Source organism: Oratosquilla oratoria, chromosome 27 (genome assembly GCF_046742065.1).
Source record: "Oratosquilla oratoria isolate Oo_2021 chromosome 27, ASM4674206v1, whole genome shotgun sequence".
Taxonomy (NCBI): domain Eukaryota; kingdom Metazoa; phylum Arthropoda; class Malacostraca; order Stomatopoda; family Squillidae; genus Oratosquilla; species Oratosquilla oratoria.
The window spans coordinates 17,975,486-18,047,574 of record NC_134803.1 but is presented as its reverse complement, the minus strand read 5'-3'; the positions used below and the strand labels follow the sequence as shown (position 1 = coordinate 18,047,574).

At 26.3% G+C, this 72,089-nt stretch overlaps 1 protein-coding gene across 1 annotated transcript; it reads left to right on the top strand.

Annotated features, from left to right (window-relative positions):
* The first annotated feature begins 44,611 nt into the window (after window positions 1-44,611).
* Window positions 44,612-46,745, top strand: LOC143039683 (uncharacterized). Its single transcript, XM_076209921.1, has 2 exons — window positions 44,612-44,691; window positions 44,852-46,745. Exon 2 carries the CDS (start codon window positions 44,912-44,914, stop codon window positions 46,592-46,594), a length of 1,683 nt encoding a protein of 560 aa, XP_076066036.1. The 5' UTR covers window positions 44,612-44,691; window positions 44,852-44,911; the 3' UTR covers window positions 46,595-46,745.
* Window positions 46,746-72,089: the final 25,344 nt, after the last annotated feature.

Here is a 72,089-nt window from a genome sequence, read left to right as displayed (position 1 = left end):
CAAAATCTTTCTCACCTTACCGTTAAAAATCATAGCTTCCTCCTTGGCGTGACCTGGACGTTTCTTCGTGTACGTGTCTTCATCTTCCAACAATTGCTCCATCTTCCTCGCGTAATCTGCTTTGTCCATGATCACGACGCCGCCTCCTTTGTCTGCTTGTGAGATGAAAATGCTGTTGTCCTTACCGAGTTCCTTCAGCGCTGAGATGTATCTGCGCGGGAGGGATCTCGGAGTACTGGCAGAGAGGGCTATGCAGCATGCCGTGACCCCTTGCTTGAATCCCTTCTCGGCCTCGGTGTCCGACCAAATACTGTTTTTTAAGGTGTAGTCCGTAAAGTTCTTGTTACCAATCCCTGTGTCAAACTTGAGACCCAGGGATAAAGCCTCGGTTTCCGTGTCCGTCCAGGGTCTAGTTGACATGTTGTTGATCAAATCCGGTCTCCCCACCTTCCTCCATTCGCTGCTCGCACACAATACCTGTAATTTTCGCTGGAGCCTCATCTTCTGTGCTGTATTCTCCTCCTTCAGTCTTGTCACCAGGTGGTTGGGGAGATGTGTATGCTGCAGATTGTACTTGATCTCTTCTACCCCGTACTGAAGTTGTTTGCAGCTCTCTTCTAAGTATATCCTCGCACTCCTAGAGAATGGTGTGGTATCACATCTGAGGTGTTGTGGCGTTGATTTTGGGACCACTTGCTCAGCGATGCAATCTAGTAGGCAAGCTCTTCGGTTCCTAAGACTCTGCAGTTTCCTCCTCGTATGCAGCTCCCTCTCCACATTGTCCAGTTCGCCATTACCGTATGAAGACAGATGAAAATCCATGTGAACAAGTTGTATAGACACGGTAAAGGAAACATGGACTGGAGGTGAAGCTTTATTCCTGACGTTTCGTCTAACGACTTTCACGAAGGTATGGATAAGAAGATCAGAAAATCTATAGAAGCTGCGTACATCACCACTCGTCCGAATATCAACAATAAGGCTGGAAGCTTCACCTGGGCCAAATCTTCAGCGAATATAGCGCTTCGTGATTGGCTGTCTCAGCGGGCCAATCAGGACGCAGCGCTCTACGCTCGCACACCCCCTTGAGCCATAAGGCGGGTTTATAATCTCTGTATGTTTCTAGTATGCTCATTCCTTTGAGAAAGTCGTTAGACGAAACGTCAGGAATAAAGCTTCACCTCCAGTCCATGTTTCCTTTACCGTGTCTATACAAGTTTAGAGTATACTAAGAATATCCTCTACAATTGCCGTTATTAGTGCATATTAAAGTTATCATTAATAGTACCTTCTAAACTTGCCCTTATTAGTACAAATTATGTGATTATTAGTACACATGAGTACATATTAGATAATTACATGTTTAGAAAAAACATGTAATTATCTTTCATATTCTAAGCTATTAGTACACTTTAAAGTTATCATTAGTAGAATGTTATAAAATTTCATAATTAGTATATTCTGAAATTGTCATTAATAGTACACAATAAATTGATCATTAATAGTATCTTTAATCTGATCATCATTTGTATTGTAAACTTCTCATTATCAGTATGTTCTCAACTTATTCTTATAAGTATATTCTTAACGTGTCATTATTACTATTAATTAAACTTACCATTAATAGTACTTTCTAAACTTGTCATTATTAGTATATAACTTACCCATAATAGTATATTTTTCAACTTTCATAATATTTTCTAATATTTGTTATTATCAGTAGCCTCTACAAATGACATAATTAGTGCATATTAAAGTTATCATTAATAGTACCTTCTAAACTTATCGATGTTAGTATATTCTAAACATGTGATTATGAGCACATATTAGTTATCATTAATAGTACTTTCTCAACATGTACTTGCATATTAAAGTTATCATTAATAAAATATTCTAAACTTCTCATTAATAGTACACTTTAAAGTTCTCATTAATAGTATCTTTAATATGATCATTATTAGCATGTTCTATAATCATCATTATTAGTATTAGTTATTATTAAGAGTATCTTGTAAACTTGTCATTATTAGTATCTTCTATACTTGTCATTATAAGTATATTCTTAACGTATCATAATCACTATACATTAAACTTACCATTAATAGTACTTTCTAAACTTGTCATTATTAGTATGTTATAAACTTACCCATAATAGTATATTCTCAACTTTTATAATTAGTACACATTAATGTTATCATTAATAGGAGATTCCAAACTTGTATAACTTTGTATATTCTAAAGTTGTACATTCTTAGTACATATTTCAGTTATTATCAAAAGAATCTTCTGATTTTGTCGTTATTGGTACTTGCACTCGTTAAAATTAATTATAAGTTTACTAATAATAACGAGTTTTGAATATACTAATAATCATATGTTCAGAATATACTAGTTTGAATTATTATAATAATAATGACAAGGTTAGAATAATGACAACTTTAACATATACTAAGATTGTCAGACTTAGAATATACTAATGATAACGTCCTATTAATGATAAATTTAATATGAACTATTAATGACAGGTTTAGAACATAGTAATAATGACAAGTTGAAGACACATTTAGAACATACATTTAGAATATACGTATAATCAGAAGTCTAGAAAGTACTATCAATGATAACTTTAATGTGTACTAATAATGAAAAGGTATGGAACACTCTAATGGTGACAGGTTTAAAAGGTACTATTAATGATATCTTATAATGACAAGTTTAGAACACTAATAATGACAGATTTAGAAGATACTATTTAGAACACTATTTAGAATAATTTTTAGAATATACTAATAATGACAAGTTTAATGTGTCATAATGTCATATTTAAAAGGTACAATTAATTGAAACTTTAATGTGTACTAATAATGAAAAGTTGAGTTTTTGAATAATGACTAATAATAACTAATTAATGTTTGAATTATACTAATAATGACAAATTGAAAAGAAATTATCAATGATAACTTTAATATATTCTAGTAATGGCAAGTTTTGAATATACGATTAATGACACTTTTTAGGTACTTCTAATAAAAACTTTAATGTGTACTAATAATGACAAATTAAGATTATGGTATTAATGATAATTTTAACGAGTGCAAGTTTAGGATATACCAATAACGACAAAATCAGAAGATTCTTTTAATAATAACTTAAATATGTACTAAAATGACAACTTTAGAATATACAAGGTTATGCAAGTTTGGAAGCTACGATTAATGATAACATTAATGTGTACTAACTATAAAAGTTGATAATATACTATTATGGGTAAGTTTATAACATACTAATAATGACAAGTTTAGACAGTACTATTAATGGTAAGTTTAATGTATGATGATTATGATACGTTAAGAATATACTTATAATGACAAGTATAGAAGATACTAATAATGACAAGTTTACAAGATACTCTTAATAATAACTAATACTAATAATGATGATTATAGAACATGCTAATAATGATCATCTTAAAGATACTATTAATGAGAACTTTAAAGTGTAGTATTAATGACAAGGTTAGAATATACTAATAATGAAATTTTAGAATATTCTATTAATGGTAACCTTAAAGTATACCAATAGTAGCAACCTTAGAATATGTAGGTACATGTTGAGAAAGTACTATTAATGATAACTCTAATATGTACTCATAATCACATGTTTAGAATATACTAATAAGGACAAGTTTAGAAGGTACTATTAATGATAACTTTAATATGCACTAATAATGGCAATTGTAGAGGATACTGATAATAACAAATATTATGAAAGTTGAGAATATATTATTATGGGTAAGTTTATAATATACTAACAATGACAAGTTTAGAAAGTTTAATGTATATTAATGATGATACGTTAAGAATATACCCATAATGACGAGTTTCGAGCAAACTAATAATGACAAGTTTACAAGATACTATTAATGATAACTAATACTAATAATGATAATTATAGAACATACTAATAATGATCAGAATAAAGATACTATTAATGATAAATGTAATTGTACTATTAATGACATGTTTAGAATATACTAATAATGAAATTTTAGAATTTTCTATTCATGATAACTTTAAAGTGTACTAATAGTAAAAAGCTTAGAATATGAAAGATAATTACGTTTAGAAAGCACTATTAATGATAACTCATAATCACATGTAATATATTAATAAGGACAAGCTTAGAAGGTACTATTAATGATAACTTTAATATGCACTAATAATGGCAATTATAGATGATACTGATAATTACAAATATTAGAAGGTAATATCAATGATAACTGTAATGTGTACTAATAATGACAAAGAATATACGAATAATGACAACTTTGGAAAGTGCTACCAATCATGTGTATTAATACTAACAAGTTTAGAATATAATAATAATGACAAGTTTAGAATAATGGCAACTTTAGAATACACTAATATTGCCATGTTTAGAATATGTTTAATGAACACTATAAGTAAAAAATTTAGAACATGCCAATTACGATGTGTTTAGAATATTCTAATGGTTAGAAAGTGATATCAATGAGAACTTTATTGTGTACTAATAAGGATAATTATAGAATATACTAATAATGATCAGATTAAAAATATTATTAATGATAACTTTAATGTGTACTATTAATGACAAGTTTATAATGGTAATTTTAATGTGTTCTAATGTGTTCAAATATAACATTTGGAAAATTCCTTTAATGATAGTTTTTAACATGTACTAATAATTTTTTTTTAAAGGTATTTTTGATAAGACAAGTTTACAATATACTAATGATGTCAAGTTAAGAGGGTAATATTGATAACAATGTTAATGTGTACTAATAACGATAAGTTTAGAATATACTAATGTTTAGAAAAAACTCTTAATGTGTACTATTAATACTAGAATATACAAGTAATGAAAAGTTTAGAAGATACTACTAATAATAACTTTAATATGTAGCAATAATAACAGGTTTATAATATACTAATAAAGAAAAGTTTAGAATACGCTAATACTAACAAGTTTGGATAAGTTTAAGGTGTACTAATAATGACAAGTTCATAATGTACTAACAATGCTAAATTAAGAAGGTGCTATTAACTACAAATTTAGTGTCCTAATAATGACAAAATTTTAATATATACTAGTCAATATACTTACAATGATATTTAGAATATGCTAAGATCAAGTTCAGAAGATACTGTTAATGTTAACTTTAATGTTTAGAAATAATGACAAGTGTGAAATATACTAATAACGATAAGTTTAGAAGGTTCTACTAATATTAACTTCTAAACTTTGACAAGATATTGTTAATAATAACTTTTATGTGTACTTATAATCAGAAGTTTACAATATACTAATCAGAGGTTTAGAAGGTACAGGTATGTGTACTAATAATGAAAAGATTAGAATATACCAATAATTAGAAGTTTAAAAGGTACTGTTTAAGATAACTTTAATTTGTACTGATAATAAGCAAGTTTACAATATACTAATAAAGACAAGTTTAGAAGATAAGTAACAAATTCAGTATATACTAATAGTAAAATACTAATAATAAATAGTTGAGAATATGGTACTATTAATGATAACTTTAATGTGTTACAAGTTTAAAATATAGTGATAATGAGAAGTTTAGAAGGTAGTATTATTTACAATTTCATAATGCACTAATAATGAAAAGTTTGGAAGATATTATTAATGATAACGTTAATGTGTACTAATAAATACAAATTTGGAATCTAATAATAATAACTTTAATGTGTTATCAAAATAAAAAGTTTGGAATATACTGATAATGAGAAGTTTAGAATAATTTAATAATGACAATTTTAGAATGTACTTTTAATGATAACTTGAATTTGTACTAGTAATAGTGACCTTAAAGTGAATTAATAATGACATATTTAGAGTATACTAATAGTAAGTTTAGAATATACAAATAAAGACAGTACTATTGATGACAACTTTATTACATACCAACGATGAGATGCTTAGAATATACTAAAAATTACAGTTGAAAAGGAACTATTAATGATAACCTTAAAGTTTAGTAATACTAAATAATGATAATGACTAAATACTGATAATGACAAGTTTAGAAAATACTATCAATGATAACTTTTCAATATACTAATAATGACAAGTTTAGAAAATAATATCAATTTAGAATGTACTAATACTGAAAGGTTTGATACACAAGTAATAAAAAGTTTAGAATAAAAGGTAATGACAACTATAGAATAATTGACATGTTGACATAATATTGACATGTAGCAATATAGCAATAATGATAAATTGAAAAGATCCAATTAATGATAACTTAAATATGAACTAATAATGGCACGTAATAATGAGAAGATTAGAAGGTACTGTTAATGAAATACAGTTTAGAATAAAAGATAATGACAAGTTTAGAAGAATGTAATACTCACATGTTTAAAATATAGCAATAATAAGTTTAAAAGATCCTATTAATGATAACTTAAATATGTACAAATAATGACACGTAATAATGAAAGTTTACAATATAAGACAAGTTTAAGACAAGTTTAGAATATGCTAATAAAAACAAGTTGAGAAGTTACTATAACTGTTAACTATAATATAATAATAATAAGTTTAGAAGGTACTATTAGTGATAAATATAATGTTTTCTAAAAACGACAAGCTTTGAATATACTAATATATAGGTTCTGAAGGCACTGTTAATGAGTGCTAATAATGAGAATTTTAGAATATACCAATAGTGATAAGTTTAGATGGTACTAATAAAAAACTTTAATTTGTATTATTAATGAAACGTTTATCATATAACGATAATAGCAACTTTTTAAAAATGAAAGTTGCCTGTCTACTAATTATGATAAGTTTAGAATATACAAATAGTAACAGGTTTAGAAGGAACTATTACTGATAGCTATAAGGTATTCTAAAAATGACAAGTTATAATATACTAATAATGGCATGTTTACAATATACCTACATTGAGAAGTTTAGAAGGTACTATTAATGAAAACTTTAATGTGTAATAATAATGAAAAGTTTAGAATGTACTAACAATGGCAAGTACTGCTAATATTAAAATGAGAAGTTTAGAATGCAGTATTGATGATAACTTTAGTGTCTACATGTTTAGAATATACTAATAATGACAAGCTTACAATGTACCATTAACGAAAATTTTAATGTGTCCTAATAATGACAAATCTAAAAGGTACTACTAATAGTAACTTTAACGTGTATTAATAATTAAGAATATACTCACAATTATAAGTTTAGAAGGTGCTATCAGATATAACTTTAATTTGAACAAATAAGGACGTTTATAACATACTAATAATGACAAATTTAGACCGTTCTATGAATAAATAATGTCATGTTTAGAAGTTACTATTAATGATGACTTTAATGTGCACTAATAACATGTTTAATAATGAGAAGTTTAGAAGGTACGATCAATTATAACTTTAATGTACTAATAAGGAGAAGTTTAGAAAATACTAATGATATATTTAATTTGTACTAATAATCACAAATTTAAAATGTACTATTGATGACAAGGTTAGATTATTTTAATAACTATAATTTTAATATGTTCCAATAAGAAGAGGTTTATAATATCCAAGTAATGAAAAATTAGGAAGGTATCTTAATGATAACTTTAATGTCTACTAACAAGTTTAGAATATAGTAATAATGACAAATTTAGAATTTGCTATTAATGATTACTAATAATACTAATAATACTAGAATATACAAATAATGACAAGTTTAGAAGATACTACTAATAATAGCTTTAATATGTATGGATAATGACAAGTTTATAAAATACTAATAAAGAAAAGTTAAAAAACAACAATAATGACATGTTTAGAAGGTTATATTAATGATAACGTTAATGTGTAATGACACGTTTGAATTATATTAATAATGCAAAGTTTAGAAAATACCAATACTATCAATGATTTGTTTTAAATAAACTAACAATGATGACTTTAATGTGCACTAATAACATGTTTAATAATGAGAAGTTTAGAAGGTACGATCAATTATAACTTTAATGTACTAATAAGGAGAAGTTTAGAAAATACTAAATGATAGGCTTAGACGGATCTACTAATGATATATTTAATTTGTACTAATAATCACAAATTTAAAATGTACTATTGATGACAAGGTTAGATTATTTTAAGAACTATAATTTTAATGTGTTCTAATAAGAAGAGGTTTATAATATCCAAGTAATGAAAAATTAGGAAGGTTAGGATAACTTTAATGTCTACTAACAATGACAAGTTTAGAATATAGTAATAATGACAAATTTAGAATTTGCTATTAATGATTACTTACATGTGTATAATATACTAATGATGTCAAGTTACTGTTAAGGTGTACTAATGATACTAATAATACTAGAATATACAAATAATGACAAGTTTAGAAGATACTACTAATAATAGCTTTAATATGTATGGATAATGACAAGTTTATAAAATACTAATAAAGAAAAGTTAAAAAACAACAATAATGACATGTTTAGAAGGTTATATTAATGATAACGTTAATGTGTAATGACACGTTTGAATTATATTAATAATGCAAAGTTTAGAAAATACCAATACTATCAATGATTTGTTTTGAATAAACTAACAATGTCATGTTTAGAAGACACTACTACTTTAACATGTACTAATGCTCACAAGCTTAGAATATAGCAATAATGACAAGTTTAGAAAAATGATAAACTTTGGAATATATTAGTTTTGCCAAGTTTAGAATACACCAATAATGCCAAGTATACGAGGTCTTAATAGTTTTAACATGTACTAATAATGAAAAGTTTAGAAGGTATTTCTAATGATAACTTTAATGTGTATTAATAATGACAAGTTAAGAATATACTGATAATGACATTTTTAGAATATACTATTAATGATTAATTTAATGTGTAATATGGCAAGTTTATACTATACTAATGATGTCAAGTTAAGAAGGTAATATTGATAATAACGTTAATGTGTACTGATAACGAGAAGTTTAGAATATACTAATAATGATGTTTAGAAGGTACTGTTAACGTGTACTAATAATACAAGTTTAGGAGATACTACTAATAATAGTTTTAATATGTATCAATAACCACAAGTTTATATTATAAAAATAAAGAAAAGTTTAGAATACAACAAGTTTGGAAGGTGTTCTGATTGAATAAAGATAAACTTGAGAAATGATAAACTTGAGAAATCTGCTAATAACCACAGGTTTAGAATGTATATACAATTAAAATTTTAGAATCTACTAAGATTGACAGGTTTAGAAGATACTCCTCAAGATAATTTTGATGTGTAGAAATAATGACAAGTGTGGAATAATTATAAGTTTAGAATGTTCTAGTAATGATAACTTTATTTTGTACTAATAATGACAAATTTAGCATATAAGTTTACAAGGCACTATTAATGATAACTTTAATGTGTATTAATAAATACAAGTTTCGAAGAAATTGATTGTTTAGAAATTACTAATAATGACAACTTTAGAAGGTAATATAGCTCATAACTTTAATTTGTACTAATAATGACCAAAACGCACTAATGACAAATTTAGAATGTACTATAAATGAAAATTTTGGTGTCTTCTATAATTAATGTTAGAAAAATACTAATATTGAAAAGTTTAAAGGCACTGTTAATGATAACTTTAATATGTACCAATAATCACAAGTTTACAATTTTGTAATAATGACAAGTTTTGGAGGTTATAAATGAAAATGTTAATGTGTAGTAATAATGACACGTTTGAATCATATTAATAGTGCAAAGTTTAGAAAATAGCAATAGCAAAATCAGAAGTTGCTATTAATGATAAATATAATACGTACTACTAATGATTAGTTTTGAATAACCTAACAATATCATGTTTAGAAGACACTACTAATGGTAACTTTAACATGTATTAATACTCACAATGATGATAAACTTTGGAATATATTAGTAATAGCAAAATCAGAAGTTGTTATTAATGATAAATACGTACTAATAATAATTATTAGTTTTGAATAGCCTAACAATATCATGTTTAGAAGAAACTACTAATGGTAACTTTAATATGTATTGATACTCACAAGTCTAGAATATACCAATAATGACAAGTTTAGAATAATGATAAACTTTGGAATATATTAGTATTGCCAAGTTTAGAATATACTAATAATGATATGTATACAAGGTCCTAATAATGATAACTCTAATGTGTACGAATAATGAAAATTTTGGAATACCCAAGAAGATATGTTTAGTATATAGTAATACTGATATGTTTCGAACAATGACAACATTAGAAAGTATTGTTAATGATGATTTAATAGTGAGGGTTTAGAACATGCAAATATTGACAAATATTGTGAAAGTTGAAAATAATGGGTAAGTTTATAATATACTAATAATGACAAGTTTAAAAAGTACTATTAATTGTAAGTTTAATGAATAGTAATAATGACACGTTAAGAATATACTTATAAGAACAAGTTGAGAACATACTAATAATGAGAAGTATACAATACAAATAATGATCAGATTAAAGATACTATTAATGATAACTTTAATGTGTACTATTAATGACAATTTCAGAATATACTAATAATGAAATTTTATAACATTCTACTAATGATAACTTTAATTTATTATTAGTAAACATTGCAGTTATCATAAAAATTACCTTCTAAAGTTGTCATCATTCTAAACATGTCATTATTCTAAACATGTCATTATTAGTATATTCTAATAATTATTCTAAATAGTATTCTTCTAAATATCTTCTAAATATCTTCTAAATATGTCATTATTATAGTGTTCTAAACTTGTCATTATAAGATATCATTAATAGTACCCTTTAAAACTGTCACCATTAGAGTGTTCTATACTTTTCATTATTAGTGCACATTAAAGTTATCATTAATAGTACTTTCTAGACTTCTCATTATACGCATATTCTAAACATGTCAATATTGGTATATTCTAAGTGTGTCTTCAACTTCTCATTATTAGTATGTTCTAAACTTGTCATTAATAGTTCATATTAAATTTATCATTAATAGGACGTTATCATTAGTATATTCTAAGTCTGGCAATTTTAGTATATGTTAAAGTTGTCATTATTCTAACCTTGTCATTATTATTATAATTCAAACTAGTATATTCTGAACATATTATTAGTATATTCAAAACTCGTTATTATTAGTAAACTTATCATTAATAGTATATCCTAATTATTATTAGTAGTATATTCCAAATTTGCCATTATTAGTACACATTAAATTTGTCATTAAAAGTACCTTCTAATCTTGTTTTTATTAGTACATTCTAAACTTGACATTATTAGTATGTTCTAAACTTAAAATAATTAAAAGTAATAGTGCCTTCTAAACTTACCATTACCCTTTAAACTTGTAATAATTAATATATTCTAAACTCGTCATTATTAGTTATTTTTGTAGCATATTGCCAGGCTTAGAATATAATAATGATAACGTCCTAATAATGATAAATTTCATATGATATATTATGACACGTTTTGAACATACTAATAATGGCAAGTTTAGATACATCAATGAAGACATATTTAGAATATACCAATATTGACATGTTTATAATATACGCATAATGAGAAGTCTAGAAAATACCATTAATGATAACTTTAATGTGTACTAATAATAGAAAGTATAGAACACTAATAGTGACAGGTTTAAAAGGTACTTTTAATGATATCGTTGATGTGTTTAGAAGATTACTAATATTGACGAGTTTAGAATATACTAAGAATTATTAGAATATACTAATAATGACATGTTTAGAATATACTAATGATGACGAGTTTAGAAGGTAATATTTATGATAACCTCAAAGTTTACTAGTAATGACAAATTTAGAATGTGGTAATAATCGGTACTTTTAATAACTTTATTGTGTTATCAAGATTGGAATATAATAGTAATAATAATTTTATTGTATATTGATATTGACAAGATTAAAAGATTCTCTTAGCAATATCTTTAACATGTACGATTAAAGAAAGTTTAGAATAATGACATTATGACAAGTTTAATGTGTCATACTGTCATATTCAAAAGGTACAATTAATTGAAACTTTAATGTGCACTTAAAATGAAAAGTTTAGAGTTTTTGAATAGTGACTAACAATAACAGGTTTAGAATACACTAATAATGATTACTAATTAATGTTTGAATTATACTGATAATGACAAGTTGAAAAAGAATTATCAATGATAACTTTAATATGTTCTAGTAATGATAAGTTTAAAATATACGATTAATGACACTTTTTAGGTACAACTAATACAAACTTTAATGTGTACTAATAATGACAAGTTAAGATTATGGTATTAACGAGTGCTATTAATGACAAGTTATATAATATACCAATAACCAATAACCAATAACCAATATAACCAATAACCAATAACCAAATACCAATATACCAATAATTGGTATATAATATACCAATAACGACAAGATCAGAATATTCTTTTAATAATAACTTAAATATGTAGTAAGAGTGACAACTGTACAATATACAAGTTTATACAAGTTTGGAAGCTACTTATAATGTGTACTAATTATGAAAGTTGAGAATATACTATTATGGGTAAGTTTGCAATATACTGATAATGACAAGTTTAGAAAGTACTGTTAATGGTAAGTTTAATGTATATGGAACATACTAATAATAAGTTTACAAGATACTGTTGATGATAACTAATACTAATAATGATAATTATAGAACATACTAATAATGATCAGATTAAAGATACTATTAATGATAACTTTAATTGTACTAATAATGAAATTTAAGGAATAGTCTATTAATGATAACTTTAAAGTGTACCAATAGTGACAAGCTTAGAATATGAAAGATAGTTATATGTTTAGAAAGTACTATCAATGATAACTCTAATATGTACTCATAATCACATGTTTAGAATATACTAATAAGGACAAGTTTAGTATATTGTAGTTGTATTGTTATTGTGTTGTGGTCTGTCTTCTTTGTCTTCGTGGGTTGTTCGGTTTCTGTTGCTTGTTCAGTGTTGTGTGGCCTTTTGTTTCTATGTTCTTCTGTTTCCATGGCTTCTGGTTGTGGTTGGGGGGTGTTGGGGTATTTATCAAGTTCATTATGGCTGTGGGGTTGATGACTGAAGGTGGAATTATCACTGTAGGGAGTCCGTTTATCTTGTAAATTTCGTCTAATGTGGTCTGGACTGTTCCTGGTAATGCAGCTTCGGAGATGTTAGCTTGTATGATGGCCGTGTTTATGATTGTCAGGTGTTTTAGATTTGTTGGGTTGGGTGTCGGTGTGTGGGTTGACTGGGCATCTTGCTGCGTAGGTGGGGTGGTTTTGTCCACATGAGATACACTTTTTGATGGCATTATGACAGTTATTGATTCTGTGTTCTCTTGAGCAGCATCCGGAACAGATTGTGTAGGTGGCTGGTTGTGTGCACTGTCTGAGAGTGTGTTCATACAAGTAGCAGCGTGTACATTGTGGCAGGTGTATGTAAGTTTCTTGGCAGAGTGTATGTGGGGGGAAGGATTGGCTAAAGATTAAGATTCCGTTTTCCATACTTCGTTTTACCATTGTGGATGTTTCCATCTTGATTTTAATTATGGTTATTACGTTGGATATCTTCATGTATGGGTTGAGTCTTTCCATTTCAGTTTTTATGTCTTCTAGTTCTTCATTGTATACATGTTCATCCACTTGCTTGATAATAAGTGTTTGCTTGGCGTTCAACTTCGGGGGGTCAATGATATCGAGTCCTTCCTTGGCGAAGGCGTTCTTGGTGGTTTTCTTGGCGATTTCCTCGATGGTCTTGTCTTCGGCAATGGCGGTGTGTTGGTGGCCATTTGTGTGCAGTTTTTGGATGGGAATTTCCAGTTTGGACAAAAGTTTCCAGATGGTGGCTCTTTTAGATTGGATGGCTGTGGGCCGGTTTTCTCTTATGGTGATTCGGACCATTGCGCCGAAGCGCATTGGGCTAGTAAGTGTGTGAGTGTGTATTTGTTTGTGTAAGTCAGTGTAAAAGAAAAGGGAGAAAAAAGGGGTATGGGGGTGTCGTAGGGGTACGGTCTATACTCTCGTATATGCATGATTGGCGTTGGTTAGGGGAAAGCGACAGCGTCGGCTGGTACCCGTATGCAGAGTACGAAATGGCTTGGCTGCCGGTAAATCGAGACCTATGCCGGGTCCGCTTAAGGAGCGGGAGACCGGGAGGGAATTTCCCTCGCCCACCAGTCGAGAGGCGTAGGAAGTGCCTTAACTCGGGTAACGGTTTGTAGAATTCTTGACGATGAAGTGCACGGTGAGACAGAAGAAGCGTAAGCACGTCCGTGCTGGGTGGTGTCTTTTCTCTTTCTCCCTGCCGTGATATACAAATAATGGAGATAGTGAAGTGAGAAGGTGTGGGGGCAAGAGGGGGTGGGGTGGGGGTGATAGGTGAAGGTAAATTTTAGAAAGTGAAGGAAGTGTGGTGGTTGTGTTCCCCGTTGATGGTCATCCCATCTAAGCTCTCAGTCAATAATTCCCTAACTAGCTAATTAAATAATAATGATAATAATATATAATGATATAATATAATAAAATAATATAATAAGGTAGAAAGGAAACACTCGTTTTGTCAATCTACATTTTTTGTTTTATTTAAGGTTTGATTGTAGTTTAGTTATTGTGTTGTACATTTAATTCAATTCAATTCATCACGAGTGCTTCCTTCATTTTGCATATCTTATAATAGGTAATAAATATTTATATGGGTTGGGAGCAATGGGCCAAGTTTTAATTTTTTTAAAGTTGTTTCTTTTAGTTAAAGTTTTGATTGATGTTGAGACGTGTCATTATTATGACACATTAAAACTTTCCTTAATGTTACATTGTAAGCTTGTCATTATTAGTATATTCTAAACATGTAGACACTAAAGTTATCATCAATACTGTATTCTAAACTTCTCATTTTTAATATTAGTACTACTTGCCATTGTTAGTATATTCTAAACTTTTCATTATTATTACACATTAAAGTTTTCATTAATAGTACCTTCTAAACTTCTCAATGTTAGTATATTCTAAACATGCCATTATTAGAATATTATAACTTGTCATTTTTAGAATACCTTATAGCTATCAGTAATAGTTCCTTCTAAACCTGTTACTATTTGTATAATCTAAACTTATCATAATTAGTAGACAGGAATATTTCATTATTAAAAAGTTGCTTTTCATTAATAACACAAATTATTTTTTTATTAATGCCTTCTAAACTTATCACTATTGGTATATTATAAAATTATCATTATTAGCACTCATTAACAGTGCCTTCAGAACCTATATATTAGTATATTCTAAGCTAGATTTATCATTAATAGTTCCTTCTAAACTGTCATTATTATTATATTATAGTTAACAGTTATAGTAATTTCTCAACTTGTTATCATTAGCATATTCTAAACTTGTCTTAATTAGTATATTGTAAACTTTCATTATTAGTACACATGAAATTTTTCATTAACAGTACTTTCTAAACTTCTCATTATTACGTGTCATTATTTGTACATATTTAAGTTATCATTAATAGGATCTTTTAAACTTATCATTATTGCTGTATTTTAAGCATGTGAGTATTACATTCTTCTAAACTTGTCATTATGTTATTCAAATCTTATTACTTGTATTTCATTAAAAGTACCTTCTAAACTTCTCATTATTACGTGCCGTTATTAGTTGATATTTAAGTTATCATTAATAGGATCTTTTCCATTTATGATTATTGATATATCTTAAACATGTCAATATTAGATTCTTCTAAACTTGTCATTACCTTTTATTCTAATCTTTTTATTACTTGTGTATACCTTTAAGTATTAGTACATTCTAAATTAATAGTATTTTCTAAACTTGTCATTATTAGTATATTGAAAAGTTATCATTGATAGTATTTTCTTAACTTGTCATTATTAGTATATTCAAAACATGTTATAATTAATAGTTCCTTCTAAAACTGTCATTTTTAGTATATCATAAGCTTCTCATTGTTGTTATATATTAAAGCTGTCATCAATATTACTTACCCTATCTTTATTTGTATATTCTAAACTTATTATCAGTATACTCTAAAAATGTCATTATTAATTCACTTTAAGGTTACTATTACTAGTACACATTCGAGTTATCATTAAAAGTACATTCTAAAACTGTCATTATTAAATTATTCTAAACTTCTCATTATCAGTATATTCTAAATTTTTTATTTTGATAGCAGATTAAAGTTATTATTATTAGATTCTAAATTTGTATTTATTAGTACACATTAACGTTATCATTAATAATATCTTCCAAACTTTTCATTATTATTGCATTATGAAATTGTCAATAATACTACCTTCTAAACTTCTCATTATTACTATATTCTAAACTTGTCACACATTAAGGTTATCATTAATAGTACCTTCTATACTTGTTGTTATTACCATATTCTAAACTTTTTATTATTAGTAATTTACTATTAGTATATACTGAATTTATCATTTATCTTCTAAACTTGTCTTTATTAGTATATTGTAAACTTGCTTATTATTAGTACAAATTAAAGTTATCTTGAACAGTACCTTTTAAACTTAAAATTATTGGTATATTCTATTTTTTTCATTATTAGTACACATACTAATAATTATTAGTATATTGTAAACTTCTGATTATTAGTACACATAAAAGTTACTATTAACAATACCTTCTAAACTTGTCAAAGTTTAGAAATTAATACTAGTAGAACCTTCTTAACTTATCGTTATTAGTATATTCCACACTTGTCATTATTTCTAAACATTAAATTTACCTTTAACAGTATCTTCTGAACTTGTCAATCTCAGCATATTCTAAATATCATTGTAAGTATATTCTAAACCAGTGATTAGTATATATCAAATTTATAGTTAATAGCACCTTCTTAACTTGTCATTGTTAGTACATTATAAACTTGTCATTATTAGTACACAAGTACTAATAATAGTATTAGTTTATTCTAAATTTTTCTTTATTAGTATATTATAAACCTGTTATCATTGCTACATATTAAAGTTATTATCAGTAGTATCTTCTAAATTTCTCATTACATTAAGAGTTTTTTCTAAACATTAGTATATTCTAAACTTGTCGTTATTAGTACACGTTATTATCAATATTACCTTCTTAAATTGACATCATTAGTATATTGTAAACTTGTCTTATCAAAAATACCTTTTAAACTCTTTTATTAGTACATGTTAAAACTATCATTAAAGGAATTTTCCAAATGTTTTATTTGAACACATTAGAACACATTAAAATTACTGTTCTAAACTTGTCATTAATAGTACACATTAAAGTTATTATTGATAGTATCTTTAATCTGATCATTATTAGTATATTCTATAATTATCCTTAATAGTACACATTCAAGTTATCATTAATATCACTTTCTAACCATTAGAATATTCTAAACACATATTAATTGGCATGTTCTAAACTATTTATTTACAGTGTTCATTAAATATATTCTAAACATGGCAATATTCTAAAGTATTCTAAAGTTGCCATTATTCTAAACTTGTCATTATTAATATTTGTTATTATCAGTATCCTCTACAATTGCCATTATTAGTGCATATTAAAATTATCATTAATAGTACCTTCTAAACTTGTCCTTATTAGTATATTCTAAACATGTGATTATGAGTACATATTAGTTATCATTAATAGTACTTTCTAAACACATAATTATCTTTCATATTCTAAGCTTGTTACTATTGGTACACTTTAAAGTTATCATTAATAGAATATTCTTTTTGTAATCTTGTCAATATCAATATCGTTACAATTATTATTACTATTATATTCTAACCTTGACAACACAATAAAGTTATTAAAGGACCGATTATTATTTTCATTATTTGTGCAAATAATTAGTATATTCTAATCATTCTTAGTATATTCTATACTCGTCAATATTAGTTATCATTAATAGTATCTTCTAAACCTGTCATTACTAGATATGTCTTCATTGATGTATCTAAACTTGTCATTATTAGTATGTTCTAAACTTGTCATAATATATCATATGAAATTTATCATTAATGGGACGTTATCATTAGTATATTCTAAGCCTGGCAATATGCTAAAGTTGTCATTATTCTAACTTAGTCATTATCATAACTTAAACTATCATAACTTAAACATGTCATTAATAGTATATTCAAAACTCGTAATTATTAGTTGACATTAAAATTATCATTAATTGTACTTTCCTAATTATCGGAATATTCTAAACTTTTCATTATTAGTACCCATTAAAGATATCATTAATTAAACTTGTCATCATTATAATGTTCTATACTTTTCATTATTAGTACACATTAAAGTTATCATTAATTGTACTTTCCAAAATTCTCATCATACGTATATTCTAAACATATCTACATTGGAATATTCTAAACTTGTCATTATAAGTATGTTCTAAAGTTGCCATTAATAGCTCATTATTAGTATTATTAGTATAGCTCATGATTAGTATATTCTAAACTTGGCAATATTAGTATATGTTAAAGTTGTCATTAAACCTTGTCTTTATTATTATAGTTTAAACTAGTATATTCTAAAGATGTCGTTATTAGTATATTCAAAACTCGTCATTATAAGTAAACTTATCACTAATAGTATCTTCTAATCTTCTCATTATTACTATATTCCAAGTTTGACATTATCAGTACACATTAAATCTATCATTAATAGTACCTACTAATCCTGTTTTTTTAGTATTTTCTAAACCTGGCATTATTAGTGTGTTCTAAACTTATCATTAGTGAAAAATGAAGTTATCAATAGTATCTTATACACTAATCATAAACAGCATCCTTTTAACTTGTAATTATTAGTATATGCTAATAATAACAAGTTGAGAAGTTACTATAACTGTTAACTATAATATAATAATAATGACAAGTTTAGAAGGTACTATTAGTGACAAGCTTTGAATATACTGTTCTGAAGGCACTGTTAATGAGTGTTAATAATGAGAATTTTAGAATATACCAATAGTGATAAGTTTAGATGGTACTAATAAAAAACTTTAATTTGTATTATTAATGAAACGTTTATCATATAACGATAATAGCAACTTTTTAAAAATGAAAGTTGCCTGTCTACTAATTATGATAAGTTTAGAATATACAAATAGTAACAGGTTTAGAAGGAACTATTACTGATAGCTATAAGGTATTCTAAAAATGACAAGTTATAATAATGGCATGTTTACAATATACCTACATTGAGAAGTTTAGAAGGTACTATTAATGAAAACTTTAATGTGTAATAATAATGAAAAGTTTAGAATGTACTAACAATGGCAAGTACTGCTAATATTAAAATGAGAAGTTTAGAATGCAGTATTTTTTAATGTGTCCTATTTTTAATGTGTCCTAATTTTAATGTGTCCTAATAATGACAAATTTAAAATGTACTACTAATAGTAACTTTAACGTGTATTAATTAAGAATATATTCACAATTATAAGTTTAGAAGGTGCTATCAGATATAACTTTAATTTGAACAAATAAGGACGTTTATAACATACTAATAATGACAAATATAGACCGTTCTATAAATAAATAATGTCATGTTTAGAAGTTACTATTAATGATGACTTTAATGTGCACTAATAACATGTTTAATAATGAGAAGTTTAGAAGGTACGATCAATTATAACTTTAATGTACTAATAAGGAGAAGTTTAGAAAATACTAAATGATAGGCTTAGACGGATCTACTAATGATATATTTAATTTGTACTAATAATCACAAATTTAAAATGTACTATTGATGACAAGGTTAGATTATTTTAAGAACTATAATTTTAATGTGTTCTAATAAGAAGAGGTTTATAATAGTATCTTAATGATAACTTTAATGTCTACTAACAATGACAAGTTTAGAATATAGTAATAATGACAGGTTTAGAATGTATATACAATTAAAATTTTAGAATCTACTAAGATTGACAGGTTTAGAAGATACTCAAGATAATTTTGATGTGTAGAAATAATGACAAGTGTGGAATATACTAACAATGATAAGTTTAGAATGTTCTAGTAATGATAACTTTATTTTGTACTAATAATGACAAATTTAGCATATAAGTTTACAAGGTACTATTAATGATAACTTTAATGTGTATTAATAAATACAAGTTTCGAACATATTGATTGTTTAGAAATTACTAATAATGACAACTTTAGAAGGTAATATAGCTCATAACTTTAATATGTACTAATAATGACCAGAACGCACTAATGACAAATTTAGAATGTACTATAAATGAAAATTTTGGTGTCTTCTATAATTAATGTTAGAAAAATACTAATATTGAAAAGTTTAAAGGCACTGTTAATGATAACTTTAATATGTACCAATAATCACAAGTTTACAATTTTGTAATAATGACAAGTTTTGGAGGTTATGAATGAAAATGTTAATGTGTAGTAATAATGACACGTTTGCTATTAATGATAAATATAATACGTACTACTAATGATTAGTTTTGAATAACCTAACAATATCATGTTTAGAAGACACTACTAATGGTAACTTTAACATGTATTAATACTCACAAGTTTAGAATGATGATAAACTTTGGAATATATTAGTAATAGCAAAATCAGAAGTTGTTATTAATGATAAATATAATACGTACTAGTAATGATTAGTTTTGAATAGCCTAACAATATCATGTTTAGAAGAAACTACTAATGGTAACTTTAATATGTATTGATACTCACAAGTCTAGAATATACCAATAATGACAAGTTTAGAATAATGATAAACTTTGGAATATATTAGTATTGCCAAGTTTAGAATATACTAATAATGATATAGACAAGGTCCTAATAATGATAACTCTAATGTGTACGAATAATGAAAATTTTTGAATACCCAAGAAGATATGTTTAGTATATAGTAATACTGATATGTTTCGAACAATGACAACATTAGAAAGTATTGTTAATGATGATTTAATAATGAGGGTTTAGAACATGCAAATATTGACAAATATTGTGAAAGTTGAAAATAATGGGTAAGTTTATAATATACTAATAATGACAAGTTTAGAAAGTACTATTAATGGTAAGTTTAATGAATAGTAATAATGACACGTTAAGAATATACTTATAAGAACAAGTTGAGAACATACTAATAATGAGAAGTTTACAATACAAATAATGATCAGATTAATAATTATTCTAAATAGTATTCTAAATACTATCTTCTAAATATGTCATTATTATAGTGTTCTAAACTTGTCATTATAAGATATCAATAGTACCCTTTAAAACTGTCACAATTAGAGTGTTCTATACTTTTCATTATTAGTACACATTAAAGTTATCATTAATAGTAATTTCTAGACTTCTCATTATACGTATATTCTAAACATGTCAATATTGGTATATTCTAAATGTGTCTTCAACTTCTCATTACACTGGGGAACACTCATTTTGTTGCATTTAAAAAAAGACTTTTCTATAGTCAACTTGAGTGTGCTGATTTCAAATCTGAAGTCGGGTTTTGTCTGCAAGCTACAGATTTTATGCAATTTGACATTTTTATTTATTTTTTAAATGTTCGTTATTATAGGAAATTGCAATATCAGCCACAATTCTTTTGTTCACTTGAATCTTAAAACAGTATGAAAGCCATTTCTGTACATTTATTAAGGCAAAAGAAACAGAACATTAACAGAACATCTATCCCAAAGTTAGATTAGCATCCTTCAGAACATCACCACAGCTGATGGAAGCTTATCAATTTCTTTGTGTATTTTTTCAGGCAGGAATTTGCGTTTGTAACTTTTGCGTTTGTACATTTCATCTGGGCAATTTCGTTTAATGCTCCAGCAGTAGTCAGCCATCATACTTTTGTCCCAGCGCCCTTGGTAGCGTTCTTCCATGATCTTTAGGTCTTGGTGGAATCGTTCTCCTTGTTCGTCACTCACAGCCCCCAGGTTGTCAGGGAACTGATCAAGGTGGCTGTTCAAAAAATGAAGCTTGATGCTCATGTTGCACCCGAGATCACGAAAAGCGAGGAGCATTCTGTTCACAAGTTCACTGTAGTTCTCCGCCTTATTGTTTCCAAGGAAGTTCTGAACGACTGCCACAAAGGATAACCATGCTGCCCTTTCTAAAGCGGTCATCTTAGCAACAAACTGATCATCACGAATTAGGGTTCGAATCTGTGGGCCATCAAACACGCCTGCCTTGATCTTCTCAAATGATAACCCTGGTAAAGCTGTGATGATGTGTTGGAAACATTCACCTTCGGTTTCCAGTGCCTTGACAAATTGTTTCATCAAACCTAATTTGATGTGAAGAGGAGGAAAGATGATCTTATCTCTGTTTACAATTGGGTCTTGTATGATATTTGGCATGCCTGCTTCAAGGGTGTCACGAATAGGCCAGTCCTTCTGGACCCAATGTCTGTCTCGTGCTCGGCTGTCCCACATACAGAGGAAACATGGAAACTTGGTGAAACCTTTCTGTTGTCCAAGAAGAAAGTTGACCATCTTTAAGTCTACACAAATTATCCAATTGTGCTCATGATACTTTAATAAGTCCATGACCATTCTCATATCATCATAGTCTTCCCGCAAATGCACTGAGTGACCGACAGGTACTGCTCCATAAACATTGCCATTATGTAAAAGAACACACTTTAGACTGCGTTTTGAACTGTCTAAAAAGAGTCTCCATTCAGCAGGACTATAGTAAGGTACACCCAGTTCTTTGAGAAGCCCTGGGATGTCATGGCAGTAAACAAACTGTCTGTCTTTTGAAAAGAAGGTCACAAAAAGCTGGTCACGCTTTCTGAAATATGATACTTTAACAGAGTGATCAACAAGATTTCTGCCTTGTAATCTTGATGCCAAAAGCTCTGCTGCTTTCTTTGAAAGACCTAAATCCCGCACTAAATCATTCAGTTTAGCCTGGGGAAGAGGCTTAGGGACGGGAAAAGGTTCAGTGTCTGAAGAACAGTCCTCCGATTGTGAACACTTTTCTGACAATTCACTGTCACAACTGTCTTGCTGGCTTGTATCATGTCCAATGTCTTTATCGTCCAATGAAGGCAAGCCTTTGAAAACTGGAACAGGTACTTCTTCAGAGTGCGGAACAGGCCGAATAGCTGAGGGAATGTTCGGATACGTAATCTTATGTCGGTTTTTCTTCCCAACACCCGTTGTGTTTACCATGCAGAAATAACAGTCAGTTACATGGTTGGTGGGTTCGCGCCAAATCATTGGAACTCCAAAAGGCAGACCTTTGCGTTTTCCTTTGGTCCAGTCTCGAAGCATTTCCTCACAATTGTGGCACACAACATGAGGAGCCCATTGCTTGTCTTGATCACCAAGATGAACTTCAAAATATGCCTTGTAGGCACGCTTGACGAACGAGGATATGTTACGTCTCTGACGATTGAGTGTGTAGCATCCACATATGTAGCAGAAGGCATCAGGCTTGTTTCTGCAATGATGTCTCATTCTGGAAGCCATGTTTGAACTGAAACAAAAGAAGAATGATCAAAATATTAGAAGCTATCTATATATATGGACGTTAAAGTGCTTATACATGGTTTACGCAAGTTCATATATGTACAATTTCATTAACCTCAAATTGCATACAAACTAGAGCTTGTAGAGAAAAACTAATTTCAGATTTGAAATCAGCGCCTAAAACTCTTTCAAAATCCGTTAAAATATCCAATGCAACTCAAAGTTACTGAAAAAGTGTTCCCCTGTGTTATTACTATATTCTAAACTTGTCATTAATAGTTCATATTAAATTTATCATTAATAGGACGTTATCATTAGTATATTCTAAGTCTGGCAATTTTAGTATATGTTAAAGTTGTCATTATTCTAACCTTGTCATTATTATTATAATTCAAACTAGTATATTATGAACATATTATTAGTATATTCAAAACTCGTTATTATTAGTAAACTTATCATTAATAGTATATCCTAATTATTAGTAGTAGTATATTCCAAATTTGCCATTATTAGTACACATTAAATTTGTCATTAAAAGTACCTTCTAATCTTGTTTTTATTAGTACATTCTAAACTTGACATTATTTGTATGTTCTAAACTTAAAATAATTAAAAGTAATAGTAGTTATTTTTGTAGCATATTGCCAGGCTTAGAATATAATAATGATAACGTCATAATAATGATAAATTTCATATGATATATTATGACAAGTTTTGAACATACTAATAATGACAAGTTTAGATACATCAATGAAGACATATTTAGAATATACCAATATTGACATGTTTATAATATACGTATAATGAGAAGTCTAGAAAGTACCATTAATGATAACTTTAATGTGTACTAATAATAGAAAGTATATAACACTAATAGTGACAGGTTTAAAAGGTACTATTAATGATATCGTTGATGTGTTTAGAAGATTACTATATATTGACGAGTTTAGAATATACTAAGAATTATTAGAATATACTAATAATGACATGTTTAGAATATACTAATGATGACGAGTTTAGAAGGTAATATTTATGATAACCTCACAGTTTACTAATAATAACAAATTTAGAATGTACTAATAGTAAGAAGTGTGCGATTAATGATAAGTTTTATTTGCACAAATAATGACAAATTTAGAATGTGGTAATAATCGGTACTTTTAATAACTTTATTGTGTTGTCAAGATTGGAATATAATAGTAATAATAATTTTAATGTATATTGATATTGACAAGATTATAAGATTCTCTTAGCAATATCTTTAACATGTACGATTAAAGAAAGTTTAGAATAATGACATTATGACAAGTTTAATGTGTCATACTGTCATATTCAAAAGGTACAATTAATTGAAACTTTAATGTGCACTAATAATGAAACGTTTAAAGTTTTTGAATAGTGACTATAATAACAGGTTTAGAATACACTAATAATGATTACTAATTAATGTTTGAATTATACTGATAATGACAAGTTGAAAAAGAATTATCAATGATAACTTTAATATGTTCTAGTAATGATAAGTTTAAAAATACGATTAATGACACTTTTTAGGTACAACTAATACAAACTTTAATGTGTACTAATAATGACAAGTTATATAATATACCAATAACCAATAACCAATAACCAATATAACCAATAACCAATAACCAAATACCAATATACCAATAATTGGTATATAATATACCAATAACGACAAGATCAGAATATTCTTGTCTGGTGTGATTATTTGTATGGGTACATTTTTTTTTGTTCTGTTTTCTTTGCCCTGGATGGTTGTTATGTTTTCTTTGCTTTGGATGGGTTCTGTTTCCGTTGTGTGTGTGTGGTCTTTTGTTACGTTGTTCCTCTGTTTCCATGTTTTCTTGTTCTGAGTGGGAGTGTTTGGTGTTGTTTATCATGTTGACTATTGCTGTGGGGTTTATTACTGATGGTGGTATGATTACTGTGGGAAGTCCGTTTGCCTTGTAAAATTCCTTTATTGTGTGTTGATATGTACCAGGTGTAGCTGCTTCTGTGATGTTGGCGTGTATGATGGCAGTGTTAATGACCGTTAGGGTTGGGTGTAGTTTTCGGGGTCGGTGTGGACTGAGGAGTTTTTCGTGAGGTTATGTTGGCATATGATGTGTTTGTGTGTGTGGATGAGTGTTGTTCCTTAAGTTCCTGCGTCTTCTTCTTTATCAGTTCCTTTCTGACTGGGCATCTTGATGCGTAGGTTGGGTGGTTCTGTTTACAAGCGATACATTTCTTTATGGCGTTGTTGTTGTTGTTGTCGTTCCCTAGACTGTCTGTCCGAGCAGTCCCGTCTCCCCAAGGAAGGCCACAGCCGAAACTGGGTTTTCCCACAAATCCTTTATAGAGTGTATGTTGTGTTGTTTGCGTGTATGATTGTGTATAATGCAGTCTTCCATTATGTGTTGTATGGTATGGGGTGAAGTGTTACATCCTGGGCAGCTGTTCACAACACGGTCGTCCAGCCTCTTCTGGTAGCTTAGAAGTGCTGGGTGGTGACCGCATCGCAGTCTGGCCAAGTGGACTCTGTCCTTACGTGGGAGAGAGGATTCAGAAGGGTGGATATCAGGGGGTCTGGCATGCAGCAGTGTGTTGTCTTTCAGTGTGTTAATGGAGCGGTGAGTGATATGATTATGAATATGTTTCCGGAGGCTGGTATTTGGTGGTTGTGGAGGAAGAGAAGAGAGTATCTGTGTGTAATAAAGGTCTTTGGGTGTAGTTTTAATGTTTCTTGGTGTGTGTGGGTGTTCTGCTATGTAGTGTAGCGGGTGTGATGTGTTTGTGGTGGCTGCAGCAAGTGTTTGTGTGCCTCTCATGTCGAGGTGGTCCTTGACTTTGAGGACTTTTGTTTCATTGTGTAAATGGTCTGTAGGTGATGTATTTGTGCAGCCTGTAATTGTTTTTAGGGCTTTGTTTTGTATGATTTGAAGGGTGTTGTGGTGTGTCTCACTGAGATTAGGAGCCCATGCAGGACTCGCATAATTCATCACTGAGCGTATGCATTGTTTGTATATTGTTATATTAGTTTCTTTGTTTTGTCCAAATGTTGTTCCAGTGATTGACTTAAGTGCGTGAAGTCTAGGTGTGCATTTGTTTTTTATGTTTGTGAGGTGTTGTTTGAAAGACATGGATGTATCGTATGTTACACCAAGAATTTTCGGTGTGTTTGTGTGTGGTATTAGAGTGTTGTTGATGTAGAGATGAGGTATGTATTTGTGTTCTTTTGTCCAGTTGGTGAGAAGTGTTGCTGTAGATTTGGTTGGAGCTATTTTGAGTCTGTTTGTGATGAACCATGTGTTGAGTGTGTCAAGGTAAGGCTGGATTATTTCTGCAGTTTTGTCTGTGTTACGATGTGTGCATGTGATTGTTATGTCGTCTGCGTAGGAAGAGATTTGTATTTCTGAGGTGTCTGGCGTGGGTAAGTCATGCATGTATAGATTAAATAATGTGGGGGATAGAACCGAGCCCTGTGGTACTCCGTTCTTAATGTTTCTGATGTGCGATGATTGGCCATTATATGACACATGAGCATTCCTGCCTGCCAGATAATTGGCCAGCCATCTTTTGGTGTTATTGTGCATGTCTGTGTTATAAATTTTATTTGTTAGGTTGTGGCGGGGGATAGCATCAAAAGCTTTACTAATGTCCAATGTTATAAGAAGTGTTCTGTGGTGGGGCCTATCTGAATTGATGCCATCTAAAATTCTTTGTGTGAGTTTTGTCAGAAGAGTGTTTGTGGAGTGTAGTGGCCTAAAACCGTGTTGTGAGTCAGCAAGGGGAATATATGGTGTGACAAGTTTAAGTATTAGGCGTTCAATGACTTTAGAGGGGGTGCAGAGAAGTGTGATTGGGCGGTGCGATGTTGGGATTGTTGGGTCTTTGTTCGGTTTTGGAATGGTGATTATTTTACCATGTTTCCAGATGTCGGGTATTGTGTTGTGTGAATAGCTGTAGTTTGCAATGTTTGTGAGTGCGTGTATACCTTGTGGTCCAATGTGTTTTAGGTGTATGTTGCTTATGTTATCAGGGCCACAGGCAGATGAGTGCTTGAGACTATGTAATATGAGTTTTGTCTGACTGTCTATGAAGGGTGTATAGTCTGAGTCTGTGGGAAAGTCTTTCTTACGTCGAATGGTGCGTCGGTCGTCAGGGTGAGATGTAAGATGGCTCGTCTGTGCAAAATGACGTATGAGTGCGTTTGCTTGTTGTCTGTTTGAGGGTAGATTATCTGTGGTCGGTGGAGCAGCATCCGGAACAGATAGTGTAGGTGTTTGGTTGTGTGCAGTTTCTAAGTGTATGTTCGTAGGAGTAACATCTAGTGTGTAGGTTTCTTGGTTTAGGGCGTGGGGGGGGGAATGATTGGCTGAAGATCATTATGCCGGCTTCAAGGCTTCTCACCATGGCTGAAGTTTCCAGTTTTACTTTAAGTATAGTCTTGGCATTTGGGATCTTGATGACTTCTGTTACCTTGATGTTGTTCAGTCTTTCCAGTTTAGCCTTGATTTCATCGGTGTCTTTCTCTTGAATGTGGTCGTCAACTTGTTTAATTACTAGGGTCTTTTTCGCGTTGAGCTCCGGTGGGCTCTTAAGTATGTGTGTGTGTCAGAGTACAGAGGAAGAAAGAGAAAAGGGAGTAAAGGGGGGGGGGTTCGCAGGGGTATGGTCTGTGCTCGCGTATTAACTGAGTGGCTGGCGGCGGTTAAGGGAGCGACTGCGTCGGCTGGTGCCCGAATGGCTCGATCGTCGAGTACTCGAACCTATGCCGGGTCCGCTAAAGGACACTAAACTCCACGCAACCATGCGGATAATATCAGGGGCCCTTAAACCAACACCACTCATTTGGCTGCCAACGATGAGTGGCATAGCACCACCAAATATACGACGCGAGGATGCCATAGAAAAACAACACCAACGTATAGACAACCTTCCAGCAGATATACCCCTCAAACAAATAATGGAGGAGGCCCCAGTAACAACGAGGCTAAAATCAAGAAAACCTTTCTTTAAAACAAAAAAAGGAAAAATTCAACCTAAAACCCAGGATCGACTATAATTATAGTGCATATTAAAGTGATCATTAATAGTATCTTCTAAACTTGTATATTCTAAACATGTGATTATGAGTTATCATTAATAGTGCTTTCTAAACGTAATGATCTTTCATGTTCTAAGCTTGTCACTATTAGTCCAGTTTAAAGTTATCATTAATAGAATATTCTAAATTTTCATTATTAGTATATTCTAAACTTGTCATTAATAGTGCAATTAAAGTTATTAATATTATCTTTATTCTGATCATTATTAGTATATTCTATAATTATCATTATTAGTATTAGATCATTAACAGTATCTTGTAAACTTGTCATTATTAGTATGCTCTAAACTCGTCATTATAAGTATATTCTTAACGTATCATTACTATACATTAAACTTTCTAAACTTGTCATTGTTAGTATATTATAAACTTACCCATAATAGTATATTCTCAACTTTCATAATATTTGTTATTATCAGTATCCTCTACAATTGCCATTATTAGTGCATATTAAAGTTATCATTAATAGTACCTTCTAAACTTGTCCTTATTAGTATATTCTAAACATGTGATTATGAGTACATATTAGTTATCATTAATAGTACTTTCTAAACACATAATTATCTTTCATATTCTAAGATTGTTACTATTGGTACACTTTAAAGTTATCATTAATAGAATATTCTTTCAATTTCATTATTAGTATCTTCTAAACTTGTCATTAATAGTACAATTAAAGTTATCATTAATAGTACAATTAAAGTTATCATTAATAGTATCTTTAATCTGATCATTATTAGTATGTTCTATAATTATCATTATTAGTATTAGTTATCATTAACAGTATCTTATAAACTTATTATTAGTATTTTCTATATAGATTAAACTTACACTTAACAGTTCTTTCTAAACTTGTCATTTACAAACTCACCCATAATAGTATATTCTCAACTTTTATAATTAGTACACATTAAGTAGCTTCCAAACTTGTATAAACTTGTATATTCTAAAGTTGTCACTCTTACTACATATTTAAGTTATTATTAAAATAATCTTCTAAACTTGTCGTTATTCAAGAACTCTAAACTTTTCATTATTAGTACAAATTAAAGTTTCAATTAATTGTACCTTTTGAATATGACACATTAAACTTGTCATAATGTCATTATTCTAAACTTTCTTTGATCGTACATGTTAAAGATGTTGCTAAGAGAATCTTCTAATCTTGTCAATATCAATATACATTAAAATTATTATTACTATTATATTCTAATCTTGACAACACAATAAACATATTAAAAGTACCGATTATTATTGTCATTATTTGTGCAAATAAAATTTATCATTAATCGCACACATCTTACTATTAGTATATTCTAGATTTGTTATTATTAGTAAACATTAAAGTTATCATTAATATTACCTTCTAAACTTGTCATCATTAGTATATTCTAAACATGCCATAATTAGTATATTCTAATAATTCTTAGTATATTCTATACTCGTCAATATTAGTTACCATTAATTATCTAATTATATTAGTTATCATTAATTATCTTCTAAACCTGTCATTACTAGATATGTCTTCATTGATGTATCTAAACTTGTCATTATTAGTATGTTCTAAACTTGTCATAATATATCATATGAAATTTATCATTAATGAGACGTTATCATTAGTATATTCTAAGCCTGGCAATATGCTAAAGTTATCATTATTCTAACTTTGTCATTATCATAACTTAAACTATCATAACTTAAACATGTCATTAATAGTATATTCAAAACTCGTAATTATTAGTTGACTTATTAATAGTATACCCTAATCTTTATTATTGGTATATTCCAAATTTGCCATTATTAGTACACATTAAATTTATCATTAAAAGTACCTTCTAATCTTGTTTTATTAGTACATTCTAACTTGGCATTATTATTATGTTCTAAACTTGTCATTAACAGTACCCTTTAAATAGTATAGTATAGTAAATAGTATCTTCTAAACCTGTCATTATTAGAATGTTCTAAACTTGTCATTATAAGTACACATCAAACTTTTTAAACTTGTCATCATTAGAATGTTTTATACTTTTCATTATTAGTACACATTGAAGTTATCTAAACTTCAGTATATTCTAAACATGTACATGTCTTCATTGGTATATTCTAAACTTGTCATCATTAGTAATAGGACGTGCTAAACTTATCTTTATAAATTTGGCAATTTTATGTTAAAAATGTCTCTATTGTTATCATTTAAACTAGAATATTCTAAACATTCTAAACTAATGATAAGTTTAGAACATACTAATAAAGTCATTAATAGTACCTTCGAAATTCATCATTAACAGTACCCTATAAATTTGTAATTATTAGTATATTTTGAACTCGTCATTAATTAAATTTGTCATCATTAGAATGTTCTATAATTTTCATTATTAGTACACATTAAAGTTATCATTAATTGTACTTTCCAAATTTCTCATCATACGTATAATCTAAACATATATACATTGGAATATTCTAAACTTGTCATTATAAGTATGTTCTAAAATTGTCATTAATAGCTCATTATTAGGATTATTAGTATAGCTCATTATTAGTATATTCTAAACTTGGCAATATTAGTATATGTTAAAGTTGTCGTTATTAGTATATTCAAAAGTCGTCATTATCAGTAAACTTATCACTAATAGTATCTTCTAATCTTCTCATTATTACTATATTCCAAGTTTGACATTATCAGTACACATTAAATCTATCATTAATAGTACCTACTAATCCTGTTTTTAATAGTATTTTCTAAACCTGGCATTATTAGTGTGTTCTAAACTAATCATAAACAGCATCCTTTTAACTTGTAATTATTAGTATATTCTAAACTTTTCAATATTATTACACATTAAAGTTATCATTATCGTTAAAAACTTATCACTACTAAACTTTAATGTGTACTAATAAAAACAAGCTTAGAATATATATTCTAAACTTGTTTTTATTAGTACACATTAAAGTTATCATTAATAGTTTCTTTTCAACCTGTCGTTACAAATATTCTATATTTGTCATTGTTAGTACACAATAAATATATTAATTGTATTTTCACACTCTTCATCATTAGTATATTCTAAAATTCTCATTACTACACATTAATGTTATCTTAAAAAATACCTTCTAATCTTGTTTTTATTGTTATATTCTAAACTTGTCAGTATTAGTATATTCTATTTTTTTATTACTTCATATCAACGTTATCATTATTAGTACCTTCTAAACTTATTATTATTAGTATATTCTAAATTCTAAACTTGTAACATATAGAACAGTTATTATTAATAATACCTTCTAAACTTGTCAAAGTTAAATGCATTATTAGTATATTTTTTAAACTAGTTATTATTAGTATATTACAAACTTGCCATTATTAGTATATTTTAATTTTTCATTATTTGTATATTACAAAATTGCTATTTCTAAATTTGTCATTGTTAGTGCACATTAAAGTTATCATGCAATAGTACCTTCTAAACTTGTCATTAGTATATTCTAAACTTGTTATTACTAGTACACATTAATGTTATCATTAATAATACCTTCTAAACTTGTCATAATTAGAATATCATAAATTTGTCCCTATTAATATACATGATGCTGATATTCTATGGTTGTCATTGTTAGTATATTCTAAACTCTTCATCATAATACAGATAACATTATTCAATATTAGTACATATCAAAGATATTTAATAGAACCTTCTAAAATTGTCATTATTAAAACATATTAAAGTTATTATATATATAATTTTCTAAAATTTTGATTATTGATTATTGTTTTATATATCATTAATAGTACTATCGACAATATTCATTATTGATATTGATATTAAAGTTCCGACTGAATATGTTATTCTTAGTATATTCTAAACTTGTAATAATGACAAGTTTAGGATAATGATAAACTCGGAATATATTATTACAAAGTGTAGGATATACTAATAATGGTAAGGATACAAGGTCCTAGTAATGATAACTTCAATGTATACTAATAAAGTTTAGAATACCAAAAAAGATATGTTTAGTATTTACTAACAATGACAACTTCAGAAAGTATTGTACTAATGTGTACTAATAATGAGGTTTTAGAATATACAATTGACATTGTTTACTAACAATGACAAGTGATGAATATACCAATAATGACAAATTTAGAATATGCTAATAATGTCAGGTTTAGAATATACATGTAATGACAACTTTAAAATACACTAATACTAACAAATCTAGAAGGTATTATTAATGAATAATAGTATGTACCAATAATAACGAGCTTGGACTATACTAAGAATCACAATTTTAGAATAATGACATAATTAGAGTATACTAATGATAAGCTTAGAAGATTCTTGATAACTTTAATGTGGAAAAGTTTAGAATAAGTTGATAATGAAAAGTATAAAAATGACTAAAAATTACAACTTTAGAAGGTTCTATATGATAACTATAATTTGTACTAATAATGACATGTTTAGTACGTACTAATAATAACAAACTTAGAATGTATTATAAATAAAAAACTTAAATGTCTACTGATAATTAATGTTTGGTTTATACTAATAATGACAAGTTTAAAGGCACTATTAATGATAATTTGAATATGTACACATATTCACGTCATTATATGTTATTATTTATGTTATGATACATGTACTGTATTATGTACACATAATCACATGTTTACAATATTGTAATAAAGTTTAAAAGGTTAAATTAATAATAATGTTAATGTTATTATATTGATAATATAAAGTTTAGTAAATACTAATAATAACATAATTAGAAGTTCCTATTAATGATAACTATAATACGTACTAATAATGATTAGTTTTGAAAAAAGCTAACAATGTCATATTAAAAAGCCAGTAATAATGGTACCTTTAACATGTACTAATACTCACAATTTTAGAATATACTAATAATGACAAGTTTTAAATAATTATAAACTTTGGAATATATTAATATTGCCAAGTTTAGAATATACTAATAATGGTCCTAATAATGATAGCTTTAATGTGTACTAATAATGACAAGTTTAGAATAATAAAGAAGATGTTAGTATTTACTAATACTGATATTTTTCGAATATACGAACAATGACAACTTTAGAAAGTATTGTACTAATAAAGAGAAGCTTTTAATGATAACATAGATATGTGTTAATAATAACAAGTTTATAATATACAAATTTTGACAAGTGTAGAGGGTAATTGATAATGAATTGAATGTGTACTAAAATGACGAATTTAGAAAAAATACTATTAATGATAACTTTAATGATACTAATGATACTAATTATACTTTAATGATACTAATGATACTAATGATACTAATGATACTTTAAAGATACTATTAATGATAACTTTAATGTGTAGTTACAAAGACAAGTTTATAAGGTACTATTAATGATAACTTTAATGTGTACTAATAATGACAAGTTTAAAATGTAGTAATAATGACGAGTTCAGAAAGTTCTATTACTGTAAACTTAAATAAAATCCAATATTGACAAATCTAGAAAACACCATTAATGAGAAGTTTAAATTATACTAAAAATGAGATGTTTAGAAGGTACTATTAATGAAAACTTACATGGCAAATGGCAAATGACGACAAATTTAGAACATACTAATGAAAAGTTAAGAAACTACTATTAATGATAACTTCAATGTGTAAAGATTATGATATGCTAATCACAAATTTGAAAGGTACAGTAAAAATGTCTAAAAAAATGGCATGTTTCGAAGAAAACTTTAGAAGAAAAATTTAGAATATACTGATAATGACAAGTAATAATAATGGCGATTTTAGAAGGTGCTAATATGTGGTAATGTGGTAATATTGGCAAGTTTAGAATATATTAAAATAGCATTTTTGTAATATACAAGTAAGGATAACTTTTAGAAGGTACTATTAATGATAACTTTAATGTGTACTAATATAAACAAAACACTATATACTAATAAGGGTAAGTTTAGAAGGTACTATAATTGATAACGTTAACTTGTACTAATAAAGACAAGCTTAGAATATACTGATAATGCCAAGTTTAGAAGGTACTATTAAGGATAACTGTAATGTCTATTAATAGTGATAAGTTTAGAATATACTAATAACGACAATTTTGGAAAGCACTATTAAAGATAAAATATATGCGAAATGATAATGACAAGTTTGGAATATGACAAAGTATAATTTAATTTATAATAAAATGGGAAATTTAGAAAGAAAACGTATAGCGTTTAGCAGGTACTTTGATATGTACTAATAATTACTTTACTGAGTACTAATAATGAAAAATTTACAAAATACTAGTAATGGCATGATAACTTTAATATGCACTGATAGTAACAAGTTTAGAGTATACTAAGAATATCCTCTACAATTGCCGTTATTAGTGCATATTAAAGTTATCATTATTAGTACCTTCTACACTTGCCCTTATTAGTACAAATTGTGTGATTATTAGTACACAATAGTACATATTAGATAATTACATGTTTAGAAAAAACATGTAATTATCTTTCTATTAGTACACTTTAAAGTTATCATTAGTAGAATGTTATAAAATTTCATTATTAGTATATTCTGAAATTGTCATTAATTGTAAACATTAAAGTTATCATTAATAGTATCTTTAATCTGATCATCATTTGTATTGTAAACTTCTCATTATCAATATGTTCTCAACTTATTCTTATAAGTATATTCTTAACGTGTCATTATTACTATTCATTAAACTTACCATTAATAGTACTTTCTAAACTTGTCATTATTAGTATATAACTTACCCATAATAGTATATTTTCAACTTTCATAATATTTTCTAATATTTGTTAATATCAGTAGCCTCTACCAATGACATAATTAGTGCATATTAAAGTTATCATTAATAGTACTTTCTCAACTTGTACTTGCATATTAAAGTTATCATTAATAAAATATTCTAAAATTTCATTATTAGTATATTCTAAACTTGTCATTAATAGTACACTTTAAAGTTCTCATTAATAGTATCTTTAATATGATAATTATTAGCATGTTCTATAATCATCATTATTAGTATTAGTTATTATTAACAGTATCTTGTAAACTTGTCATTATTAGTATCTTCTATACTTGTCATTATAAGTATATTCTTAACGTATCATAATCACTATACATTAAACATACCATTAATAGTACTGTCTAAACTTGTCATTATTAGTATGTTATAAACTTACCCATAATAGTATATTCTCAACTTTTATAGTTAGTACACATTAATGTTATCATTAATCGTAGCTTCCAAACTTGCATAAACTTGTATATTCTAAAGTTGTCATTTTTAGTACATATTTAAGTTATTATTACAATAATCTTCTGATTTTGTCGTTATTGGTATATTCTAAACTTGCACTCGTTAAAATGATCATTAATACCATAATCTTAATTTGTCATTATTAGTACACATTAAAGTTTTTATTAGAAGTACCTAAAAAGTGTCATTAATCGTATATTCTAAACTTGTCATTACTTGAATATATTAAAGTTATCATTGATAATTCCTTTTCAAGTTGTCATTATTAGTATAATTCAAACATTAATTAGTAATCATTATTAGTGTATTCTAAACTTGTTATTATTAGTCATTATTCAAAAACTCTAAACTTTTCATTATTAGTACACATTAAAGTTTCAATTAATTGTACCTTTTAAATGTGACATTATGACACATTAAACTTGTCATTATTAGTATATTCTAAAAATTATTCTAAATAGTGTTCTAAATAGTATCTTCTAAATCTGTCATTATTAGTGTTCTAAACTTGTCATTATAAGATATCATTAATAGTACCTTTTAAACCTGTCACCATTAGAGTGTTCCATACTTTTCATTATTAGTACACATTAAAGTTATCATTGATAGTACTTTCTAGACTTCTGATTATACGTATATTCTAAATGTATGTTCTAAATGTGTCTTCAACTTGTCATTATTACTATATTCTAAACCTGTCATTAATAGTTCATATTAAATTTATCATTAATAGGACGTTATCATTAGTATATTCTAAGTCTGACAATCTTAGTATATGTTAAAGTTGTCATTATTCTAACCTTGTCATTATTATTATAATAATTCAAACTAGTATATTCTGAACATATCATTATTAGTATATTCAAAACTCGTTATTATTAGTAAACTTATCATTAATTTTAACGAGTGCAAGTACCAATAACGACAAAATCAGAAGATTGTTTTGATAATAACTGAAATATGTACTATTAATGGTAAGTTTAATGTATAGTGATTATGATACGTTAAGAATATACCTATAATGACAAGTATAGAAGATACTAATGACAAGTTTACAAGATACTCTTAATAATAACTAATACTAATAATTATGATTATAGAACATGCTAATAATGATCATATTAAAGATACTATTAATGAGAACTTTAAAGTGTAGTATTAATGACAAGCTTAGAATATACTAATAATGAAATTTTAGAATATTCTATTAATGGTAACCTTAAAGTATACCAATAGTAGCAACCTTAGGTACATGTTGAGAAAGTACTATTAATGATAACTCTAATATGTACTCATAATCACATGTTTAGAATATACTAAGGACAAGTTTAGAAGGTACTATTAATGATAACTTTAATATGCACTAATAATGGCAATTGTAGAGGATACTGATAATAAAAAATATTATGAAAGTTGAGAATATATTATTATGGGTAAGTTTATAATATACTAACAATGACAAGTTTAGAAAGTTTAATGCATAGTAATGATGATACGTTAAGAATATACCTATAATGACGAGTTTCGAGCATACTAATAATGGCAAGTTTACAAGATACTATTAATGATAACTAATACTAATAATGATAATTATAGAACATACTAATAATGATCAGAATAAAGATACTATTAATGATAAATGTAATTGTACTATTAATGACATGTTTAGAATATACTAATAATGAAATTTTAGAATTTTCTATTAATGATAACTTTAACGTGTACTAATAGTAAAAAGCTTAGAATATAAAAAATAATTACGTTTAGAAAGCACTATTAATGATAACTCATAATCACATGTAATATACTAATAAGGACAAGCTTAGAAGGTACTATTAATGATAACTTTAATATGCACTAATATTGGCATTTATAGACGATACTGATAATTACAAATATTAGAAGGTAATATCAATGATAACTGTAATGTGTAGTAATAATGACAAAGAATATACGAATAATGACAACTTTGGAAAGTGCTACCAATCATGTGTATTAATACTAACAAGTTTAGAATATAATAATAATGACAAGTTTAGAATAATGGCAACTTTAGAATACACTAATATTGCCATGTTTAGAATATGTTTAATGAACACTATAAGTAAAAAATTTAGAACATGCCAATTAAGATGTGTTTAGAATATTCTAATGGTTAGAAAGTGATATTAATGATAACTTTAATGTGTACTATTAATGACAAGTTTAGAATGGTAATTTTAATGTGTTCTAATGTGTTCAAATAAAACAATTGGAAAATTCCTTTAATGATAGTTTTAACATGTACTAATATTTTTTTTAAAGGTATTTTTGATAAGACAAGTTTACAATATACTAATGATGTCAAGTTAAGAGGGTAATATTGATAACAATGTTAATGTGTACTAATAACGATAAGTTTAGAATATACTAATGTTTAGAAAAAACTCTTAATGTGTACTATTAATACTAGAATATACAAGTAATGAAAAGTTTAGAAGATACTACTAATAATAACTTTAATATGTAGCAATAATAACAGGTTTATAATATACTAATAAAGAAAAGTTTAGAATACGCTAATACTAACAAGTTTGGATAAGTTTAATGTGTACTAATAATGACAAGTTTATAATGTACTAACAATGCTAAATTAAGAAGGCGCTATTAACTACAAATTTAATGAGTCCTAATAATGACAAAATTTTAATATATACTAGTCAATATACATGCAATGATATTTAGAATATGCTAAGATCAAGTTCAGAAGATACTGTTAATGTTAACTTTAATGTTTAGAAATAATGACAAGTGTGAAATATACTAATAACGATAAGTTTAGAAGGTTCTACTAATATTAACTTCTAAAACTTTGACAAGATATTGTTAATAATAACTTTTATGTGTACTTATAATCAGAAGTTTACAATATACTAATCAGAGGTTTAGAAGGTACAGGTATGTGTACTAATAATGAAAAGATTAGAATATACCAATAATTAAAAGTTTAAAAGGTACTGTTTAAGATAACTTTAATTTGTATTTGCAAGTTTACAATATACTAATAAAGACAAGTTTAGAAGATAAATAATAATAAATAGTTGAGAATATGGTAATAACAACAAGTATAGAAGGTACTATTAATTATAACTTTAATGTGTTACAAGTTTAAAATATAGTGATAATGAGAAGTTTAGAAGGTAGTATTATTTACAATTTCATAATGCACTAATAATGAAAAGTTTGGAAGATATTATTAATGATAACGTTAATGTGTACTAATAAATACAAATTTGGAATCTAATAATAATAACTTTAATGTGTTATCAAAATAAAAAGTTTGGAATATACTGATAATGAGAAGTTTAGAATAATTTAATAATGACAATTTTAGAATGTACTTTTAATGATAACTTGAATTTGTACTAGTAATAGTGACCTTAAAGTGAATTAATAATGACATATTTAGAGTATACTAATAGTAAGTTTAGAATATACATATAAAGACAGGGTAAGTTCTATTGATGACAACTTTATTATATACCAACGATGAGATGCTTAGAATATACTAAAAATGACAGTTGAAAAGGAACTATTAATGATAACCTTAAAGTTTAGTAATACTAACAAGTTTTGAATATACTAATAATGACAAGTTTAGAAAATACTATCAATTTAGAATGTACTAATACTGAAAGGTTTGATACACAAGTAATAAAAAGTTTAGAATAAAAGGTAATGACAACTATAGAATAATTGACATGTTGACATAATATTGACATGTAGCAATATAGCAATAATGATAAATTGAAAAGATCCAATTAATGATAACTTAAATATGAACTAATAATGGCACGTAATAATGAGAAGTTTAGAAGGTACTGTTAATGAAATACAGTTTAGAATAAAAGATAATGACAAGTTTAGAAGAATGTAATACTCACATGTTTAAAATATAGCAATAATGATAAGTTTAAAAGATCCTATTAATGATAACTTAAATATGTACAAATAATGACACGTAATAATGAAAGTTTACAATATACTAACTAAGACAAGTTTAGAATATGCTAATAATAACAAGTTGAGAAGTTACTATAACTGTTAACTATAATATAATAATAATGACAAGTTTAGAAGGTACTATTAGTGACAAGCTTTGAATATACTAATATATAGGTTCTGAAGGCACTGTTAATGAGTGTTAATAATGAGAATTTTAGAATATACCAATAGTGATAAGTTTAGATGGTACTAATAAAAAACTTTAATTTGTATTATTAATGAAACGTTTATCATATAACGATAATAGCAACTTTTTAAAAATGAAAGTTGCCTGTCTACTAATTATGGAAACAGACAAAGTATAATTTAATTTATAATAAAATGGGAAATTTAGAAAAAAAAAACGTATAGCGTTTACCAGGTACTTTGATATGTACTAATAATTACTTTAATGAGTACTAATAATGAAAAATTTACAAAATACTAGTAATGGCATGATAACTTTATTATGCACTGATAGTAACAAGTTTAGAGTATACTAAGAATATCCTCTACAATTGCCGTTATTAGTGCATATTAAAGTTATAATTAATAGTACCTTCTAAACTTGCCCTTATTAGTACAAATTATGTGATTATTAGTACACATGAGTACATATTAGATAATTACATGTTTAGAAAAACATGTAATTATCTTTCATATTCTAAGCTATTAGTACACTTTAAAGTTATCATTAGTAGAATGTTATAAAATTTCATTATTAGTATATTCTGAAATTGTCATTAATATTACACATTAAAGTTATCATTAATAGTATCTTTAATCTGATCATCATTTGTATTGTAAACTTCTCATTATCAGTATGTTCTCAACTTGTTTTTATAAGTATATTCTGAACATGTCATTATTACTATTCATTAAACTTACCATTAATAGTAATTTCTAAACTTGTCATTATTAGTATATAACTTACCCATAATAGTATATTTTCAACTTTCATAATATTTTCTAATATTTGTTATTATCAGTAGCCTCTACAAATGACATCATTAGTGCATATTAAAGTTATCATTAATAGTATCTTCTAAACTTATCAATATTAGTATATTCTAAACATGTGATTATGAGCACATATTAGTTATCATTAATAGTACTTTCTCAACATTTCATTAATAGTACATTTTAAACTTCTCATTAATAGTATCTTTAATATGATCATTATTAGCATGTTCTATAATCATCATTATTAGTATCAGTTATTATTAAGAGCATCTTCTAAACTTGTCATTATTAGTATCTTAACATATCATAATCACTATACATTAAACTTACCATTAATAGTACTTTCTAAACTTGTCATTATTAGTTTGTTATAAACTTACCCATAATAGTATATTCTCAACTTTTATAATTAGTACACATTAATGTTATCATTAATAGGAGATTCCAAACTTGTATAACCTTGTATATTCTAAAGTTGTCATTCTTAGTACATATTTGAGTTATTATCAAAAGAATCTTCTGATTTTGTCGTTATTGGTATATCCTAAACTTGCACTCGTTAAAATGATCATTAATACCATAATCTTAATTTGTCATTATTAGTACACATTAAAGTTTTTATTAGAAGTACCTAAAAGTGTCATTAATCGTATATTCTAAACTTGTCATTACTAGGACATATTAAAGTTATCATTGATAATTCCTTTTCAACTTGTCATTATTAGTATAATTCAAACATTAATTAGTAATCATTATTAATGTATTTTAAACTTGTTATTATTAGTCATTATTCAAAAACTCTAAACTTTTCATTATTAGTACCTTTTAAATATGACATTATGACACATTAAACTTGTCATTACCTTTTAAACCTGTCACCATTAGTGTTCCATACTTTTCATTATTAGTACACATTAAAGTTATCATTTGATAGTACTTTCTAGACTTCTCATTATACGTATATTCTAAACGTATGTTCTAAATGTGTCTTCAACTTGTCATTATTACTATGTTCTAAACCTGTCATTAATAGTTCATATTAAATTTATCATTATTAGGACGTTATCATTAGTATATTCTAAGTCTGACAATCTTAGTATATTTTAAAGTTGTCATTATTCTAACCTTGTCATTATTATTATAAATCAAACTAGTATATTCTGAACATATCATTATTAATATATTCAAAACTCGTTATTATTAGTAAACTTATCATTAATAGTATATCCTAATTATTATTAGTAGTATATTCCAATTTTGCCATTATTAGTACACATTGAATTTATCATTTTTGGTAGTATCTTCTAAACCTTTCATCATTAGAATATTGTAAACTTATCATTGTAAGTATACATCAAAGATATCATTATTAGTACCTTTTAAACTTGTCATCATTAGAATGTTTTATACTTTTCATTATTAGTACACATTAAAGTTATCATTAGTAGTACTTTCTAAACTTCTGTATATACTAAACATGTCCTCATTGGTATATTCTAAACTTGTCATTAATACTTCAAATCAATTTTATCATTAATAGGACGTTCTAAACTTATCATTATTAGTATATTCTAAACTTGGCAATATTTGTATATGTTAAAGTTGTCATTAAACCTTATCATTATTGTTATCGTTTAAACTAGTACATTCTAGACATTCTAAAATTGACATTATGATTATGTTCTAAACTTATCACTAGTAAAAATTAAAGTCATAAATACCTTCGAAACATAGCATTAACAGTACCCTTTAAATTTGATATTATTAGTATATTCTAAACTCGTCATTATTAGTTATCATTAATAGCATCATTATCGGAATATTCTAAACTTGTCATTATTTAGTACACATCAAATATGTCATTAATAGTACCTTTTAAACTTGTCATCATTAGAATGTTCTATACTTTTCATTATTAGTACATATTATAGTACTTTCCAAATTTCTCATTATACGTATATTCTAAACATGTCTACATTGGAATACTCTAAACTTGTCATTATTAGTATGTTCAAAACTTGCCATTAATAGTTTATATTAAATATAACATTATTAGTACATTCTAAACTTGGCAATATTAGTATATGTTAAAGTTGTCATTATTATTATAGTTTAAACTAGTGTATTCTAAAGATGTCGTTATTAGAATATTCAAAACTCGTCATTATTAGTAAACTTATTAGTAATAGTATTTTCTAATCTTTTCATTATCACTATATTCCAAGTTTGACATTATTAGTACACATTAAATCTATCATTAGTAGTACCTACTAATCTTATTTTTATTAGTATTTTCTAAACCTGGCATTATTAGTGTGTTCTAAATTTATTTTTCATGAAAATTAAAGTCATTAATAGCACCCTCTACACTAATCAATAATTAGAATGTACTATTAATGATAACTTTAATGTGTACTAATAATGAAAAGTATAGAACACTCGAATGGTGACAGGTTTAAAAGGTACTATTAATGATATCTTATAATGACAAGTTTAGAACATTCTAATAATGACAGATTTAGAAGATACTATTTAGAATACTATTTAGAATGATTATTAGAATATACTGATAATGATATGTTTAGAATATACAAATGATGACAAGTTTAGAAGATAATATTTATAACTTCAATTTTTACTAATAATAACAAATTTAGAATATACTCATAATAACAAGTGTGCGATTAATGATCAATCTTATTTGCACAAATAATGTCAAATTTAGAATATGGTAATAATCGGTACTTTTGATCATTTTATTGTGTTGTAATAATGTCAAGATTAGAATATAATAGTAATAATAACTTTATTGTATATAGCAATATCTATAACGAGTACTATTAAAGAAAGTTTAGAATATACTAATAATGACAAGTTTAATGTGTCATAATGTCATATTTAAAAGGTACAATCAATTTAAACTTTAATGTGTACTAATAATGAAAAGTTTAGAGTTTGAATAATGACTAATAGTAACACGTTTAGAATACACAAATAATGATTACTAATTAATGTTTGAATTATACTAATAATGACAAGTTGAAAAGGAATTATCAATGATAACTTTAATATATTCTAGTAATGACAAGTTTAGAATATACGATTAATGACACTTTTTAGGTACTTCTAATAAAAACTTAATGTGTACTAATAATGACAAATTAAGATTATGGTATTAATGATCATTTTAACGAGTGCAAGTTTAGGATATACCAATAACGACAAAATCAGAAGATTCTTTTAATAATAACTTAAATATGTACTAAAAATGACAACTTTAGAATATACAAGGTTATGCAAGTTTGGAATCTCCTATTAATGATAACATTAATGTGTACTAACTATAAAAGTTGAGAATATACTATTATGGGTAAGTTTATAACATACTAATAATGACAAGTTTAGAAAGTACTATTAATGGAAAGTTTAATGTATAGTGATTATGATACATTAAGAATATACTTATAATGACAAGTTTAGAACATACTAATAACACTGGTCAACAGCAATTTTTCATCAGGGATTTTATGTGGTGTTTGATATGGAGTTTTGTCCGCTGATTTCGAAAATGTAATCAGTTTCCTTCTATCAGGCACAATTTTTCTGATGAGATAAGAGAGGCATATAACGCCGATCAGGATCATCGCTACATGTAATCGTCTTATACAGGCAAGTTCTGATTGGCATTTCATAACCAATTGTGTACATTATGTAATTTCATGTTCATCGTTATGATTTTAGATAGCTGAGTTGAGCATTTTTCACAAAATATTTAAAAATATTTCGCTGATCATCTATTGAACCTTCAAAATTTTTCTTTTTGCTTCAGGTGTCCAGCCATCTTCATCATCATCATCATCACCATCACCATCACCAAACTCAATTCAGGATGTCAAGGCATTGCAAAAGCAGCCCTGATATATTTTGCTATGTCTGTGGTTCATTTACTATCAAAGCTCAGCAACGTGTCATCACAACTGAAATCAAGAATATTTACCAGTTATACTTTGGATGCTCTCTTGGGGATCAAGATAAGAGTTGGACACCCCATATCATCTGCTCAGCTTGTTCAAATGGACTAAGGGATTGGCTTAATAAGAGAAAGAGAGCAATGCCTTTTGCAGTACCTATGATATGGAGAGAACCAAAGGATCATTTCACGGACTGTTATTTTTGCAAGGTTAATGTATATGGGTTTACTGCAAAGACTAAGCATAAGATTGTGTATCCTAACTTGGAATCAGCAAGAAGACCAGTACCACACAACGATGATGATCTTCCTATTCCAGTGCCACCAGAGAATGGCCTTCAGATGTCTGACGATGTTTTTCTTGAGGAATATACTGCTGATGAGGAAGAAACCGAAGTGGATGAAGATTTCGTGACTGAAAATGAAGGTGAACCCCAGAAATTTTCTCAAGGAGAGTTAAATGATTTGGTGAGAGACTTGTCGTTATCGAAGGATAAAGCTGAACTATTGGCATCTCGTCTACAAGAAAGGTGTCTACTTAAGAAAGACGTTTGTATTACTTATTTCAGAAAGAGAAACAAGAATCTGACCTCTTGCTTCTCTGTTGATGGACCGCTTTGTTTCAGTAATAACATTGATGAGTTATTCCGCTGTTTGTGTCAACAACATGTTCCATCTGAATGGCGCTTATTCATTGATTCATCTAAGAGAAGTCTCAAGGCAGTACTACTACACAACGGCAATAAGAAACCATCCATTCCCGTAGGGCATTCAGTACACATGAAGGAGTGTTACGAGAACATGCATGTACTTCTCAATGCCATAAAGTACACAAACTACAGGTGGAAAATATGTGGAGACTTGAAGGTGATTGGAATGTTGATGGGAATGCAATCAGGATTCACGAAATATTGTTGCTTTTTATGCCTATGGGACAGTCGTGCAACTGCTAAGCACTATGTGCAATCAGAGTGGCCCCTGCGAAAATCATATGAACCGGGGGTTTCTAGCGTCCAGAGTAAGCCACTTGTAAACTCAGAAAATGTTCTCCTTCCCCCTCTTCAAATAAAGCTTGGCCTCATGAAACAATTCGTGAAGACACTTGCCAGGAAAAACTCTGAAAGTTTTGAATACGTGAAGGCTAAGTTTACAAAAATCACTGAGGTAAAACTGAAGGAAGTCGTATTTGTAGGTCCGCAGATAAAGGAACTCCTGAAGGACAACAACTTCCTCACAACACTGGATGAGACTGAGCTTAAAGCCTGGGAATCTTTCAAATGGCTCTGTGAAAACTTCCTAGGCAACAAGAAATCTCCAGAGTTTAGAAATGGCGTGAAATGTCTTCTAGACTCCTATGCTGCAATGGGCTGTCGGATGTCACTGAAAGTACATTTTCTTGATTCACACCTGGACTTTTTTCCAGAAAACCTTGGGGCAGTATCTGATGAGCAAGGGGAACGCTTCCATCAAGATATTGCATCAATGGAACAACGGTATCAAGGATTTTGGAATGCAGGAATGTTAGCTGACTACTGCTGGATGTTATACAGGGATGACCCTCAGAAAAAACACCAAAGAAATTCCAAATCTCAAAAATTTTAAGTGGTAATCCTTTAGAGTACATTCTAACTTTGTTTTGTGCAAAACAGTTTTGATTTTGTACAATAAAATGCCATGGAAGTGTCATATCTTGTATTCAATATACCTTATAGATATGCTTTACATTCCCTGTACTTTAAAATAACAGGTATCTGTAACATCTAAATGTGACCTGATAGGGAAAAACGGACTTCAGATTCTTAATCAGCATAAAAAATTAACACAAAAAAGTTAGTTTGCAACTCTGATGATTAAAAAAAGTTTCATTTTGTTGACTAGTGTAATGAGAAGTTTACAAGATACTCTTAATAATAACTAATACTAATAATGATGATTATAGAACATGCTAATAATGATCATATTAAAGATACTATTAATGAGAACTTTAAAGTGTACTATTAATGACAAGCTTAGAATATACTAATAATGAAATTTTAGAATAATCTATTAAAGGTAACCTTTAAGTATACCAATAGTAGCAACCTTAGAATATGTAGGTACATGTTGAGAAAGTACTATTAATGATAACTCTAATATGTTCTCATAATCACATGTTTAGAATATACTAATAAGGACAAGTTTAGAAGGTACTATTAATGATAACTTTAATATGCACTAATAATGGCAATTGTATTATGAAAGTTGAGAATATATTATTATGGGTAAGTTTATAATATAGAAAGTTTAATGTATAGTAATGATGATACGTTAAGAATATACCTATAATGACGAGTTTCGAACATACTAATAATGACAAGTTTACAAGATACTATTAATGATAACTAATACTAATAATGATAATTATAGAACATACTAATAATGATCAGAATAAAGATACTATTAATGATAAATGTAATTGTACTATTAATGACAAGTTTAGAATATACTAATAATGAAATTTTAGAATTTTCTATTAATGATAACTTTAAAGTGTACTAATAGTAAAAAGCTTAGAATATGAAAAATAATTACGTTTAGAAAGTACTATTAATGATAACTCATAATCACATGTAAAATACTAATAAGGACAAGCTTAGAAAGTACTATTAATGATAACTTTAATATGCACTAATAATGGCAATTATAGACGATACTGATAATTACAAATGTTAGAAGGTAATATCAATGATAACTGTAATGTGTACTAATAATGACAAAGAATACGAATAATGACAACTTTGGAATATAATAATAATGACAAGTTTAGAATAATGGCAACTTTAGAATACACTAATATTGCCATGTTTAGAATATGTTTAATGAACACTATAAGTAAATAATTTAGAACATGCCAATTAAGATGTGTTTAGAATATTCTAATGGTTAGAAAGTGATATCAATGAGAACTTTATTGTGTACTAATAAGGATAATTATAGAATATACTAATGATCAGATTAAATATATTATTAATAATAACTTTAATGTGTACTATTAATGACAAGTTTAGAATGGTAATTTTAATGTGTTCTAATGTGTTCAAATAAAACATTTGGAAAATTCCTTTAATGATAGTTTTAACATGTACTAATAATTTTTTTAAAAGGTATTTTTGATCAAACAAGTTTACAATATACTAATGATGTCAAGTTAAGAAGGTAATATTGATAACAACGTTAATGTGTACTAATAACGATAAGTTTAGAATATACTAATGTTTAGAAAAAACTCTTAATGTGTACTATTAATACTAGAATATACAAGTAATGAAAAGTTTAGAAGATACTACTCATAATAACTTTAATATGTAGCAATGATAACTATAATAATAATAATAATAATAATAATAATAATAATAATAATAATAATAATAATAATAATAATAATAATAATAATAATAATAATAATAATAATAATAATAATAATAATAATAATAATAATAATAATAATAATAATAATAATGATAATAATAATAATAATAATAATAATAATAATAATAATAATAACAATAGTAATAATAATAATGATAATAATAATAATAATAATAATAATAATAATAATAATAATAATAATAATAATAATAATAATAATAATAATAATAATAATAATGATAATGATAATAATAATAATAATAACAATAATAATAATAATAATAATAATAATAATAATAATAATAATAATAATAATAATAATAATAATAATAATAATAATAATAATAATAATAATAATAATAATAATAATAATAATAATAATAATATAATAAAGAAAAGTTTAGAATACGCTAATACTAACAAGTTTGGATAAGTTTAATGTGTACTAACAATGACAAGTTTATAATGTACTAACAATGATAAATGAAGATGGTGCTATAAATTTAATGAGTCCTAATAATGACAAAATTTTAAAATATACTAGTCAAAGGTAATATACTTACAATGATATTTAGAATATGCTAAGATCAAGTTCAGAAGATACTGTTAATGTTAACTTTAATGTTTAGAAATAATGACAAGTGTGGAATATACTAATAACGATAAGTTTAGAAGGTTCTACTAACATTAACTTCTAAACTTTGACAAGTTATTGTTAATAATAACTTTTATGTGTACTTATAATCAGAAGTTTACAATATACTAATCAGAGGTTTAGAAGGTACAGGTATGTGTACTAATAATGAAAAGATTAGAATATACCCATAATTAAAAGTTTAAAAGGCACTGTTTAAGATAACTTTAATTTGTACTGATAATAAGCAAGTTTACAATATACTAATAAAGACAAGTTTAGAAGATAAATAATAAATGCAGTATATACTAATAGTAAAATACTAATAATAAATAGTTTAGAATATGGTAATAACAACAAGTATAGAAGGTACTATTAATGATAACTTTAATGTGTTACAAGTTTAAAATATAGTGATAATGAGAAGTTTAGAAGGTAGTATTATTTACAATTTCATAATGCACTAATAATGAAAAGTTTGGAAGATATTATTAATGATACCAATTTGGAATCTAATAATAATAACTTTAATGTGTTATCAAAATAAAAAGTTTGGAATATACTGATAATGAGAAGTTTAGAATATACTGATAATGAGAAGTTTAGAATAATTTAATAATGACACTTTTAGAATGTACTTTTAAAGTGAATTAATAATGACATATTTAGAGTATACTAATAGTAAGTTTAGAATATACAAATATAGACAGGGTAAGTACTATTGATGACAACTTTATTATATACCAACGATGAGATGCTTAGAATATACTAAAAATGACAGTTGAAAAGGAACTATTAATGATAACCTTAAAGTTTAGTAATACTAACAAGTTTTGAATATACTAATAATGACAAGTTTAGAAAATACTATCAATGATAACTTTTCAATATACTAATAATGACTATTAATTTAGAATGTACTAATACTGAAAGGTTTGATACACAAGTAATAAAAAGTTTAGAATAAAAGGTAATGACAACTTTAGAATAATTGACATGAATAATTGACATGTTGACATAATATTGACATGTAGCAATATAGCAATAATGATAAATTGAAAAGATCCAATTAATGATAACTTAAATATGAACTAATAATGGTACGTAATAATGATAAGTTTAAAAGATCCTATTAATGATAACTTAAATATGTACAAATAATGACACGTAATAATGAAAGTTTACAATATACTAACTAAGACAAGTTTAGAATATGCTAATAATAACAAGTTGAGAAGTTACTATAACTGCTAACTATAATATAATAATAATGACAAGTTTAGAAGGTACTATTAGTGATAAATCTAATGTTTTCTAAAAATGACAAGCTTTGAATATACTAATATATAGGTTCTGAAGGCACTGTTAATGAGTGTTAATAATGAGAATTTTAGAATATACCAATAGTGATAAGTTTAGATGGTACTAATAAAAAACTTTAATTTGTATTATTAATGAAAAGTTTATCATATAACGATAATAGCAACTTTTTAAAAATGAAAGTTGCCTGTCTACTAATTATGATAAGTTTAGAATATACAAATAGTAACAAGTTTAGAAGGAACTATTACTGATAGCTATAAGGTATTCTAAAAATGACAAGTTATAATATACTAATAATGGCATGTTTACAATATACCTACATTGAGAAGTTTAGAAGGTACTATTAATGAAAACTTTAATGTGTAATAATAATGAAAAGTTTAGAATGTACTAACAATGGCAAGTACTGCTAATATTAAAATGAGAAGTTTTGAATGCAGTATTGATGATAACTTTAGTGTCTACATGTTTAGAATATACTAATAATGACAAGCTTACAATGTACCATTAACGAAAATTTTAATGTGTCCTAATAATGACAAATTTAAAAGGTACAACTAATAGTATTTTTAATGTGTATTAATAATTAAGAATATACTCACAATTATTTATAATATAATAATAATGACAAGTTTAGAAGGTACTATTAGTGATAAATCTAATATATAGGTTCTGAAGCCACTGTTAATGAGTGCTAATAATGAGAATTTTAGAATATACCAATAGTGATAAGTTTGGATGGTACTAATAAAAAACTTTAATTTGTATTATTAATGAAAAGTTTATCATATAACGATAATAGCAACTATTTAAAGATGAAAGTTCCCTGTCTACTAATTATGATAAGTTTAGAATATACAAATAGTAACAGGTTTAGAAGGAACTATTACTGATAGCTATAAGGTATTCTAAAAATGAGAAGTTATAATATACTAATAATGACATGTTTACAATATATCTATATTGAGAAGTTTAGAAGGTACTATTAATGAAAACTTTAATGTGTGATAATAATGAAAAGTTTAGAATGTACTAACAATGGCAAGTACTGCTAATATTAAAATGAGAAGTTTAGAATGCAGTATTGATGATAACTTTAGTGTCTACATGTTAAGAATATACTAATAATGACAAGCTTACAATGTACCATTAACGAAAAGGTACTACTAATAGTAACTTTAATGTGTATTAATAATTAAGAATATAACTTTAATTTGAACAAATAAGGACGTTTATAACATACTAATAATGACAAATTTAGACCGTTCTATGAATAAATAATGTCATGTTTAGAAGTTACTATTAATGATGACTTTAATGTGCACTAATAACATGTTTAGAATATACTAATAATGAGAAGTTGAGAAGGTACGATCAATTATAACTTTAATGTACTAATTAGGAGAAGTTTAGAATATACTAAATGATAGGCTTAGACGGATCTACTAATGATATATTTAATTTGTACTAATAATCACAAATTTAAAATGTACTATTGATGACAAGGTTAGATTATTTTAAGAACTATAATTTTAATGTGTTCTAATAAGAAGAGGTTTATAATATCCAAGTAATGAAAAATTAGGAAAGTATCTTAATGATAACTTTAATGTCTACTAACAATGACAAGTTTAGAATATAGTAATAATGACAAATTTAGAATTTGCTATTAATGATTACTTACATGTGTATAATATACTAATGATGTCAAGTTACTGTTAATAAATGTGTACAAATAATACTAGAATATACAAATAATGACAAGTTTAGAAGATACTACTACTAATAGCTTTAATATGTATGGATAATGACAAGTTTATAAAATACTAATAAAGAAAAGTTAAAAAACAACAATAATGACATGCTTAGAAGGTTATATTAATGATAACGTTAATGTGTAATGACACGTTTGAATTATATTAATAATGCAAAGTTTAGAAAATACCAATACTATCAATGATTTGTTTTGAATAAACTAACAATGTCATGTTTAGAAGACACTACTACTTTAACATGTACTAATGCTCACAAGCTTAGAATATAGCAATAATGACAAGTTTAGAAAAATGATAAACTTTGGAATATATTAGTTTTGCCAAGTTTAGAATACACCAATAATGATAAGTATACGAGGTCCTAATAGTAACATGTACTAATAATGAAAAGTTTAGAAGGTATTTCTAATGATAACTTTAATGTGTACTAATAATGACATGTTAAGAATATACTGATAATGACATTTTTAGAATATACCATTAATGATTAATTTAATGTGTAATATGGCAAGTTCATACTATACTAATGATGTCAAGTTAAGGAGGTAATATTGATAATAACGTTAATGTGTACTGATAATGACAAGTTTAGAATATACTAATAATGATGTTTAGAAGGTACTGTTAACGTGTACTAATAATACAAGTTTAGGAGATACTACTAATAATAGTTTTAATATGTATCAATAACGACAAGTTTATATTATAAAAATAAAGAAAAGTTTAGAATACACTAATACTGACAAGTTTGGAAGGTGTTATGATTGAATAAAGATAAACTTGAGAAATGATAAACTTGAGAAATCTGCTAATAACCACAGGTTTAGAATGTATACAATTAAAATTTTAAAATCTACTAAGATTGACAGGTTTAGAAGATACTCCTCAAGATAATTTTGATGTGTAGAAATAATGACAAGTGTGGAATATACTAACAATGATAAGTTTAGAATGTTCTAGTAATGATAACTTTATTTTGTACTAATAATGACAAGTTTAGCATATAAGTTTACAAGGTACTATTAATGATAACTTTAATGTGTAATAAATACAAGTTTCAAACATATTGATTGTTTAGAAATTACTAATAATGACAACTTTAGAAGGTAATATAGCTCATAACTTTAATTTGTACTAATAATGACCAGAACGCACTAATGACAAATTTAGAATGTACTATAAATGAAAATTTTGGTGTCTTATATTAATGTTAGAAAAATACTAATATTGAAAAGTTTAAAGGCACTGTTAATGATAACTTTAATATGTACCAATAATCACAAGTTTACAATTTTGTAATAATGACAAGTTTTGGAGGTTATATTAATGAAAATGTTAATGTGTAGTAATAATGACACGTTTGAATCATATTAATAGTGCAAAGTTTAGAAAATAGCAATAGCAAAATCAGAAGTTGCTATTAATGATAAATATAATACGTACTACTAATGATTAGTTTTGAATAACCTAACAATATCATGTTTAGAAGACACTACTAATGGTAACTTTAACATGTATTAATACTCACAAGTTTAGAATGATGATAAACTTTGGAATATATTAGTAATAGCAAAATCAGAAGTTGTTATTAATGATAAATATAATACGTACTAATAATGATTAGTTTTGAATAGCCTAACAATACTAATGGTAACTTTAATATGTATTGATACTCACAAGTCTAGAATATACCAATAATGACAAGTTTAGAATAATGATAAACTTTGGAATATATTAGTATTGCCAAGTTTAGAATATACTAATAATGATATGTATACAAGGTCCTAATAATGGTAACTCTAATGTGTACGAATAATGAAAATTTTGGAATACCCAAGAAGATATATTTAGTATATAGTAATACTGATATGTTTCGAACAATGACAACATTAGAGAGTATTGTTAATGATGATTTAATAATGAGGGTTTAGAACATGCAAATATTGACAAATATTGTGAAAGTTGAAAATAATGGGTAAGTTTATAATATACTAATAATGACAAGTTTAGAAAGTACTATTAATGGTAAGTTTAATGAATAGTAATAATGACACGTTAAGAATATACTTATAAGAACAAGTTGAGAACATACTAATAATGAGAAGTTTACAATACAAATAATGATCAGATTAAAGATACTATTAATGATAACTTTAATGTGTACTATTAATGACAATTTCAGAATATACTAATAATGAAATTTTATAACATTCTACTAATGATAACTTTAATTTATTATTAGTAAACATTGAAGTTATCATGAAAATTACCTTCTAAACTTGTCATTATAAGATATCATTAATAGTACCCTTTAAAACTGTCACCATTAGAATGTTCTATACTTTTCATTATTAGTACACATTAAAGTTATCATTAATAGTACTTTCTAGACTTCTCATTATACGTATATTCTAAACATGTCAATATTGGTATATTCTAAATGTGTCTTCAACTTCTCGTTAATAGTATGTTCTAAACTTGTCATTAATATTTCATATTAAATTTATCATTAATAGGACGTTATCATTAGTATATTCTAAGTCTGGCAATTTTAGTATATGTTAAAGTTGTCATTATTCTAACCTTGTCATTATTATTATAATTCAAACTAGTGTATTCTGAACATATTATTAGTATATTCAAAACTCGTTATCATTAGTAAACTTATCATTAATAGTATATCCTAATTATTATTAGTGGTATATTCGAAATTTGCCATTATTAGTACACATTAAATTTGTCATTAAAAGTACCTTCTAATCTTGTTTTTAATGATTAGTTTAGAACACACTAATAATGCCAGGTTTAGAAAATACTATTAAAAACAGGATTAGTAGGTACTATTAATGATAGATTTAATGTGTACTGATAATGTCAAACTTGGAATATAGTAATAATGAGAAGATTAGAAGATACTATTAGTGATAAGTTTACTGATAATGACGACTTTTGAATATACTAATAACGACAACTTTAACATATACTAATATTGCCAAGTTTAGAATATACTAATAATGAGCTATACTAATAATACTAATAATGAGCTATTAATGACAATTTTAGAACATACTTATAATGACAAGTTTAGAATATTCCAATGTATATATGTTTAGATTATACGTATGATGAGAAATTTGGAAAGTACAATTAATGATAACTTTAATGTGTACTAATAATGAAAATTATAGAACATTCTAATGATGACAAATTTAATTAATGACGAGTTCAAAATATACTAATAATTACAAATTTATAGGGTACTGTTAATGATGAATTTCGAAGGTACTATTAATGACTTTATTAGTATGTTCTAAACTTATCATTAGTTTAGAATGTTTAGAATATTCTAGTTTAAATGATAACAATAGAGACATTTTTAACATAAAATTGCCAAATTTAGAATATACAAATAAAGATAAGTTTAGCACGTCCTATTACTAATGATGACAAGTTTAGAATATACCAATGAAGACATGTTTAGAATATACATGTTTAGAATACACTAAAGTTTAGATAGTACTATCAATGATAACTTTAATGTGTAATATGAAAAGTATAAAACAAGTAAAAAAAGTTTGATGTGTACTTATAATGACAAGTTTAGAGCATTCTAATAATGACAGGTTTAGAAGATACTATTTACTATACTATACTATTTAAAGGGTACTATTAATGACAAGTTTAGAACATAATAATAATGCCAAGTTAGAATGTACTAATAAAACAAGATTAGAAGGTACTTTTAATGATAAATTTAATGTGTACTAATAATGGCAAATTTGGAATATACCAATAATAAAGATTAGGGTATACTATTAATAAGTCAACTAATAATTACGAGTTTTGAATATACTATTAATGACATGTTTAAGTTATGATAGTTTAAGTTATGATAATGACAAAGTTAGAATTAATGATAACTTTAGCATATTGCCAGGCTTAGAATATACTAATGATAACGTCTCATTAATGATAAATTTCATATGATATATTATGACAAGTTTAGAACATACTAATAATGACAAGTTTAGATACATCAATGAAGACATATCTAGTAATGACAGGTTTAGAAGATAATTAATGATAACTAATATAATTAGATAATTAATGGTAACTAATATTGACGAGTATAGAATATACTAAGAATTATTAGAATATACTAATTATGGCATGTTTAGAATATACTAATGATGACAAGTTTAGAAGGTAATATTTATGATAACTTTAATGTTTACTAATAATAACAAATCTAGAATATACTAATAGTAAGATGTGTGCGATTAATGATAAATTTTATTTGCACAAATAATGACAATAATAATCGGTACTTTTAATATGTTTATTGTGTTGTCAAGATTAGAATATAATAGTAATAATAATTTTAATGTATATTGATATTGACAAGATTAGAAGATTCTCTTAGCAACATCTTTTAACATGTACGATCAAAGAAAGTTTAGAATAATGACATTATGACAAGTTTAATGTGTCATATTCAAAAGGTACAATTAATTGAAACTTTAATTTGTACTAATAATGAAAAGTTTAGAGTTCTTGAATAACGACAAGTTTAGAAGATTATTTTAATAATAACTTAAATATGTAGTAAGAGTGACAACTTTAGAATATACAAGTTTATACAAGTTTGGAAGCTACTTAATGTGTACTAATTATGAAAGTTGAGAATATACTATTATGGGTGAGTTTGTAAATGACAAGTTTAGAAAAAACTGTTAAGTGTAAGTTTAATCTATATAGAAAATACTAATAATAAGTTTATAAGATACTGTTAATGATAACTAATACTAATAATGATAATTATAGAACATACTAATAATGATCAGATTAAAGATACTATTAATGATAACTTTAATTGTACTATTAATGATAACTTTAATTGTACTATTAATGACAAGTTTAGAAGATACTAATAATGAAATTGAAAGAATATTCTATTAATGATAACTTTAAAGTGTACCAATAGTAACAATCTTAGAATATGAAAGATAATTATGTGTTTAGAAAGTACTATTAATGATAACTAATATGTACTCATAATCACATGTTTAGAATATACTAATAAGGACAAGTTTAGAAGGTACTATTAATGATAACTTTAATATGCACTAATAATGGCAATTGTAGAGGATACTGATAATAACAAATATTATGAAAGTTGAGAATATACTATTATGGGTAAGTTTATAATATACTAACAATGACAAGTTTAGAAAGTTTAATGTATAGTAATGATACGTTAAGAATATACTTATAATGACGAGTTTAGAGCATACTAATAATGACAAGTTTACAAGATACTGTTAATGATCTAATACTAATAATGATAATTATAGAATATACTAATAATGATCAGAATAAAGATAATATTAATAACTTTAATTGCACTATTAATGACAAGTTTAGAATATACTAATAATGAAAATTTAGAATATTCTATTAATGATAACTTTAAACTGGACTAATAGTGACAAGCTTAGAACATGAAAGATCATTACGTTTAGAAAGCACTATTAATGATAACTCATAATCACATGTTTAGAATATACAAGTTTAGAAGATACTATTAATGATCACTTTAATATGCACTATAATTATAGTCGATCCTGGGTTTTAGGTTGAATTTTTCCTTTTTTTGTTTTAAAGAAAGGTTTTCTTGATTTTAGCCTCGTTGTTACTGGGGCCTCCTCCATTATTTGTTTGAGGGGTATATCTGCTGGAAGGTTGTCTATACGTTGGTGTTGTTTTTCTATGGCATCCTCGCGTCGTATATTTGGTGGTGCTATGCCACTCATCGTTGGCAGCCAAATGAGTGGTGTTGGTTTAAGGGCCCCTGATATTATCCGCATGGTTGCGTGGAGTTTAGTGTCCTTTAGCGGACCCGGCATAGGTTCGAGTACTCGACGATCGAGCCATTCGGGCACCAGCCGACGCAGTCGCTCCCTTAACCGCCGCCAGCCACTCAGTTAATACGCGAGCACAGACCGTACCCCTGCGAACCCCCCCCCCCTTTACTCCCTTTTCTCTTTCTTCCTCTGTACTCTGACACACACACATACTTAAGAGCCCACCGGAACTGAACGCAAAAAAGACCCTAGTTATAAGACAAGTTGACGACCACATTCAAGAGAAAGACACCGATGAAATCAAGGCTAAACTGGAAAGACTTAACAACGTCAAGATAACGGAAGTGATTAAAATACCGAATGCCAAGACTATACTTAAGGTGAAAATGGAAACTTCAGCCATGGTTAGAAGCCTTGAAGCCGGCATGATGATCTTCAGCCAATCATTCCCCCCCCACGCCCTAAACCAAGAAACCTACACACAGTTACCACAATGCACTAGATGTTACTCCTACGAACATACACTTAGAAACTGCACACAACCAAACACCTACACTATCTGTTCCGGATGCTGCTCCACCGACCACAGAATCAACAATAGTCACAACGCCATAAAGAAATGTATCGCTTGTAAACAGAACCACCCAACCTACGCATCAAGATGCCCAGTCAGAAAGGAACTGATAAAGAAGAAGACGCAGGAACTTAAGGAACAACACTCATCCACACACACAAACACATCATATGCCAACATAACCTCACGAAAAACTCCTCAGTCCACACCGACCCCGAAAACTACACCCAACCCTAACGGTCATTAACACTGCCATCATACACGCCAGCATCACAGAAGCAGCTACACCTGGTACATATCAACACACAATAAAGGAATTTTACAAGGCAAACGGACTTCCCACAGTAATCATACCACCATCAGTAATAAACCCCACAGCAATAGTCAACATGATAAACAACACCAAACACTCCCACTCAGAACAAGAAAACATGGAAACAGAGGAACAACGTAACAAAAGACCACACACCACAGAACCAACAACGGAAACAGAACCCATCCAAAGCAAAGAAAACATAACAACCATCCAGGGCAAAGAAAACAGAAAAAAAAAATGTACCCATACAAATAATCACACCAGACAAGAATATTCTGATCTTGTCGTTATTGGTATATTATATACCAATTATTGGTATATTGGTATTTGGTTATTGGTTATTGGTTATATTGGTTATTGGTTATTGGTTATTGGTATATTATATAACTTGTCATTATTAGTACACATTAAAGTTTGTATTAGTTGTACCTAAAAAGTGTCATTAATCGTATTTTTAAACTTATCATTACTAGAACATATTAAAGTTATCATTGATAATTCTTTTTCAACTTGTCATTATCAGTATAATTCAAACATTAATTAGTAATCATTATTAGTGTATTCTAAACCTGTTATTATAGTCACTATTCAAAAACTTTAAACGTTTCATTATTAGTGCACATTAAAGTTTCAATTAATTGTACCTTTTGAATATGACAGTATGACACATTAAACTTGTCATAATGTCATTATTCTAAACTTTCTTTAATCGTACATGTTAAAGATATTGCTAAGAGAATCTTATAATCTTGTCAATATCAATATACATTAAAATTATTATTACTATTATATTCCAATCTTGACAACACAATAAAGTTATTAAAAGTACCGATTATTACCACATTCTAAATTTGTCATTATTTGTGCAAATAAAACTTATCATTAATCGCACACTTCTTACTATTAGTACATTCTAAATTTGTTATTATTAGTAAACTGTGAGGTTATCATAAATATTACCTTCTAAACTCGTCATCATTAGTATATTCTAAACATGTCATTATTAGTATATTCTAATAATTCTTAGTATATTCTAAACTCGTCAATATATAGTAATCTTCTAAACACATCAACGATATCATTAATAGTACCTTTTAAACCTGTCACTATTAGTGTTATATACTTTCTATTATTAGTACACATTAAAGTTATCATTAATGGTACTTTCTAGACTTCTCATTATACGTATATTATAAACATGTCAATATTGGTATATTCTAAATATGTCTTCATTGATGTATCTAAACTTGTCATTATTAGTATGTTCAAAACTTGTCATAATATATCATATGAAATTTATCATTATTATGACGTTATCATTATTATATTCTAAGCCTGGCAATATGCTACAAAAATAACTACTATTACTTTTAATTATTTTAAGTTTAGAACATACAAATAATGTCAAGTTTAGAATGTACTAATAAAAACAAGATTAGAAGGTACTTTTAATGACAAATTTAATGTGTACTAATAATGGCAAATTTGGAATATACTACTACTAATAATTAGGATATACTATTAATGATAAGTTTACTAATAATAACGAGTTTTGAATATACTAATAATATGTTCATAATATACTAGTTTGAATTATAATAATAATGACAAGGTTAGAATAATGACAACTTTAACATATACTAAAATTGCCAGACTTAGAATATACTAATGATAACGTCCTATTAATGATAAATTTAATATGAACTATTAATGACAAGTTTAGAACATACTAATAATGAGAAGTTGAAGACACATTTAGAATATACCAATATTGACATGTTTAGAATATACGTATAATGAGAAGTCTAGAAATTACTATTAATGATAACTTTAATGTGTACTAATAATGAAAAGTATAGAACACTCTAATTGTGACAGTTTTAAAGGGTACTATTGATATCTTATAATGACAAGTTTAGAACACTATAATAATGACATATTTAGAAGATAGTATTTAGAATACTATTTAGAATAATTATTAATCTGATCATTATTTGTATTGTAAACTTCTCATTATTAGTATATTATAAACTTACCCATTATTTTCAACTTTCACAATATTTGTCAATATTTGCATGTTCTAAACCCTCATTATTAAATCATCATTAACAATACTCTCTAATGTTGTCATTGTTCGAAACATATCAGTATTACTATATACTAAACATATCTTCTTGGGTATTCCAAAATTTTCATTATTCGTACACATTAGAGTTATCATTATTAGGACCTTGTCTATATCATTATTAGTATATTCTAAACTTGGCAATACTAATATATTCCAAAGTTTATCATTATTCTAAACTTGTCATTATTGGTATATTCTAGACTTGTGAGTATCAATACATATTAAAGTTACCATTAGTAGTTTCTTCTAAACATGATATTGTTAGGCTATTCAAAACTAATCATTACTAGTACGTATTATATTTATCATTAATAACAACTTCTGATTTTGCTATTACTAATATATTCCAAAGTTTATCATCATTCTAAACTTGTGAGTATTAATACATGTTAAAGTTACCATTAGTAGTGTCTTCTAAATATGATATTGTTAGGTTATTCAAAACTAATCATTAGTAGTACGTATTATATTTATCATTAATAGGAAACAGAAGAACATAGAAACAAAAGGCCACACAACACTGAACAAGCAACAGAAACCGAACAACCCACGAAGACAAAGAAGACAGACCACAACACAATAACAATACAACTACAATATACTAAACTTGTCCTTATTAGTATATTCTAAACATGTGATTATGAGTACATATTAGATTTATCATTGATAGTACTTTCTAAACAAATTATCTTTCATATTCTAAGCTTGTCACTATTGGTACACTTTAAAGTTATCATTAATAGACTATTCTTTAAATTTCATTATTAGTATATTCTAAACTTGTCATTAATAGTACAATTAAAGTTATCATTAATAGTATATTTAATCTGATCATTATTAGTATGTTCTATAATTATCATTATTAGTATTAGTTATCATCAACAGTATCTTGTAAACTTATTATTAGTATGTTACATATACATTAAACTTACCCTTAACAGTACTTTCTCAACTTGTCATTATCAGTATATTACAAACTTACCCAGAATAGTATATTCTCAACTTTCATAATTAGTACACATTATAATTAGCTTCCAAACTTGTATAAACTTGTATATTGTATAGTTGTATCTCTTACTACATATTTAAGTTATTATTAAAAGAATATTCTGATCTTGTCGTTATTGGTATATTATATACCAATTATTGGTATATTGGTATTTGGTTATTGGTTATTGGTTATATTGGTTATTGGTTATTGGTTATTGGTATATTATATAACTTGTCATTAATAGCACTCGTTAATACCATAATCTTAACTTGTCATTATTAGTACACATTAAAGTTTGTATTAGTTGTACCTAAAAAGTGTCATTAATCGTATTTTTAAACTTATCATTACTAGAACATATTAAAGTTATCATTGATAATTCTTTTTCAACTTGTCATTATCAGTATAATTCAAACATTAATTAGTAATCATTATTAGTGTATTCTAAATCTGTTATTGTTAGTCACTATTCAAAAACTCTAAACTTTTCATTATTAGTGCACATTAAAGTTTCATTTAATTGTACCTTTTGAATATGACAGTATGACACATTAAACTTGTCATAATGTCATTATTCTAAACTTTCTTTAATCGTACATGTTAAAGATATTGCTAAGAGAATCTTTTAATCTTGTCAATATCAATATACATTAAAATTATTATTACTATTATATTCCAATCTTGACAACACAATAAAGTTATTAAAAGTACCGATTATTACCACATTCTAAATTTGTCATTATTTGTGCAAATAAAATTTATCATTAATCGCACACTTCTTACTATTAGTACATTCTAAATTTGTTATTATTAGTAAACTGTGAGGTTATCATAAATATTACCTTCTAAACTCGTCATCATTAGTATATTCTAAACATGTCATTATTAGTATATTCTAATAATTCTTAGTATATTCTAAACTCGTCAATATATAGTAATCTTCTAAACACATCAACGATATCATTAATAGTACCTTTTAAACCTGTCACTATTAGTGTTCTATACTTTCTATTATTAGTAGACATTAAAGTTATCATTAATGGTACTTTCTAGACTCCTCATTATACGTATATTATAAACATGTCAATATTGGTATATTCTAAATATGTCTTCATTGATGTATCTAAACTTGTCATTATTAGTATGTTCAAAACTTGTCATAATATATCATAAGAAAATTTATCATTATTAGGACGTTATCATTAGTATATTCTAAGCCTGGCAATATGCCACGAGTTTGTTTACAATATATTAATTATTACAAGTTTAAAGGGTAATGGTGAGTTTAGAAGGTACTAATACTTTTAATTATTTTAAGTTTAGAACATACTAATAATGTCAAGTTTAGAATGTACTAATAGAATATACTAATGATCAGATTAAAGATATTATTAATAATAACTTTAATGTGTACTATTAATGACAAGTTTAGAATGGTAATTTTAATGTGTTCTAATGTGTTCAAATAAAACATTTGGAAAATTCCTTTAATGATAGTTTTAACATGTACTAATAATTTTTTTAAAAGGTATTTTTGATAAAACAAGTTTACAATATACTAATGATGTCAAGTTAAGAAGGTAATATTGATAACAACGTTAATGTGTACTAATAACGATAAGTTTAGAATATACTAATGTTTAGAAAAAACTCTTAATGTGTACTATTAATACTAGAATATACAAGTAATGAAAAGTTTAGAAGATACTACTAATAATAACTTTAATATGTAGCAATAATAACTATAATAATAATAATAATAATAATAATAATAATAATAATAATAATAATAATAATAATAATAATAATAATAATAATAATAAATAATAATAATAATAATAATAATAATAATAATAATAATAATAATAATAATAATAATAATAATAATAATAATAATAATAATAATAATAATATAATAATAATAATAATAATAATAATAATAATAATAATAATAATAATAATAATAATAATAATAATAATAATAATAATAATAATAATAATAATAATAATAATAATAATAATAATAATAATAATAATAATAATAATAATAATAATAATAATAATAATGATAATAATAATAATAATAATAATAAATAATAATAATAATAATAATAATAATAATAATAATAATAATAATAATAATAATAATAATGATAATAATAATAATAATAATAATAATAATAATAATAATATAATAAAGAAAAGTTTAGAATACGCTTATACTAACAAGTTTGGATAAGTTTAATGTGTACTAACAATGACAAGTTTATAATGTACTAACAATGATAAATGAAGATGGTGCTATAAATTTAATGAGTCCTAATAATGACAAAATTTTAAAATATACTAGTCAAAGGTAATATACTTACAATGATATTTAGAATATGCTAAGATCAAGTTCAGAAGATACTGTTAATGTTAACTTTAATGTTTAGAAATAATGACAAGTGTGGAATATACTAATAACGATAAGTTTAGAAGGTTCTACTAATATTAACTTCTAAACTTTGACAAGTTATTGTTAATAATAACTTTTATGTGTACTTATAATCAGAAGTTTACAATATACTAATCAGAGGTTTAGAAGGTACAGGTATGTGTACTAATAATGAAAAGATTAGAATATACCCATAATTAAAAGTTTAAAAGGCACTGTTTAAGATAACTTTAATTTGTACTGATAATAAGCAAGTTTACAATATACTAATAAAGACAAGTTTAGAAGATAAATAATAAATGCAGTATATACTAATAGTAAAATACTAATAATAAATAGTTTAGAATATGGTAATAACAACAAGTATAGAAGGTACTATTAATGATAACTTTAATGTGTTACAAGTTTAAAATATAGTGATAATGAGAAGTTTAGAAGGTAGTATTATTTACAATTTCATAATGCACTAATAATGAAAAGTTTGGAAGATATTATTAATGATACCAATTTGGAATCTAATAATAATAACTTTAATGTGTTATCAAAATAAAAAGTTTGGAATATACTGATAATGAGAAGTTTAGAATATACTGATAATGAGAAGTTTAGAATAATTTAATAATGACACTTTTAGAATGTACTTTTAAAGTGAATTAATAATGACATATTTAGAGTATACTAATAGTAAGTTTAGAATATACAAATATAGACAGGGTAAGTACTATTGATGACAACTTTATTATATACCAACGATGAGATGCTTAGAATATACTAAAAATGACAGTTGAAAAGGAACTATTAATGATAACCTTAAAGTTTAGTAATACTAACAAGTTTTGAATATACTAATAATGACAAGTTTAGAAAATACTATCAATGATAACTTTTCAATATACTAATAATGACTATTAATTTAGAATGTACTAATACTGAAAGGTTTGATACACAAGTAATAAAAAGTTTAGAATAAAAGGTAATGACAACTTTAGAATAATTGACATGAATAATTGACATGTTGACATAATATTGACATGTAGCAATATAGCAATAATGATAAATTGAAAAGATCCAATTAATGATAACTTAAATATGAACTAATAATGGTACGTAATAATGATAAGTTTAAAAGATCCTATTAATGATAACTTAAATATGTACAAATAATGACACGTAATAATGAAAGTTTACAATATACTAACTAAGACAAGTTTAGAATATGCTAATAATAACAAGTTGAGAAGTTACTATAACTGCTAACTATAATATAATAATAATGACAAGTTTAGAAGGTACTATTAGTGATAAATCTAATGTTTTCTAAAAATGACAAGCTTTGAATATACTAATATATAGGTTCTGAAGGCACTGTTAATGAGTGTTAATAATGAGAATTTTAGAATATACCAATAGTGATAAGTTTAGATGGTACTAATAAAAAACTTTAATTTGTATTATTAATGAAAAGTTTATCATATAACGATAATAGCAACTTTTTAAAAATGAAAGTTGCCTGTCTACTAATTATGATAAGTTTAGAATATACAAATAGTAACAAGTTTAGAAGGAACTATTACTGATAGCTATAAGGTATTCTAAAAATGACAAGTTATAATATACTAATAATGGCATGTTTACAATATACCTACATTGAGAAGTTTAGAAGGTACTATTAATGAAAACTTTAATGTGTAATAATAATGAAAAGTTTAGAATGTACTAACAATGGCAAGTACTGCTAATATTAAAATGAGAAGTTTTGAATGCAGTATTGATGATAACTTTAGTGTCTACATGTTTAGAATATACTAATAATGACAAGCTTACAATGTACCATTAACGAAAATTTTAATGTGTCCTAATAATGACAAATTTAAAAGGTACTACTAATAGTATTTTTAATGTGTATTAATAATTAAGAATATACTCAATTATTTATAATATAATAATAATGACAAGTTTAGAAGGTACTATTAGTGATAAATCTAATATATAGGTTCTGAAGCCACTGTTAATGAGTGCTAATAATGAGAATTTTAGAATATACCAATAGTGATAAGTTTGGATGGTACTAATAAAAAACTTTAATTTGTATTATTAATGAAAAGTTTATCATATAACGATAATAGCAACTATTTAAAGATGAAAGTTCCCTGTCTACTAATTATGATAAGTTTAGAATATACAAATAGTAACAGGTTTAGAAGGAACTATTACTGATAGCTATAAGGTATTCTAAAAATGAGAAGTTATAATATACTAATAATGACATGTTTACAATATATCTATATTGAGAAGTTTAGAAGGTACTATTAATGAAAACTTTAATGTGTGATAATAATGAAAAGTTTAGAATGTACTAACAATGGCAAGTACTGCTAATATTAAAATGAGAAGTTTAGAATGCAGTATTGATGATAACTTTAGTGTCTACATGTTAAGAATATACTAATAATGACAAGCTTACAATGTACCATTAACGAAAAGGTACTACTAATAGTAACTTTAATGTGTATTAATAATTAAGAATATAACTTTAATTTGAACAAATAAGGACGTTTATAACATACTAATAATGACAAATTTAGACCGTTCTATGAATAAATAATGTCATGTTTAGAAGTTACACTAATAACATGTTTAGAATATACTAATAATGAGAAGTTTAGAAGGTACGATCAATTATAACTTTAATGTACTAATAAGGAGAAGTTTAGAATATACTAAATGATAGGCTTAGATGGATCTACTAATGATATATTACTAATGATATAGTACTAATAATCACAAATTTAAAATGTACTATTGATGACAAGGTTAGATTATTTTAAGAACTATAATTTTAATGTGTTCTAATAAGAAGAGGTTTATAATATCCAAGTAATGAAAAATTAGGAAGGTATCTTAATGATAACTTTAATGTCTACTAACAATAACAAGTTTAGAATATAGTAATAATGACAAATTTAGAATTTGCTATTAATGATTACTTACATGTGTATAACATACTAATGATGTCAAGTTACTGTTAAGGTGTACTAATAATACTAGAATATACAAATAATGACAAGTTTAGAAGATACTACTACTAATAGCTTTAATATGTATGGATAATGACAAGTTTATAAAATACTAATAAAGAAAAGTTAAAAAACAACAATAATGACATGTTTAGAAGGTTATATTAATGATAACGTTAATGTGTAATGACACGTTTGAATTATATTAATAATGCAAAGTTTAGAAAATACCAATACTATCAATGATTTGTTTTGAATAAACTAACAATGTCATGTTTAGAAGACACTACTACTTTAACATGTACTAATGCTCACAAGCTTAGAATATAGCAATAATGACAAGTTTAGAAAAATGATAAACTTTGGAATATATTAGTTTTGCCAAGTTTAGAATACACCAATAATGATAAGTATACGAGGTCCTAATAGTAACATGTACTAATAATGAAAAGTTTAGAAGGTATTTCTAATGATAACTTTAATGTGTACTAATAATGACATGTTAAGAATATACTGATAATGACATTTTTAGAATATACCATTAATGATTAATTTAATGTGTAATATGGCAAGTTCATACTATACTAATGATGTCAAGTTAAGGAGGTAATATTGATAATAACGTTAATGTGTACTGATAATGACAAGTTTAGAATATACTAATAATGATGTTTAGAAGGTACTGTTAACGTGTACTAATAATACAAGTTTAGGAGATACTACTAATAATAGTTTTAATATGTATCAATAACGACAAGTTTATATTATAAAAATAAAGAAAAGTTTAGAATACACTAATACTGACAAGTTTGGAAGGTGTTATGATTGAATAAAGATAAACTTGAGAAATGATAAACTTGAGAAATCTGCTAATAACCACAGGTTTAGAATGTATACAATTAAAATTTTAAAATCTACTAAGATTGACAGGTTTAGAAGATACTCCTCAAGATAATTTTGATGTGTAGAAATAATGACAAGTGTGGAATATACTAACAATGATAAGTTTAGAATGTTCTAGTAATGATAACTTTATTTTGTACTAATAATGACAAGTTTAGCATATAAGTTTACAAGGTACTATTAATGATAACTTTAATGTGTAATAAATACAAATTTCAAACATATTGATTGTTTAGAAATTACTAATAATGACAACTTTAGAAGGTAATATAGCTCATAACTTTAATTTGTACTAATAATGACCAGAACGCACTAATGACAAATTTAGAATGTACTATAAATGAAAATTTTGGTGTCTTATATTAATGTTAGAAAAATACTAATATTGAAAAGTTTAAAGGCACTGTTAATGATAACTTTAATATGTACCAATAATCACAAGTTTACAATTTTGTAATAATGACAAGTTTTGGAGGTTATATTAATGAAAATGTTAATGTGTAGTAATAATGACACGTTTGAATCATATTAATAGTGCAAAGTTTAGAAAATAGCAATAGCAAAATCAGAAGTTGCTATTAATGATAAATATAATACGTACTACTAATGATTAGTTTTGAATAACCTAACAATATCATGTTTAGAAGACACTACTAATGGTAACTTTAACATGTATTAATACTCACAAGTTTAGAATGATGATAAACTTTGGAATATATTAGTAATAGCAAAATCAGAAGTTGTTATTAATGATAAATATAATACGTACTAATAATGATTAGTTTTGAATAGCCTAACAATATCATGTTTAGAAGAAACTACTAATGTTAACTTTAATATGTATTGATACTCACAAGTCTAGAATATACCAATAATGACAAGTTTAGAATAATGATAAACTTTGGAATATATTAGTATTGCCAAGTTTAGAATATACTAATAATGATATGTATACAAGGTCCTAATAATGGTAACTCTAATGTGTACGAATAATGAAAATTTTGGAATACCCAAGAAGATATATTTAGTATATAGTAATACTGATATGTTTCGAACAATGACAACATTAGAGAGTATTGTTAATGATGATTTAATAATGAGGGTTTAGAACATGCAAATATTGACAAATATTGTGAAAGTTGAAAATAATGGGTAAGTTTATAATATACTAATAATGACAAGTTTAGAAAGTACTATTAATGGTAAGTTTAATGAATAGTAATAATGACACGTTAAGAATATACTTATAAGAACAAGTTGAGAACATACTAATAATGAGAAGTTTACAATACAAATAATGATCAGATTAAAGATACTATTAATGATAACTTTAATGTGTACTATTAATGACAATTTCAGAATATACTAATAATGAAATTTTATAACATTCTACTAATGATAACTTTAATTTATTATTAGTAAACATTGAAGTTATCATGAAAATTACCTTCTAAACTTGTCATTATAAGATATCATTAATAGTACCCTTTAAAACTGTCACCATTAGAATGTTCTATACTTTTCATTATTAGTACACATTAAAGTTATCATTAATAGTACTTTCTAGACTTCTCATTATACGTATATTCTAAACATGTCAATATTGGTATATTCTAAATGTGTCTTCAACTTCTCGTTAATAGTATGTTCTAAACTTGTCATTAATATTTCATATTAAATTTATCATTAATAGGACGTTATCATTAGTATATTCTAAGTCTGGCAATTTTAGTATATGTTAAAGTTGTCATTATTCTAACCTTGTCATTATTATTATAATTCAAACTAGTGTATTCTGAACATATTATTAGTATATTCAAAACTCGTTATCATTAGTAAACTTATCATTAATAGTATATCCTAATTATTATTAGTGGTATATTCGAAATTTGCCATTATTAGTACACATTAAATTTGTCATTAAAAGTACCTTCTAATCTTGTTTTTAATGATTAGTTTAGAACACACTAATAATGCCAGGTTTAGAAAATACTATTAAAAACAGGATTAGTAGGTACTATTAATGATAGATTTAATGTGTACTGATAATGTCAAACTTGGAATATAGTAATAATGAGAAGATTAGAAGATACTATTAGTGATAAGTTTACTGATAATGACGACTTTTGAATATACTAATAACGACAACTTTAACATATACTAATATTGCCAAGTTTAGAATATACTAATAATGAGCTATACTAATAATACTAATAATGAGCTATTAATGACAATTTTAGAACATACTTATAATGACAAGTTTAGAATATTCCAATGTATATATGTTTAGATTATACGTATGATGAGAAATTTGGAAAGTACAATTAATGATAACTTTAATGTGTACTAATAATGAAAATTATAGAACATTCTAATGATGACAAATTTAATTAATGACGAGTTCAAAATATACTAATAATTACAAATTTATAGGGTACTGTTAATGATGAATTTCGAAGGTACTATTAATGACTTTATTAGTATGTTCTAAACTTATCATTAGTTTAGAATGTTTAGAATATTCTAGTTTAAATGATAACAATAGAGACATTTTTAACATAAAATTGCCAAATTTAGAATATACAAATAAAGATAAGTTTAGCACGTCCTATTACTAATGATGACAAGTTTAGAATATACCAATGAAGACATGTTTAGAATATACATGTTTAGAATATACTGAAGTTTAGATAGTACTATCAATGATAACTTTAATGTGTACTAATAATGAAAAGTATAAAACATTCTAATGATGACAAGTTTAAAAAGTTTGATGTGTACTTATAATGTCAAGTTTAGAACATTCTAATAATGACAGGTTTAGAAGATACTATTTACTATACTATACTATTTAAAGGGTACTGTTAATGACAAGTTTAGAACATAATAATAATGCCAAGTTAGAATGTACTAATAAAACAAGATTAGAAGGTACTTTTAATGATAAATTTAATGTGTACTAATAATGGCAAATTTGGAATATACCAATAATAAAGATTAGGGTATACTATTAATAAGTCAACTAATAATTACGAGTTTTGAATATACTATTAATGACATGTTTAAGTTATGATAGTTTAAGTTATGATAATGACAAAGTTAGAATTATGATAACTTTAGCATATTGCCAGGCTTAGAATATACTAATGATAACGTCTCATTAATGATAAATTTCATATGATATATTATGACAAGTTTAGAACATACTAATAATGACAAGTTTAGATACATCAATGAAGACATATCTAGTAATGACAGGTTTAGAAGATAATTAATGATAACTAATATAATTAGATAATTAATGGTAACTAATATTGACGAGTATAGAATATACTAAGAATTATTAGAATATACTAATTATGGCATGTTTAGAATATACTAATGATGACAAGTTTAGAAGGTAATATTTATGATAACTTTAATGTTTACTAATAATAACAAATCTAGAATATACTAATAGTAAGATGTGTGCGATTAATGATAAATTTTATTTGCACAAATAATGACAATAATAATCGGTACTTTTAATATGTTTATTGTGTTGTCAAGATTAGAATATAATAGTAATAATAATTTTAATGTATATTGATATTGACAAGATTAGAAGATTCTCTTAGCAACATCTTTAACATGTACGATCAAAGAAAGTTTAGAATAATGACATTATGACAAGTTTAATGTGTCATATTCAAAAGGTACAATTAATTGAAACTTTAATTTGTACTAA

What these genes read in the sequence shown, in the direction of transcription:
- LOC143039683 (XM_076209921.1), top strand. Translation starts at nt 44,912, where the DNA reads ATGTCAAGGCATTGCAAAAGCAGCCCTGATATATTTTGCTATGTCTGT.